This window comes from Arvicola amphibius, chromosome 7 (assembly GCF_903992535.2).
Source record: "Arvicola amphibius chromosome 7, mArvAmp1.2, whole genome shotgun sequence".
In the NCBI taxonomy this organism is placed as follows: domain Eukaryota; kingdom Metazoa; phylum Chordata; class Mammalia; order Rodentia; family Cricetidae; genus Arvicola; species Arvicola amphibius.
In genome coordinates, this window is record NC_052053.1 from 77146923 (window position 1) to 77217101 (window position 70179).

General features: G+C 49.0%; 3 protein-coding genes across 6 annotated transcripts in view; all 3 read left to right on the forward strand.

The window, feature by feature from the left end:
* Window positions 1-6164, forward strand: part of LOC119819976 (serpin A9-like) — a 9424-nt gene extending 3260 nt beyond the window's left edge. Inside the window, exons 2-4 of the mRNA XM_038338194.1 lie at window positions 850-1123; window positions 4873-5020; window positions 5964-6164. Of these exons, the coding sequence (XP_038194122.1) occupies window positions 850-1123; window positions 4873-5020; window positions 5964-6164 (623 nt within the window). The remainder of the gene's footprint in view (window positions 1-849; window positions 1124-4872; window positions 5021-5963) is intronic.
* A 6670-nt stretch (window positions 6165-12834) lies between these two features.
* Window positions 12835-22164, forward strand: Serpina11 (serpin family A member 11). Of its 3 annotated transcripts, none has more exons than XM_038337499.1 (5): window positions 12835-12967; window positions 16674-17319; window positions 18482-18755; window positions 19689-19836; window positions 20461-20879. In XM_038337499.1, the coding sequence occupies exons 2-5, from the start codon at window positions 16674-16676 to the stop codon at window positions 20791-20793; spliced, it is 1401 nt and encodes a 466-aa protein (XP_038193427.1). In that variant the 5' UTR covers window positions 12835-12967; the 3' UTR covers window positions 20794-20879. The 3 variants fall into 3 exon arrangements, with proteins under 3 accessions (XP_038193427.1, XP_038193426.1, XP_038193428.1); XM_038337498.1 differs by lacking the exon at window positions 12835-12967 and adding an exon at window positions 13601-13825 and having other exon boundaries at window positions 20461-20872; XM_038337500.1 differs by lacking the exons at window positions 12835-12967; window positions 20461-20879 and adding exons at window positions 13607-13825; window positions 21841-22164.
* Window positions 22165-45679: 23515 nt separating this feature from the next.
* LOC119818578 (alpha-1-antitrypsin-like) lies at window positions 45680-58704 on the forward strand. 2 transcript variants are annotated; one of them, XM_038336108.1, is made up of 5 exons: window positions 45680-45848; window positions 54045-54679; window positions 56106-56376; window positions 57502-57649; window positions 58422-58704. In XM_038336108.1, exons 2-5 carry the CDS (start codon window positions 54049-54051, stop codon window positions 58608-58610), a joined length of 1239 nt encoding a protein of 412 aa, XP_038192036.1. In that variant the 5' UTR covers window positions 45680-45848; window positions 54045-54048; the 3' UTR covers window positions 58611-58704. The 2 variants fall into 2 exon arrangements, with proteins under 2 accessions (XP_038192036.1, XP_038192035.1); XM_038336107.1 differs by lacking the exon at window positions 45680-45848 and adding an exon at window positions 47635-47744.
* Window positions 58705-70179: the final 11475 nt, after the last annotated feature.

Here is a 70179-nt window from a genome sequence, read left to right on the forward strand (position 1 = left end):
CAGGGTGTGTGTGTGTGTGTGTGTGTGTGTGTGTGTGTGTGTGTGTGTGTGTGCTGTAAGGTGTGTGTGTAGTAGCCAATAAGTGGGGTGTCTTTGTATGTGTGCAAGTGTGTGTATGGTGTGAATATCTTGTATGATGTGTGTGTGTGTGATGTGACCTTTGGGGTGTAGTGTGTGTGGAAGTGTATTTGGTGTGTGGTATGTATTATAGCGTATGGTGTGCCTATGTGAAAGTGCATGTTAGGGTGGGTGAGTGTGGTATGTGCAGGGTATTTGTGAGTATGAAAGCATGGGTGTGGTATGTTTGGGGTACTTGTGTGTGTGTATGAAAGCGTGGGTGTGGTATGTGTGGGGTATTTGTGTGTGTGTATGCAAGCATGGGTGTGATATATTTGTGGTATGTGAGGCATGTGGGGCATATTTGTGGTGTGTGTATGTGGCATGTGGTAAATGTGTGTGGTGTATGATATGTGTGTATGGTATGTATAACATGCTACATATACATGGGGGTGTATGTGTGTGCATTTGTTTGTGCCTCTGTGTGTGGTGTATATGTGTGTGTGTTTTATGTATATGTATATGTATGGTGTGTGTTACATATATCTTTGTGGGTGTGGGTGTGTTGTATGGTAGGTGTGGTGTGTGCATGTGTTTGCATGTGTATTGGGAATTAAATCTGGGCCTGGAAATCTAGTCATAGTTGTTTTTTATGGAGAAATGAGTTTTTAAAGGTCCTCATCTCCCCCCGCACCCTGTCTTCACCTGGCAGACAGCAGGGATATAAACCCCTCTCTTCTTTTGCACTGACAGAACCCTTCCCTCTCTTCTTCCCTTCTTTCTCCATGCTAGCTAACTGGACACAGCCCTTCAGTGCCGCCAATACCATCAAGAGCTTCCCATTCCTCCTGAGCCAGGGCACCACTGTGCACGTCCCCATGATGCACCAGACGGAGTTGTTTTCTTTTGGAGTGGACAGAGAGCTGGACTGCTCTGTGCTGCAGATGGACTACAGGGGAGATGCCGTGGCCTTCTTTGTTCTCCCTGGCAAGGGCAAGATGTGGCAGCTGGAGAAGAGTCTGTCAGCCAGGAGGTTGAGGAAGTGGAACCGCTCACTCCAGAAAAGGTGCGCATGCCATCAGTTTGCCAGGGGCTGTTCAGCCAAGGATGGGTGGGTGCAGGACAGGGAATGTGGTAGCCGCCGTTCAGGAATAAGTCCTGTGTGCCGAGCCTCCGCTGCCTGCCGGAGGGTGAATCTGATGCTGTGTCCACAGGGCACCACACGAACTCCACTTCCACCTGGTACATAGCTTCATCATCCTCTGCTTCCCTTCCCCTCCCTGCTTCCCCAGAGGGAAACTGTTTCCTTGAGGGTAAGTAAGTGTATCAGTCACCTTTCTGTTAGGTGACAAAACACCATGATCCAGGAAGAATTCATTCAGAGGGATAAGAGCGAATCAGGGCAGTGAGGCATGGCAGGAAGTGGTAGGCATGACGATGGGAACAGGAAGCTGGGAGATGTATCAAAAGCAAGCGTGAAGCTGGGCGGTGATGGCTCACGCCTTTAATCCCAGCACTCGGGAGGCAGAGGCAGGCGGATTTCTGCGAGTTTGAGGCCAGCCTGGTCTACAAGAGCTAGTTCCAGGACAGGCTCTAAAAAAAGCTGCAGAGAAACACTGTCTCGAAAAACCAAAAAAAGAAAAAAGAAAAAAGAAAAGCAAGCGTGAAGCAGAGGGTGAATAGAGAGAAGGGTGTAACTTCAAATTCTTTTTTTATTTGGATTTATTAATTTTTATGTATATGAGTATTTTTCCTGAATGTATTTCAGAATACCATCGGATTCCCTGGGACTAGAGTTACAGAAAGTTATAAGTGGCCATGTGGGTGCTGAGAATGAAGCCCAGGTCCTTGCAGGGGGCGGGGGCAGGCAATGCTATTAACCCCTGTGTCACCTCTCTAGCCCAATATTTTCAATGTTTTATAATATATGTCTTCATCCAATTTTTTCTTTTTTATTAATTTTATTGAGCTATACATTTTTTTTCTGCTCCCCTCCCTGCCTCCCCTCTCCCCTTCAACCCTCTCCTATGGTCCCTGTGCTCCCAATTTACTCAGGACATCTTGTCTTTTTCTATTTCCCATGTAGATTAGATCCATGTCTGTCTGTCTTAGGGTCCTCATTGTTGTCTAGGTTCTCTGGGAAAACTTTAACCTCTTGAAGCCCACTCCAGTGATGTCCTTCCTCCAGCAAGGACTTCCCTATAACCTCTCCATGCAGCACTGCCAATGGGGGACTAAGTGTTCTGATGCCTGGGCCCCTGGGGGAGATTTCTCATTCAAATCAGCACAGTGAATCTCCAAGGCCACGCATGCAAAGCTATTCTGTCACCATGGTATTATATCCAAATAGAGGTCACCCTAGAAGCCAAGGTGATGTTGAGATTTATGAAATTATGTTTGTAAGAGCTGGAATGCAAACCAATCAAGGTCCTGGTGCTCACTTGTAAAGTAAGGGCCACGGTGTCCGGACTTAGAGGTTGCTGAAGCCACATTGCTACTTAGAAAGTGGCAGAGAACATCTGGGCAGTTGTAAGTGCCTAATGAACATCAGCTAACAGCAATGTTGTTAGCTCTGCACAGACTGTAGAGAAGGGGATATTAATTATATGATACAAAAGATACCGATATTTGTTGGAGTCTCCTTATGTGGTTTCCCTGTCATCTTCACCATCCTCAGGTGTTGGTCATCTAAGAGGAAAGAAAAGATAAGTCTGAGAATAAGAGTCATTTAAGTAAGACAGGGACCAATGTCCCAGGAAAGCAGGCAAAGTGTGCAGGAGCTTATGAGCTGAGGGAGCTCGCTTTCGGAAGGGGTGTGTTTCAAGAGGGCAGTGATGATCCGGCGATAAATATGGGCGTACAGTGATGGCCAGGGTTCCTGGTCTCTTATTCAAGTGGAATATCACAGAGATTTCAAAAGAGCAAGGAAACTTTTTTCAAAGCAAGGCGATAATACAGATCAGAAAGCAACAGGCTGGCAAGGTCGGTAGTGGGTCACACAAATAGGGCTACTCAAAGGCCCGATTGTTTGAAGCATCCTTTTATGAGGCTCAAGAGGAGGAGGAGTTTGATTTCTAAGGACATAGCAGGGGTGCTCCCCTGTTTTGATTGATAGATTAGGTCAGGTAGTCAATCATTTGTTTGCTGCTCATATCTCGTCTTTATAATGCTTCTCATTTTAATCACATGCATACCTAATTGTGCACAGACTTAAATTGCTAAATAGGGAACTCTCCTTAAAAGTTCACAGATTTTGTCTTATTTATATGCATCCAAAACCAGTTTAGTCTAGACAGGCTCATTGCCCATAGTTCCTGATTGTGCTTGGGACATGTTATCAAGGGGTTCTTAAGGGAAGTAAGTTGTTCCATTGATTAAAGCAGATGTATGTGCAGGTCCGTGCAGGTCAGGGATCCTAGGTGGCCAACAGGCTGCTAGGTACATTGTTTGGAGGGGATTGTGTGCATAGCCCAGATCAAGCAGAGTCCCCACATCATTGAGCTGCTCCCTATGCTTGCCTCAGGTGGGACATGGAACATAGAGACCAGGAGCGGGCATTTCTGATGGAGGTAGCATCACTGACAAAGATGGAAGGTGAAGAATCAAGAGACGCTTTCGGGGTTTCTTCTCTTCTCTTGCTGCACCAGGGCTAGGTGAAGAAAGAAGACATGGTATGGGGGAGGCTGAAGGAAGGTAGAACAGATGGAACCAGAGAATGCAGAGACGCCCAGGTTAGCAGACATCATTTGTGGTACTAGGGTCAAGGAGGCTTGACAGGTGAAGACTGGGATATCTCTGCAACGTCCCGTGCTTTTATATCTGTGAGAAACTAAACATATGAACATATAAGCATATCAACGTCGACAAGCACTATGGTTGGGCTTAACCATCTCTAAAAATGAGAGAAATGTTGCTGAACATACCCAGGATAGTGGTTCATGGTAAATGCTCAATAAATAAGTGGTGCTTGCTCGGGGGGGGGGGAACTATTGCAGAAAAAGATAAGATGCAAAAGTCTAGGTTTGTGCTAACCAATGTGGTAGCCACTGGCCACATGTGGTCATTTATATTTAAGTAAAATAAGACAAAATTAATGGGTAGTGAAATAGCTCAGTGGGTACCAGTTCTTGCTCCAGAGCCAGACAACCTGAGTTTGACCCCCCCACCCCAATATCCCCAAGTCAGAAGGGGAGAACTGACTCCCGAAAGTTGTCCTCTGACCTACACAACCACACACACATACTCACGCGCACTGTTTATTGCACACGGGACACCAAGCCCCATCAATCAGTCAATGTAAACAAATAAATTAATAAAAGTAAGGGTTCAGCTCCTTGTCTGCTGTAGGCATGTGTCAGATTGTTCAGGAGTCACATGTGGCCAGTGGTGATCATATTGGACAAGATGGGTGTAGGTATGTTCCCAGCAATGGTAATCCATTCTGGGGAGTTTTGTTGCTATGGGAGATTAGCAGGGCTGCTTGTCTCAGGAAGTCCTGCTGGGCACGGCCAGGTTATATGACTGGTGGGTGAGCTACCATCACTTCCTAATGTCACTCTGATCTCGGCTGTGGTACCCATGCGGAGCCATTGTCTCATCTCTGGTTCTTACTAGGGTGCTTTATTCTGATCCCCAGAGATGGACTTGCTCAGCTGGGAGGCTCACAGACAGAGCATCCTGGTGGTTTGTGGCTGGCACGTGGGGACGGCTTTAGCAGTCACTAATGTGCTGGAGAAAGCAGAGTCTCCGAAACACCACAAGGAAACCGATATGAAGACATTATGACCACAACTGTTCCCTTTCTGTTCTCCATAGGTGGATCAAGGTGTTCATTCCCAAATTTTCCATTTCTGCTTCCTACAACCTGGAAACTATCCTCCCCAAAATGGGGATCCGTGATGCCTTTGACGCAAATGCTGACTTTTCTGGAATTTCAAAGACACGCTTCCTGCAGGTTTCTAAAGTGAGTTGCTAGAGAGGTTTGTAAGAAAGTCGGTGCTGGAAGACAGCTCACAAAGGACTCTCACCTTACTGAGAAGGTGACAGACTATAGAGAAGCAGAAGCACTTAATGGCCAAAGAAAAGACCAGGTGTTGTGGCTGCCGAGCCTGGGCCGTTATGGCTACCACAATCTAACTCACAGTACCCATAATCTCTCTTCAAGCAAATAGTCCGTGCTTCTTTGCAAAGGAGGCCTGTCGCCAGCAAGCAACAATGTTGCCACACACCTGCAGTGGAAGAGCAATGGCCATCGGGCTTCCCTTCCTTCCCTGCACAGTTGAACTCCCAAGCAGGTGTAATGACAGTCACTGCCAGGCGCCTTTTGTACCTGCAGATGGGATGTTTATCCTGAAGTGGGGGAGGAGTCTGGGTGTAAAATTCCAGATTTTAGGTTCCCTTGTGAGGGACTGTTGAATTCCCTTCCCACATGATACAGTAATTGCTGCATCTGAAGACCCTTACTTAGCCTGGCAGGTGACCCAGGCATTCCTGTCCACCAGAGAGGGTCTCCTTGTTCACTGTCTAGCCTCTGTCCACATTCAAGTTCAGATCCATCAGGTTTTTGATCCTTGACTTAATGTGTTAATTTAATAATGGGCTGTGATGGTCAGATGTGGTTCTGGGGACATTTTTGCCACTGGTCCCCAGGGAAGAAAGGCTGAAAGGTCTCCATGGGATATGATGAACCCGGTAGAGCTTTACCCAAGGGGAAACACTCATAAGCACCTGGGAAAACGAATGCCTGTCCTCGCAGGTGGTTCCCAGCCCATCCCACACCTTGGCTATTGGTCGCAGGCTGAAACCTCAGCCCTAGAAGAGAAAGTGGCAGCAGTCGTCATTACTCCAGGCTCATGTCACAGCTTTTGTGGGAGTCACTGACATCTGTCCCCCCTCACCCTTCACAGGCTGCTCACAAGGCTGTACTGGACGTCAGTGAGGAGGGGACAGAAGCCGCGGCAGCCACCACCACCAAGCTTATAGTCCGCTCAAAGGACAGTCCCTCTTCTGTCATCTCCTTCAACCAGCCCTTCCTGATACTGCTCTGGGACAGAAACACAGAATCGATTCTCTTCCTAGGGAAAGTTGAGAATCCCACGAAGATGTAGGTGGGACGTGAACTCTTGGCTGGTCCCACACTGGTGACGCAAGAAATAAGGCATGTACTGGATGGTGCTTGCAGGGTGATGTCAAGACTTGCTTCCTTTTTTGAGGCCCACTTGACCCTAACAGGGGTACATCTGCCTCAGGGCTGGCACATCGAGCCTGGTCACCCCAACAGTGGTCCCTCTTACCTGTTCTCGTAGCCTTTTCCAATAGTGTGGCAGAGCAGGCAGGGCTCCATCCCTCAGAGTTCTTGGGAATGATGCCACACAGAGCTCATAAAAGCCCTTTTACTTTTATTGCTGGCTTCCAGCGCTGTATTCAATAAACCTGAAATATGAACACAGTGACCACCGACCCCACCGCACCCCATCACCAGGGTCCTGTCTGGAAATGCGACATTGCTCACCTCTGAGTGGCTGGGTCGTCAGTCGTGATTCATTTGTTCGGCCCGTTGAGCACTTCAAGGGCAAGGTTCCTGGCATGCTGGGTCTAGATGGGAGAGAGACCATCCAATAGGGAAGAAATGACATTGTGGGTAAAGACGTGACAAATTTGGTAAGTGTCATGGAGACTGCGTAGGACAGTCAGGACACTTACAGGAGAGGCAGCAGAGGGTTATGGGGTTCTGCAATGAGCCAACATTAGAGGGACAGTGGGGAGACCCTGCAGCTGGAGCTTCGGCTGCCAGAGATGCAAAGGTAGACACTGGCACTCGGGTAAATGGAGAGGGGATTGCGGATTGCATAGGAGTGCACACTTTCCAGGAAGACCACCTAAGCCAGGGAAGGGAAGGGAGCAGCAAACCCCCATGGTTTCCGGGGCAGGAACATAGCAAGTGTCAATGCAGTATGGGTTGTAAAGACTCCTTCAAATGTAGCCACCTTTCTGGCCCTGTGACACAGTCCTCAGCATGCAGCCTCTCCCTGGCTGTGGCTGCTTGTAGTGACAACAGTCTGGTGTAACCTGAAAGCCACACTGAATGCCCTGAGACCTGGAGACTCCAAGGCAGAGGCAGCTAGTCACCTTCGCCTCATTCCCCATTGTCCTTTCTGTACCCACTGTCAGGTGTTCCATGTGGGCTCCTGGCCACTTCATTTCTCAACACTGATATGTCCTGTACAACTCCGGCAAAGCTGGAGTTCATTTTCTGGAGGTACTGGTGCCCCACGACATCATGTGTGTCACCCAGGGGCCCCAAGCTTGTTTTCTCATTTTCTGCTACAAAGAAAGGAAGGAAGGAAGGAAGGAGAGAGAGAGAGAGAGAGAGAGAGAGAGAGAGAGAGAGAGAGAGAGAGAGAGAGAGAGAGAGAGAGAGAGAGAGAGAGAGAGAGAGAGAGAGAGAGAGAGAGAGAGAGAGAGAGAGAGAGAGAGAGAGAGAGAGAAAGAAAGAAAGAAAGAAAGAAAGAAAGAAAGAAAGAAAGAAAGAAAGAAAGAAAGAATTAAAAACCCTTATCTTGGGGACTGCCACAGGCTTTCAAAAGTAAGTTGGGTGGGGTGCCCTCTGCTGGTCAGGAAGCAAAACGCAGGTAGGAAGGCTTGAAGGTTGCATCTGTGTTGTGGATAGGAATTACTCACCCCCACAAGCTGGCCCAAGACCTCAAACTCATCAGCTACAGAATGTCAAGAATGACTAAGGCTGGCATGAGTGTCTCACCCAAGACGACCAACAGTATTCTAAAGGCAGATGTAGCTATGGAGGCCAGGGTGAGCAGAGCATCAAAACAAACAGACAACTATAGACTCCTGGTCCTGAAGCCAGAGCTCCGGGTGCTGCCTGTTCATCCAATCCCAGAAGCACCTGCACGATGTATCAGGCTGCGGTGGTCAGACTGATTGCCAGTTAGGCAAAGAGAAGCTTCTGCGTGTCTTCAAGAGGTTATGTAGATGAGGTCCACTGAAGTAGAAAGGCTTAAGGGGGAAGGGTGCCATTCTTTGGGCTGGGGTGTCTGACTAAATGTGAAGGAGAAACCCAGCCGTGAGCACTCACTGCTCTCTTCTTCCCGGCTCCGGATGCAATGCGACCACCTGCCTCTAGCTCCGGCCACTGAGACTTCTCTGAACTCTACCTCGAGCCATGAGGCAGAACGAACCTTCCCTTTCTTGATCTGGTTTTGCCAGGCTGGTTTTTGGTCACAGCAATAGGACAAGTAGCCATCACTGCAGCCACTCTCTGAATCTCACACACCCGGCGTTTCCTCAACGGAACGTCTTTCTTTCTCCCCGTTACCATTGGCTCTTCTCGTTGTGTATTCTGCCTGGCCAGGGCTTGCAGAATATGTGCTCTCCACTGCTAATCAGCCTTCAGGGTGGATGGCTGAGCTGGCTGACTGGTAGCTACCTAAGCACCTTAGATTATAAATAAAAACAATGGCCACGCATTCCTGTCTGTGCAGGAATATTTTAAAGAGCATCGTAGAGCATGTGGGCACCCTGCCCAGGGCACCAGGCATTTGGAATTTCTAAGTGGATGTCCGTTCTTCGCTACCTACTCAGTGAATCAGTCTGCAGGCGTTTAACTAAGCTGAGCACCTACCATGGGCAGAAGCAGCCCCGAGGCTGGGGTGTGCTTGCGGTGAGGCAGGAGGAGAGGAAGGCACACCGGGAAGATCATCAAGTGCAGGGACATGGCTTCAACTGTGTCTCTGGTCTGCAGGACACAGGTAAGAGATGCTGAACTCTCCTCCATCACGGTCTGACACTGGGGACCTCACATGCAATGCAGGTACCCAGCATACAGGCAAGCGGCAGAAGGGACCGAGCTCAGGATGGAGGACTTACAGAGGGGGTTTCAGTTCAGGCTTTCTCAGGCAGAATGGAAAAGCAGTCCTGCCCACCCCGACTGTGCACGCTTTGGGACTCTGTTTAATCTCTATGAGCTTCATCCCCCAACCCCAGAATCCATGGTGCCCATGACATCAGGTTGTCCAAGGAGAAAGCACACTGTGAATTCTGAGGAAGACTCACCCCAGATAATTGGTGCAGTATACACTGCCTGTGTATACAGCTGCTCTTATCGCAGCAACTAACGCTCGAAAGGTGGGAAGCAAGGATGTTTCTGATAAGCTTATTCCCCACCTGGCAGCTGTGGAGAAAGGCAGGCATTTATGCAGAATGCCATCCTGACTTCTGCCTACCACCCACATCCCCACTTCCCTGTCCTCAGAGGCATCTATGACACCTCACACCCGGCATCCTCCATCCTACCTGGAGCTCAGAACTGGCTGCAGAAGAGGGTGGCCTTCTGCTCCGTGGTGCGTGATTGCTTTCCGGTGGTAACACCCCCGCCCCCCACTCTGCAGCCCAAAGGAGCCCTCATATAATGAGTTTGGGGGACAATGATAACGTCACCTGCTTTGTGATGGTTGTGAAGATTGGTGTGATAACATTGCTCAGGTGTGTGGCCCGGGGCCCAGGGTGTGGTACAGGCTCTAATGACAGGGGTGCCACTGTCGCTGTCCAAAACCACAGCCATTTGTCCAAAGGTGACCTATAAGTCACATTTCTTTCCTCCTCTGTCCCAGGTGGCTATGCTAAACTGACAGAGGCATAACTTTGGAAGAAAATGTGAGCTTCTTTTCTAAAAAAAAATATTTATTTATTTATTAAGTATACAATATTCTATCTGCATATATGCCTGCAGGCCAGAAGAGGGCACCAGATCTCATTACAGATGGTTGTGAGCCACCATGTGGTTGCTGGGAATTGAACTCAGGAACTTTGGAAGAGCAGGCAATGCTCTTAACCGCTGAGCCATCTTGCCAGCCCATGAGCTTCTTTTATTATTAATCAAGTTTATTCTTAGACAATTTTGTATAAGTATACAATGCATTCTAGCCTCTCTCTCTCTCTCTCTCTCTCTCTCTCTCTCTCTCTCTCTCTCCCTCTCTCTCTCTCTCTTCTCCTTATCTTTTTTCATTTTCTTTCCACTCCAGTCAGCACCCCTTTTTTCCTTTCGAGTATTTCCCCCAGTATTTACTAGTTCCTATTTCATTTCATGTCCCACGGAGTTTAACTAAGGCCATCTGTGTGACCCTGAGTTTGGAACAAACTCACCACCACAGCCTGGCACACTCACGAGTGGGTACACAGCTGGATAACATGTCATCAATAAGTCATCAAAGTGAGAAAGTGAGTTTCTGTGTAGAAAAGAACATGTGTGCATTTGCAGAACACACATGTGCTTGCCCATGCCAACACAACAGACAAAAGCTCCAATTAGGTGCAGGTTGTGTTTACGAAGATCTCACAAACCAAGGGGAAATGAAGCACCTTGCCAGTCAGCAGGAGAAATAGGGGGTGATACAGAGTGCTACAGGCATTCCAGGGCGGGGCGGGGGAGGATTAGCACAGCCCCGACAGGCAGGGAGGGGGTAATTTTTAGGATGGCTTTCTGCAGGAGAGTTCTGGGCTGAATCCCAGGAATGAAGAAGGAGTAGGAGGAGCTGGTGTCAGCCTGAGAAGCAGATGGGGTGGGGATGGCATTCTAGGCAGGGGACAGGGTGTGCACAAAAGAAAGCAAGGCTCCTTTGCTTATCAGTGATTTTTCAGGGTGGAGCAAGAGCAGAGTTTCAGGGGTAGGAGGTGAGGTATGAGGTTGGCACGTCGGTAACAGAATCACCAGCATCCGGGAGAAAGGGGCTCACTGGCTACGAGAAAGGAACGGGCATATTGCAGAATTGGAGAACAGATAGGTACGTCCTGGCCTCCTGTGAGGAGGCAAGGAAGCTGCAGGCAACCCAGGAAGGAGATCGGGGTTAGTGCAGCTGGGGCTGGGATCCAGTGCTCTAGAGAGGAATGTGGGGCAGGCCCTGAGAGCCTCCTGAGAGGCTCTGATGAGGGGACTCTAGAGCCTGGTCCTAAGTGAGGGAACATGGGCACATGGTCTCTCCCTGGAACTCCCGCCAAAATCCATCTCTCCCACACTGTGTCTTCTGCTCTCCACGGGACCCTCTGTGCATCCACAGTGGCAAAGAAAAGAGCGCAGATTTCCCTTCTCAGGTTCCCTCTTCAGTCAAGTGGTCAGGCTTAGTGCAAGCACCTTCCCCCACTCAGCTGTCTGCCAGTGTGCGTGGCAGGAATTCGAGAGTGCCCCCAGCTCTCTCGAAGCTGAGAGAGTATTCAAGATGAGGAGGGGGACAGACATTATGGGCTGTCTCCAAATGTTCCAGGGAGAAACCAGGGAGAGTATGTGACAGACACAGACTCCCCCTCCCACTGGAAGGTTAGGGCCATCTCCCGGGACACTTTACACTTTAAAAATACTCCTTGGTGATGAGATTTACTTGTAGAATTAGCGAGTTCTATTTTTTAAATACAATTTTTAATATTTATTTATTTATTATGTGTACAATATTCTGTCTACATGTATGCCTGCAGGCCAGAAGAGGGCACCAAACCTCATTACAGATGGCTGTGAGCCACCATGTGGTTGCCGGGAATTGAACTCAGGACCTTTGGAAGAGCAGGCAATGCTCTTAACCACTGAGCCATCTCTCCAGCCCGAGTTCTATTTTTTTTAATCTTAAATTTTGTTTGTTTTATTGAGATAAACGTAGATGGTCTGTAAGGAAGTTGGAGGATATAAAAGCCTACAAAGGGGCTTGAGGAGAACGTGACTGAGTGGGTAAAGGGCTGGTCTGTATGTATGAGAACATTGGTTAGATTCCTAGCACCCACATAAAATTCTAGGTGCAGTGATTTGTGTCTGTGATCTCACTGGGGGTGGGAAACAGGTGGATCCCTGGGGCTCCCTGGAGAGCTGACATAGTCCCATCAGTGACCCCCAGGGCCCAGTGTGTGAGACCATGTCTCACAAAATAAGGTGGATGGCTTCTGAGCAATGACATCTTCTGGAACTGACCTCTTCCCTCCACATGTATATTGCACTGGGCACATCCACCCCACCCCACTCCTCCCCATCCCCACACTTACAAGAACACAAAAGTCACCTCTGCTCCATCAGGGAGATACCATCTCTTAAACAAGAAAAAAGAACAGCATCTCACTTCACAGGTCTTTCTTATTTTGGATGCTTATTTTTATTTTATTATATTACTATCTGTGTGTGTGTGTGTGTGTGTGTGTGTGTGTGTGTGTGTGTGTGTGTGTTTGCATGAGTACAGGCTCTCAGATAGTCCAGAGAAGGATGTCAGATCCCCTGGAGCTGGAGTTACAGGCAGTTGGGAATCACTCGAAGTGGGTGCTGGGAACCAAACAGGTTCTCTGCAAGAGCAGCATCCATTCTAAGCCACTGAGCCACAGCTCCAGCCCTCACTTCATAGGTTCTTCAACACTTGCTAAACTTCTCTCCAGCACCGTCCAAGATCTATACGGATTATACTTATTTAAAGTGTCTGTGAAACAAGAGGCAGCTTTGGCGTGGTGACAAAGGCTCGGAGTGACTTCTAAGCAAGGCACTGGGGCTTCACGCTTCCGTCTGTGAAGTAGGAACGACCACACGTTCCTTGCAGTCTCACCACCAGGGTTGCTGAATCCTGCAAAGCCCCAGTACACAGGCCAGCATCTCCCACCTCCTGTGCCCCCATCGCCACCACCAGTGCTACAGCACCCTCAGACAGAAGGCGGTCCTGAACCACAAGCCACTTGCCTGTTGGTGGGACTGGCAGCTGGGACACACACACATTGAAAACAGATCCTTTCCCATTTGCCCCATCTGCCTTCCTGTCAGTTCCAGGAATTGACCTGACAAATATTAACCAGGTTACTGTGGTCTTCAAACACTATTGCCCTATGGGCAGAAGGCGGTGTGGGGCTGTGGAGCTGCGCCCACCTCGGTAACTTCTCTGTGAGTATACACTGTACCCCAAATGAGGGAAGGCCTCTGTCTGTCTGTCTGTCTGTCTGTCTGTCTGTCTATCTGTCTACCTACCTATCATTTTTGGCCTTGGTGGCAGAAACGGGCAGCGAGCTTCCTGGATGGCCCTGCTGACTACTGCCTCTGAAATTGCAGCTAGAGCTTCCAATCTTCTGTCTCCTTCTCCAGAAAAGTCAGCCACTGGGAGTAGTGACATATGAACTCCCAATACTGCTAGCAAGCCAATAAGGAAACAGAGCTCGAAGCAAAATGGCAACTTTACTAGGAACTCAGTTATGGCCTCAGGTCCATGCCCAGAAGTCTAGGTCTGGAATAGAGCCTTGCCAAGTGGCCTCAGTTTCCCCATATGCACAACTGAGTTAAGAGTCTTTGTGACTGGAAGGTCCCAGGGGCATTAATTTAAACAAGAGAGAGCGAATCGCCACAGTATTTGAGCTGGACCAGGGTTCCCCGCATTTCAACAGCTTTCAGGTGTTTGTGTCTCAGCTGGGAAGCATCCTCTGGCCAGAGATAAGACCTGGGATGCCACGCCCACTCACACCCTCCCACACATATGTAAATACCTCTGTCTGCAGACCCGTGATGCAATGTGCCCAATGTACCCAGCACTTCAACAAACATTTCGAAACCAAAAGGTTTATAATTCATGGACAGGGTTCTGAATTTTCTCCGAGGATCTGCCAGGGAATGGAGCTAAGATAACTGGATTTCCATTGCCCCCAGCCTGGGTAGAAGTGGGAGACAACCTCCTGCAGTGTCTTTCTCTGGCATCATAAATCATGAAAGGGGGTGGCATTGCCATCTGAGCTGCGGAGACGGTATCCCACAGTGAGTAACTGCAGAGCCCTAGAGCAAGCGCGGGCTATGGCAGCGGCAGCGCTGGCTACATCAGTCTTCCTTGGGAAACACGTGCACCTTGGGATGCAGCTGGGTAGGGAAGGGTGCAGAGTTCAATGGTCACAATTGGCTCCCTCACAGTTTCCGCCCTTCCTTTACCAGGGGCAGACCAATTATCCAATTGTTTTATGTCTTCCGGTTTTTCTATCTAAGGAAAGTCCCAACACACAGAACTTCCCCTAATCTGCTTCCATGGAGCTGGTGCTGGTGGGAGGAGCCAACTTTCGGATCTGGCCACCATACTCTAGCTACCAAATGTGTTTCCGCATTGCCCTCACCTACTGAGAGCAGGTGGCCCTTGTAATTTGGTGGGCATTCTGAGTGCCAGGGGCAGTGCTCCATCCATCTGCAACCTCTTCCTCGTGACTTCAACAGTTTATACTGAGAGCTAAAGGCTATCACATGAGCAAAGCGTTCAGAAGGTGTTGGTCACAATGTAGATGCTTTCAGGACCAACCAGGGTCAAGGATCAGCTTGTAGCTACTGGATGTGGAATCAAAAAGTGGAAAGGCTTATTTGGGGGGACCCAGGAGGATATCAGGTTCCAGAAGTGGATGCAAAGTAGGGTGAGCCTAGCTCTGTCTACACAGCAGGATCCTCCTCTGCACTCAAGCCAAGGGTCTTCCAGCTCCTACATCTCTTTGAACCCTGTGGAGGTGATCAAAGGCCTTCTGGGACATCTCATAACTTAAACTAGAGCAGAAGACGTTTGGCATTTGCTTGCAGGGAGGGGGGGGCTGCCTCTGCGCACGGGAGGAGGGGCTTAAACAGACATTTTTGCCTTGCACCTCTGAAAACTAGTTCAGGATCACAGTCAAGGCAATGGCTGGGCCTCTCTGAGGCTATACTGGAGAACCCATTCCAGCTCCCTCCCTGTGACTTTCCACATTTTGTGGTTTACAGCAGTGTATCACCTCTGCCTTTACCTTCCCTGATACCCTCTTTGGGTGCTTCTCAGAATCCAAAGTCCCCTTCTTTCAAGGACACTAGTCATAAGGGATTAAAGACCCACTTTAATGGCCACATCTTATTCAATTATGTCTGTAAGGACTCCATTTTTTTTCCTTTCTTTTTTCCTTTTTCACTTTTTTTTTCAAGATAGGCTTTCTCTGTGTAGCCTCGGATGTTCTGAAATTCACTCTGTAGATCAGGCTGGCCTCGAACTCACAGAGATCTGCCTGCCTCTGCCTCCCAAGAAGGGTTAAAGGCGTGCACCACCATCACCCATTCAAGGACTCCATTTCTAATTAAAGCTGCACTACAAGGTCTTAGGGGTTGGGAATTTGGCATATGAATTTTAGGCAGGCACAACTCAATCTGCAACAGATCTTTCCAAAACTCTTGCAGGCACGCACAAGGGGCGTTTCTGTGGCTGCAGATAGTGTAGGTGGTACCCCATGCATCAATACACACAGGTGTTTCTGTGGCTGCACACAGCATGGATGTCTACTCTGCATTTTTGCACACAGGTGCTTCCATCACTGCACACAGTGTAGATGGCGCCCCTGCATCAATGCACATGGGTGTTTCTGTGTAGATGCTACCTCTGCTTCCATGGATGTGGATGCTTCCATCACTACACAGTGTAGATGGTACCCCTCCACCCTTGCACACAGGTGGTTCTGTGGCTGCACACAGCATAAGTGGTTCCCCTGCATTTATGCACACAGGTGTTTCCATCCCTGTATACAGTGTGGATAGTTTCTAGGCAGCAGGGGTATGGAGATGTAGAGATCGAGCACATCTCTCTTTTAGCTCTTCTCCCGGGAACCATGGGTCCTGTTACTTTATCCTCCCTCAGAGGCTGCCCTCATCCCTGTGGACTTAATAGTTGATTCAAGCTAATGTAAGGTGTCAAAGGTAGAGGGCCTCTCTCCTCGGGACCTAAAGGAGATGTTGTACTGCACCCTCTTCCTTGCGCCTCACTGCACTATCCCGTAGCCACACTCAAGGGGCCTAGCATCGCTTGTGTTCATACAGAACACTTTCTCCTTAACATCCCTTAGTTTCTAAAGAGTGTTACATAAGCACCCGCCTAGACCAACACTGGATATTGCCTCAAATATGCCCTAAATCGGTGGTTCTCAACCTGCAAGTCACGATATTTATATTATCAATAAAAACAGTAGCAAAATTACAGTTACGAAAAATAGCAACAAAATTTTTATGGTTTGGGGTCATCATACCATAAGGAACTGTATTAAAGGGTTGCAGCACTGGGTAGGTTGAGAATCACTGTCCTAAATTCTGGGGATCCTAGGATAGTGTTAATATTTTTTTCTCCATAATATACTCAGTGCCTAGCACACCTGTATAGCCAATGGAGCCTTGGACATTCTGTATGATTAAAAAAAAAAACCAACAACTAAGTCCAGAAGAATCCAGAAAAAATAAAAATAAAATGGAAGGAGAGGAGGGAGAAAAGAAAGAAGGAAGAAAGGAAAAGGGGAGGGAGGGTGGGAGAGAGAGAGGGGGGAAGGAAGGAGGGAAGCAGGGGAAGAAAAGAATTAAAATGAAAAGATGAGAAGAGAATCAAAAGGAGGAAGAAGAGGGACTAGTGAATGAAGAAGAAAGAAAGGAGGGAAAGGAGGGAGGGAGGAAGATGGGAGGAAGGCTGGATTGCAGGATCTATTTTCCAGCTGTGGTCCCAGTTGTCCCCCTTTCCCCTCTTCTCTGCAGCACAGTGAGGGAATAGTCACAGGTGGTGGCTTCACCGTAAGCTCTGGGGATGATGCTGCCATCTGCCAAGAAAACTAATGTGTCCCCATCTTCTTTTCAGATGATGGGGCCAGTGTGGTTGTGGCTGCTGGTAGCCGAGGTTCTGCTGCCTGTTCATTGTCAGCCATTTTCTCCCCATGGAGAGAAGAGTCTGGGGGTGCCTCAACCAGCCATCCACCAGCTCCTGGAGCCAGCACCCGCTTACCACAAGGTCACACCAACCATCACTAATTTTGCTTTGCGTCTATACAAGCAGCTAGCAGAGGAGGTACCCAGAAACATCCTCTTCTCCCCCGTGAGCCTCTCTAGCATCCTGGCTCTTCTCTCTCTTGGGGCACCTGCTGACACCCAAATTCAGATTCTGGAGAGCCTAGGCTTCAACCTCACGGAGACCCCAGCAGCTGACATCCACAGGGGCTTCCAGAGCCTCCTGCACACACTTGACCTGCCCAGCCCCAAACTGGAACTGAAAGTGGGGCATTCCCTGTTCTTAGACAGGCAGCTGAAGCCTCAGCAGCGCTTCCTGGACAGCGCCAAGGAGCTGTATGGAGCGCTGGCTTTTTCTGCCAACTTCACAGATGCAGCTGCCACAGGGCAGCAGATCAACGACCTGGTGAGGAAGCAGACCTATGGGCAAGTGGTGGACTCTCTCCCGGAGTTTGGCCCTGACACCATCATGACTCTCTTGAACTATATCTTCTTCAAAGGTGAGACTTCTCTGACAGAACTATTGCTCTCTCTGCAAGTAAGTGGTCTGTTTGCGGGGCTGGCCAGGCTCCTGCCTTTTGTGGATATGATAGTTCCCCTACCCTTTTGTAGATCATGTCCCCTGTGGGTTGGAATTCAGGAAAGAGAAAGCACAGCTCAGAGGAACAGTGTAAGCATGGGCCATATAACTCTCAACAGAGACCCTGGCCTGCATTAAGGCATGACTTCCCAGAAAGGGGGCATCTATTTTAGCATGGCGGCACGTTCCTGCAAGCCCAGCATTCGGGAGGCTATGAAAGTACTCCATCAAGTTCCAATTGGATATGAGCCTGGATTACATAGAGAGACCTTACCTCAAACAAATAAATGAAAGAAAGAATCAATGAATGAACAAATAAATGGAGGGCCAAGGAAACGGCTCCATGAGTAAGTGATCCTCTTGCCTCAGCTTTCTGAGGGCTGACATTGCAGGTATGGGCTCCCATCCCCAGCTTGAAGCTCTTTGCAGATGCTGAGCCATCTGGTCAAATGCTTGCTTTTGCATTCCCACATAACCTGAGCTGTGCTGTCAGAATCAGGCTGTCATTCCCAGTCACATCCATCATGGCTCTGGAGATCAGGGTGTATTAATCAACCCATGCCTACCACGTTACTAAAAACACACTCTTCTTACTCATTTCTGATGACTTAAGTCTTAAGAGGTAGTTCTTCAGGGGCTGGAGAGATAGCTCAAGGGTTAAGACTGCCGGCTGCTCTTCCAGAGGACCTGGATTCAATTCCTGGCACCAGCTCATGGCTGGAATGCCATGTTCAGGGGGATCTGATGCCCGCTTTGTGCCTCCATGGGCATTGCACATACATAGTGACTAGACATACAGGTAGCTAAACACTCATCCACATAAAATAAAAACAAATCTTTCTTAAAAGAGAGATCAGCTTTTGTACAAGGAAGGCAGGGCCACCCCGTGTCTGCTTTGTAGGCAAATTCTCTCAGTGTAGTGTAACCATGGGTCACGGAGTTCAGACCCTAAGGACACAAGTCCACCCTGGCTTTGGGTCCTGCTACTTCTGACCCATTCCGGAGGACATCACCACCCTTCATGACCTTGTGGAGGTCTCCCTGAATGGCTCCCTTGCCCATGTGTTCATTTGTACCCTCAGCCAAATGGAAGCATCCCTTTGATCGCTACCAGACCCGGAAGCAGGAGAGCATCTCCCGGGAGCAGAGGACGGCACTCCGCATCCCAATGATGCGGCAGAAGGAAATGCACAGGTTCCTGTATGACCAGGAGGCATCATGCACTGTCCTTCAGATCGAGTACAGCGGCACTGCCCTGCTGCTGCTGGTCCTCCCTGACCCTGGGAAGATGCAGCAGGTAGAGGCTGCCCTCCAACCAGAGACACTGAGAAGGTGGAGCCGGAGGTTCCTGCCCAGGTGAGTGCCCCAAGGTGTTGTCTATCCTTGCTCAAGAGCTGGGGCAAGTTTGATCAATCCAGCCCCAAGATCTAGCTGCTGGTTTGCCTCACCATCTCACCCTCGACTTCACATTGATTTCCCTGTGTCTTTGGGTCCTAGGTTTCCTTGAGTGTTAAAGCAAAGACACGGTACCTACTGCATGGCAGTGGGGGTAGAGACCAATGGAGACAGTAATTGAGTACTTAGGCTGGTACTAGGATCTGAGTGCTCTCTGGGCTGACTTTATTATCCCTCCTTGGGATCCTTCTGACCCTCAACCATAAAATTATTTTTGTTGCTACTCCATAACTGTAATTTTGCTACTGTTATGAATCATAACAATTTTTGGAACTAGAGGTTTGCCAACAGGACCCACAGGTTGAGAACCACTCCTCTAGATGCTTGCAGCAGCCCTGAGGGTGGGCATCTTCATGCCATTTTCCAGGAAAGCTCAGGCAAGTGGAGGAAGGTGATGGTGGCCTGCATTGGGGCAGTGCCAGTAAATGGAGTTAGCATACAGTTGGGGACCTGAGTCAGAAACACCTGCAGATGAACTGGATGTGGAGGTGGGAAGTACAAATTGTATTTTATTTACTTTACCTTGTGTCACGTGGATTCAATCAGTGGAGCCTTGGGAAACTCTGGCTAGTGTCTGGCACCTAGAAAGCTCTCCATAAACACAGGGAAGATGATGGAGACAGATACCTCTGCCAGGAAACTTCTTAGAACCTGCCATGAGTCATTGTGAGATCTGCGTAGACTACATAGAGAGAGATTTGGGTTGGCATAAGTTGTGGAATACTCTACAATCATAAATGACATTGTCCCACAATCTGGGGGACCCTGCTCTTTCTCAGGGCTCAGGCTGTGACACACAACAGGATGGTGCCTTTTCTCTGATTCCCTCTCTAGTCTGCTGGATTTGCACCTGCCAAGGTTTTCAATTTCTGCATCCTACAACCTGGAAGAGATCCTGCCCCTCATTGGTCTTGGCAACATGTTTGACTTGGAAGCTGACCTATCAGGAATCATGGGGCAACTCAACAGAACTGTCTCCAGGGTAAGACATGGAGTGTGGACATGGGGAGGATGATGTTTCTCTTCCCACATGAAGTGCATTGGGAACCAAAGTCCCCAGTCTCTTTTCTAGACTGACTTTTCAGCACACAGTCTTTACAGATTCTATTCATGGACAACTCAATTTCATCTTTCCTTCCCGAGATCCACACTAGTCAGGGTGGGAATGTAGGGTTCTAAGTAGAATAAAAATCATTGAACAGTAAGCATCTGGTCATCCACAGAGCCAGAATGATGCCAGGTTAGGGGCAGCATTTTTTTTGTTTCAAATACTTCCTCTTTGGGTACCAGGAACTCTGTCTTTGTCATAGCTGTAGAAAGTGATAGAGTGTGAACAGAAGGTGTAGTGGTCAGCATTGCTACAGTAACAAGCATCCCCTACATCCCAATGCATTATCATAACAGAGACTTATTGTGAGAATTCCTTCCCAGAGGAGATGTAAGCAATGTCTATGCATTCTTTATTAGGTCCCACAATAGACCAAAGTACAGTTCCATTCAAGTTCATCTTGAGGAGCCTTTGAGTTCATTAGACTTACATATAGGGCATGGGTGAGGGGTTGCTGGTAGGAGAATAGGTGACCCTAAGTCAGCTTTCTTCACTCAGCACAGACAGTCCTTCTTCAAGCAATCTTCCTCACCATTTACTCTTCCAGAGATGCCGACCTACATGCAAATAGAACAGAATTGTGTACAAATGGCTGAGAGGAGCCACTGGACGCTCAGGTGTGGGCTGATGACTCGTCTCCACCCCTCATTCTGTGAGGGAATGTCAACAGTTGTGGCAGACACTTGTAGGCATGCACAAACAGTCTCTAGAGATGACAGCTTCTTTGCTCCACCCATCCCTAGTAGGCAATTCCCCCTAGAAGCAGCTGGCTGTGTAACCCTGGCTGGTTACAGAGCTGCTCCCTCTGACTTCTTCCAGGATGGGAGTTAAAGGCCAACCCCTCTCTCAGAGGAGAAAAGGAGGACAAGAGAAACACCCAGTGACCCCCTAACTCTCCCATCCTCCACAGGGCCTCTGCAACAGCCACTCGGAGCCACTGATTAAAACAGGGCTCCTGTGCAGGCAGCGGGAAGGGGCTGGGTCCTCTCCTGATGGACGACACCACAAGCCAGGTGGAATGGGCAAGAATTTGTAGCCCTCAAACAGAAAGGGTAGCCTTTCCCAGGAGGGAAGGTGGCCAAGGCCCTTCCCAGAGCTTAGCTTGGTTTATGTTAATGGTGTTCATTACCATCGGGATTTCTGGTAGGACCTTGTGAAGAATGGACTCCGTCTTGTCTTTAGGAGGGTCCAGCTGAGAACTTAGTACACGGCCCAGGTGGCAGGGATGTGATACATGTATAAGTGTGCCTGCACATGCATGGCAATGTGTGCATGTATGTGTGTGCATGTGGACCTGTGTGCGGTGAGGTGGTAGACAAGAAGAAAAGGAAAGACTTCTAAGAACATTGCACAGTGGCCGAGCATAACTCAGTTACGTTTCTCAGACCCTTTTTAGAGATAAAAGAACTCATCAAGGCCCCTTCCCCAACTTTTTTTTTTGAAATCTGAGTCCTTTCTTGTTAGGAAGTTGTGTAAAAACGAAACTTTTAATGTTTTGTGCTGAGGACAGCGTGGGGCCGTGTTCCAACCTTCTCCTTTAGAACCCGCTATTGGCCACAAGCCATCTTTAAGATGAGAAGGGGAAGGAAGTTTAGAGCCGGTAGGCAAAGCTCAAAGGAGCCTGTGCCCTCTGTGCCTGCCGGACTTGACTCCATCTGGCACTTAGCTCCTCAGCAGGACCGAGGCTGCTTCATGTCAGGCCTAGAGAGGGAAGTCAGTACAGAGGCAGGGGGTGACACACAGAAGTTGGGGCTGTTTCTTAGGCAGGCTAGACCTGAGGGGCCTAAACAGCTCTAAGCCATTGTCCATGGGGTTGAGGGAGTGGCCTCTGCCCTCAAACCATGGACGAGTGCCGACTCAGTCTGTTCTCTCTCCTAGGTGTCACACAAGGCTGCAGTGGACATGAACGAGAAGGGGACTGAGGCCTCTGCTGCCTCCGGCCTTCTTTCCCAGCCGGTGCCCCTGAACATGACATTGGCCCCACACACCCATTTCAACAGGCCCTTCCTGCTCCTTCTCTGGGAGGTGTCCACCCAGAGTCTGCTCTTCCTGGGGAAAGTGGTCAATCCGGCTGCTGTGTGACTGTGGAGGGAGGCACAGTATGCCTACCGGGCTGCACTGCAGGACCCCTGTGTCTGTGGGGCAGGCTTCCTTTCAAGCCACCAACCAGCTCCCAAATAAAAACACAGAGACTTAATATTACTTATGAATGCTCAATCTTAGCTTATAAATGTCCTGCTAGCTCTCACAATTTACCCTGTTTCTCCCATTTACATTTGCCTCAGGGTTTTTTTTTCTCCACTGCTTACTCCATGTCTGGTTGGCGCATGTCTGGCTGGGTGTCTCCCTCTCTTTCTGCCTCATTCTCTTCTCCTTTCTTTCCCAGGCTAGCTTATTTCCTCCTACTTATTCTCCTTGCCCACCATCCCTGCCTATCCCTCTACTGCCTAGCTATTGGCTCTTCAGTTTTTTTATTAAACCAATTAGATGCCTTAGGCAGGCAAAGCAACACGTCTTTACACCATTAAACAAATGCAGCATAAACAGATGTTACATATCCTCGCATCATTAAATAAATATACCACAACACCCCTGTGCTGTAGGTCTAATAAAGCTGAGTTTGGCTGTGAAGTCCCGTGAGTCATGCTTGCAGAAGGGCAATGTCCAGAGCAGCTTCTAGTTATTCCCTCTGTGACCCTTACAACCCCCCCCACTTCCATTGCAGATATTTACTGAGTTACCTTAGGGTCAGGGACACAGGAAAAGACACCTAGGACAAGCAGAAAAAGAGCAAGCTTCTGCCTTCACAGCCTCCAACCTGGGCTTGAGCCAAGTGACGTCCCCTTGAAGTGTCATCTGGAGGGGAATCTAGACCTAGGGAAGGGACTTCAAACCGTGTGCCATGAAGAAAGAGGGTTGGAGAATGGACCAGCTTCGTCATCAGTCCAACAGCAGAATTCAAGGGGCAGCAAAGTAGCCTCAGAGGCTAGGGTTGCCCAAGGATGAAGAGGATGGGGTGGGATGTAGGGCAAAATCTCCATCAGTGGGATGAACTTGGGAGCTGTGTGTGTGTGTGTGTGTGTGTGTGTGTGTGTGTGTGTGTGTATGTAATTTTAAATCCAGGATCTGTGTGTAAGGGAAACACGGCATTTGTCTTTCAAGTCTAGCTAGTTCTCTTCAACAGCAATGAATTTCCAGTTTCAGGCATTTTCCGCAAATGTCGTGGTTTCATTTTTCTTTACAGCTGCACGGAACTGCACTGGGCTATGTACCACCCCTCCTCCACCCATCCATCTGCTGAGGGACATCTAGACTGGCTGCACGTCCCAGCTTTTGTGTGTACAGCACTGACATTTTACCCTACGGGTCTGCACTGTTAGACAAACATCCTAAACCAAAGTCCTGAGTTCAGTTCTGGACAGCCAGAGGGAATACTGAAAAAAGGCTTGGGTTGCTGAGCAGTGAATGACAGTTGAGCAGCCTGAGCTGGGAAGTGCCTGCCTTCTGTTTTAGCTGCAGTAAGATTAATAAGATCAATGGGCAATATTGCCAGTTCACTTCATATTTGAGGGGAAGGGTATTTCTTAAAGTAATTTAGAGGCCTCAGATAAGAGAAGTTCCCTTTTATCTAGAGCAGTGGTTCTCAACCTTTCTGATCCCGTGACCCTCCTAATGTTGTGGTGATCCCCAACCATAAAATTATTTTCGTTGCTACTTCATAACTGCAATTTTTCTACTGCTGCGAATCATAATGTAAATATCTTAGGCAACCCCTGTGAAAAGGTCATTTGACTCTAAAGGGGCTGTGACCCACAGGTTGAGAATCAAATGATCTAGACCGAGTATTGGAAGGGGAAAATGTTGATCCCCTGCCTACCTGCCCATCATCAAAAGCTCATACTGCCCCCTGCCGGTTATAGAAGGTCATTGGCACATCTTGGACTCTAGCCATCTAATTGGTGCACCCCTAGGTTAGTTGAACAGAGGATTCCTTGTAAAATAATAGAGTTGCCAAATATGATACAGTTTGCCTCAGTAAAACTGAAATTTAGGTAAGCCAAATAAGTTTTTTATGTAAGAATTCACCATGAACTATTTGGACCATATTTATACTAAAACATTTACTTTTCTTGTTCACTACTCTAATTAGTAAGTTGTTTTACATTTTTACAGATGCATAGAGAGGAGCCTCTAGGTCAACACTCTTTAATGTTTAGCCTCAGAATGAAGTCACATGGGACTGAAGGGCAGGCTGGTCTCTCCTTGGGGCAGAACATGAAGTCAACAACAGAAGGGAACAAATAAGTCCTGTTCAGAAGTGAGGGCATTTCTGAGACACCACTGCCTCCCCTGAGAAGCAAACACCAGAGATGCCCAGAAACACAGAGAGCATCACAAACACATCTGTGTTCCCTTGGCAGTAAATTACACTTCCCTTCCCGGATAAGGCTATTTTCAACATGAAAGGGCAGGCAGCTCTTGTGAAGGGCACTGGGGAAGGGGCGGGGTGCGCAGAGAGGTTCTAAAACCACTGAAAGACTAGGGAGTCTCCAGGGAGCGCCGTGGGCAGCCGAAGGCACTGCTGGGGAGTTTGCTCCTGTCAGTCTTTGAGGAATAATGACGCTGGGACATTTCAGATATTGTCTCTGCTGTTTGTACAGGAGGATTATTAGTGTAGTAAATCAGAAAAGCAAACACCCAAGACGGTAGATCCTCATCGTGTTTTAGTTCAGGTTTGGCCGTGTCCACTGCTCCTGCCTTGACAAAACTAAGTCCACGGCAGTGGGATTTCCTCCTAGTGAGGTTGTCTGAACAGTGACATGCCTTTCAGGGTCTTTCCGGGGACAATCTCCCTCAGACCCCGATGTGGATGACATCTGGACTCTGCCTTAAGGCAAGTCTACAGTGAGGAAAGAGAGCAGGAGGGGCCTCTTGTGCCAGAGGGGGGGGGGGGTTCATGGCCCTCAGAAAGCAAGGGCACAGTATCCTGATGGTGACAGGGGAGAGGACAGGGGGAAAAGCTAACACACGAAAGACCTCCTTTGCAGTGAACGTCACATGCCCAGTGCTCACCACTCCATGCACAATTCTCTTTTATTTCTTGATTGTTTCCTCTAGGTGTTCTTTTGTTGTTGTTGTTGTTGACATATATTCACTGTGCACAGTATCGGTTTAATATAAACACTATTTTTGAGCACATCAAATGCATTGACCACATTCATCCCTCCTACACTTTCTCTTTAGTCTCCTCTTCCTTATTCCCCCACTAATCTCCTCTCTCTGTCTCTCTCTGTCTCTGTCTCTCTGTCTCTGTCTTTGTCTCTCTCTCTCTCTGTCTCTCTCTCCTCCATTCTGTTTTTATTACATATATGATTCACAATATATATTAAATGATTTTATGTATCTATAAAAATCCTAGGACATGCAAATGACAGAAAATATATTTAATATACTTGTCTGGGTTTTTTTCTCTTAAAATATTAATCTCCAATTGCACCCATTTTCAACAAATGACATCATTTCAAAGTTCTTCAGTATTGAATAAAACTCCATTCTGTCATCTGTGGCCTGGTACCTGAGCTGATTCTGTCACTTGGCTACTGTAAACATTATATTTACAGGAAATAAAGAGATGTCTTGTGGCATGTCGACTTAGAGTCCTTCTACAACATTTTCTATGTCTGTGTGCCACCACCCAGCTGCATTCTCCAAATTTTGGCCCTAGGAAAGCTACTTCAAGAAGGAGACAAGACGGCAGCGTCGCACAGGCAAAGAAGCCACTCTGCAGAGGTGCCCCACAGCTGGAAGAGTGAACTGTGTGGACACAGCCTGCGATCCCCAAGTCCATTGCTCACGACTCTCTCGCCTGTTGTGGTGGTGCCGTGCTACATTGTTAGCTTGTGGGCTTCAGAGCAGCTGTGTAGACCTTGTCTTATGAAAGATTGTCTCTGCTGAGCCCACACGATGCAAGTCACATCTGCTGAACTCTGAGAACACTGTGTTTCCACAGCACTTACCCCAGCGATGGGTTGTTATGAGTCGGTGCTGTGATTGGCGACTTTTCCTGAGTCTCTGAGCCCTGGGTAGGAAAGCATCCATATCATTGACTTCTGCCACTCTAGCAGCTAAGATAGAGCAAACGGAGTGATTACAATGGAAAGACGTATGTTAAGGTGTCATGAGTCACACAGCTGTTGCAGTTATGGGTGACAGAGATCATGTCCATGTTTGTCTTGTACAGGGAAGCTCCCAGTAGGCTGTGCATGTGAGCCTGTCCTGGTCATGCTACATCATTGTCGATGCTGCAGTAGCAATCTGGGAATGGGCATGGCCAAGCACAGGGGAAGGAAGCCAGGAGACAGGTAAGCTGAAGAAGCAAGGCCTGGAGCAGGTTGTGTTGATTCCAGAGGAGGGGGTGATCTTAAAGAGACACTGTGCACTCCAAACTAGACAGATCCTAGGCCAATAGACCCAAGGGAAGTTGGGCAGAGCAAAGAGGAGGCGTAAAATGCCCATGGCTGAAGAACTCACAAGTTCCAACAAGGCAGCAGGTTTCAACTGCTGGGACTAAGCAGGCAGGATGAGGTCACTCTCTGGAAGAAGACTGAAGAACACCAAGCTGCCCCAACACTAGAGGAGAAGACCTGCGGAGAGCCTCTGGCTGCATAGGACCTTGGGCTGGGGTGCATGCTGACATAGGCACATAGGGTCATAGCAGGATGCTGATGGAGGCTGGGGCTTCATAGCCAAGGGTCTCATGAAGAAAACTCAAATCTGACAGATCAGGAAGACGGTTCCTCGGTCCCTGTTGTGGAGTGAATATTTATACCCTGCCAGCTAAGCTAAAAAAAGTCCTCGCATGACAGCATCAGGAGGTGGGGACTTTGCGTGTGTGTCGGGGAGGGTGATTAGACCATGAGGATGGAGCCTAGGAATAAGCCTGGTGCCCATACAACAAGAGGCACAAGAATTTGCTCTCTGCCTTTGCCTGCACTGTGTTGAGGATGCCTGAGTGGGACCCATCTGGTACCAGATCCACAGGCACCTTTGTCACCAATTAGCTCGCTGGGGTTCTTTGGCCACACCCTGACAGACAGGCATCATGGGCAGGCAAGGAGAAGATCAAGTGTTGGTCTATTAACCTTTATGTCTCTGGAACCTTTGTTGGCAACAGTAGACAGGCCGAGGCAGCAGACAGTGGCGCCCTCTAGTGTTATGGCCGTCTCTGGCCTTGAGTATCTGCAGCCTGGGCTCCCAGCAGCAGCCTTGTTTGTTTTAGTGCCCAACCTTGGGTGTGACATCTTGGCAGCTCTCTGGGTTTCTTCTAGTGACCTGGACCTGCTGAGTCTCTTTTCTGGATCTTTACAGCCCTTATCCCCCTTTTCAGTGCCAACCCCCCCCATTCTTGTCATCTCTCTCTAGTTCAGCTTTCCTGCCCCCAGACCGTACTACTCTCTCTGTCCTGCTGCTCCTTCAGCTGCCGGACTGCAGGTGCCCACCAGGGCCACCACTCTGCCGTCTCAGCAGATTCTTTCCGTGTGCTACCAGCTCAGGTTACCGTCCTGGAAGCAGGAAGAAGAGATCTTTTATTAGGCCAAGCACTGCAACAGGCGATGTGGGGGGAGGGAAGCAGTAAAGGAGTGTCACCCAGAATACTCAAGAGTGAGCCAGAGCAGCCTGCACGCATAGCAAGATGAGCTGTTTGAACCGGTCACAGCCTTGGCTCTTAGAAGAAGTCACACTCATTGAGAAGCTGTGCTCTGATCCACTCGAAGCCCTGCCTCTGAATGCCAATCGCAGTCATTAGGGAGAGGCTTTTTGGACCAGTGACTCTTACCTCCTATCACCAGTTATAGAAATCCTAGAGAGAATGATGCAACTCTCTGGCCAAGACAAAAATGGTTCTGAGACATTATATAGAGTGTAGGTGGGGGGAAGAGAAATCAACAAGAACTGTGTTTTCAACCATCCCTGGCTGGATGGAGTAACTCCTTTGCACGTCAGGGAACTCAGCTTCCTGCTGTTTGTGTGCAGCTGTCTGAAAGACTACGTAGCATGTTCAGGAAGGTCAGTGCACAGGCAAGGGTTGTCCAGCTAGCTGTTAGACTGGTCGTCCATTGCTCAAGGCATCCAGGGCAACAAGGATCAGCTCGACAGCTGCCAATTAGGAAATCACGTTGCTTCATCCCAAGCATGCCTGCTTACGTATGGAAAATGGACATCAAAAGGAATGCTGACGCCATACAACTAGACAGCTCGTCATTAACACTAACAGTAATTTTCGCAGATTTTAACAGTGCCCGGTGCCCGCGGGGAGAGGTGGTCCACTCACCCACTCAACTTTATCTTGAAATTGCCCAGCCCCAGCACCAAACATCCATTTAAGCACCCAGTCTCTGTCCTGTCAGGATTTGAAAGCCGATGCCTACGACTGGGTGTTTCCTATGCCACAGAGTGGTAACTGCTCTGAGTTCTGAGGCCCAAATCAGGCTCCGGCAGATTTGGTGACTGGAGAGAGCCCATTACGCACAGAGGGTTCCTTCTGTGTGACACCTCACCCGGTAAGAGAAAAAGTAGCCACCCTGGTCCTCTTTTACATGGGTCACAATTCCATTCTCAGGGCTTTACCCTCCTGCCTGGTCACCTCTCTTCATACTGTCTCATGGGGACTGAGGTATCAGCGCAACACAGACCACAGCAGAGTCTGATTAAGATGTCCCTCCTAGGCTATTCTTCGCAGAAAGACAAGGGCTCTTGACAGACTGACAGACAGACAGACAGACAGACAGACAGACAGACAGACAGACAATACAGCTGACAGAACTTAGCTTATGGTCCACAGCCAATTCCAGAGCATCAATCTGTCCTACAATAACTCATCAAAAGCACAGTTTTTGTGTCAAAACAAACACCTGTTTATCATGGAGCAAAAGGTAAAAATTGCCAAAATTTCAAGGAAATCCACTCTCTGCTCTAGTCCCTGGGAAATGGAAGGTGCAGCTAGGGGATCTGATAATAAGATCAGCACTGCATCCTTTCTGACAGCTCTGATCGGTGGAGACAGGATCTGAGAAAAATGATGATCTTCCTTGAAGTCCCGAATCCTGTTTCCACAGCATCCACGGACAACACCGCTACCGTCTCATACTAGAACAGTTCACAGCAACCCTGCCTTTTAGATGTTAGGTTTCCCCTTCCCCATGCCCTTCTGTGAGGGATCTCACCAACCCAGGGCATCATCAACAGATGCCAATTTGACTATGTGGGTGGACATGATCTCTGGCAACTTCTCATTCCTTGTAATTCCATACTGCATATTTGACAATTTCATGCATGTGTACCATGTATGTTGATCTAATTCACTCTCCCTTTCCCTCTCTTATCCCCTTTCCACTTCCTCTGGAACCTTTCTTCTCTATACATCCCTTCCTGCTTCCATCCTTTCTCTTGTATGCCCCATTGGGTTTAGCTAGAGCTGCTTGCAGGAGCATGCACAGGCGTGGGGCTGGTTACTGGAATTTGAGCAACTCAACAATGGCTCCCTCCCTGAAGAAAAGCCAGTAATTTCCAAAAGCTCCTCAGCTGGGGTGGGACCTAATGTAGCCTACCCTACACATGCTGGAATGGTGACAGCTCTATCTTGCGCAGGTCACCACACCTCTTCCAGAGGACCCAGGTTTGATTCCCAGCACATGGTGACTCACAGTCATCTGCAGTTCCAGTTCCAGGGAATCCGATGCCCTCTTCTAGCTTTCTCCAGCATCAGGCACACACTTGGTACACAGAACATACATGCAGGCAAAACACATAGACACATAAAATTTTGTTTAAACTTTAGGGAGAAATATACACCACTACCCCTTCTCTTCTCCTCTCTCTCTCTCTCTCTCTCTCTCTCTCTCTCTCTCTCTCTCTCTCTCACACACACACACACACACACACACACAAAATGCATGCATGCACAAATACAAATACATACACTTGCTGGTTGGGTTTTGGTCAAAGACAAGAGAGACAGCTTTGATCTTTGGCCATGTGCTTTGATGGGGACTGAGTAATGTAAAAGCTCCCACTCCTGCCTGGGCAGGGCAAGGAGCCCAGAGGCAAGGCCAGCATTCACTAATGAAAAGACGGCTAGTCAAATAAATAGCAATTTCTTAGTACTGACTAGGTTATTTGTTTGAAGTAATCAGAAAGGCCAGAGGTTTTTTTTGGGGGGGGGGATCTCAAGAGCAAAATTAATTCTGAGGTCAAAAGCAGAAACCAGGTGTGTGTGTTGGGGTGGGGATGGGGAGCAGATCTTCAGCCTTATTAGCAACCATCTACCACATAATCAGATCCTGATCAGAGCAAAGACAAGAATCCAGGCGGCCTACAAGAGGCATGGTTCACATTCAGGGATGGAACCTGAGACAGGCCCATCTGCAAAGAGGTCAGCGCTCACTAAATAATGACGGGGCAGCTATATAGCCTCTTCCAGGCATTCCCTTTAGTTCATGGAAATCCAGAGAGCGCAGTCCTTATGCAGCCAGGCTCCACAACAGGTTGATTTCTGTTCCCACGGCACTCCACTTGGGTAGCTCTTTCTTTTTGTGTGCAGTTGCAGGGACCTGCAGAGGACAAATCCAGCTCTAACCTGCACATGCATGCCATGCCACACCACGCGCAATCATCCTGCCAGAGGGGACTGTGATGTTCATGTTGACAGCTGAGCTCTGAGCATGTGTGTGAGGGAGTTTCTAGATCAACTGAGGTAGGAAGACTTAATTAAATGCAGAAGTCCTGGCCATGTTTTACATTGGGTGGGTTTTTTTAAAAGATCAATTTATTTTTATTTTATGTGTATGGATGCTTTTTCTACATGCATGTTTGTGTACCAGAAATGTATATGCATATGCTCACAGAGGCCTGAAGAGGGTGTCAGATCCCTTGGAACTGGAGTTTCAGATGTTTGTGAGCAGCCATGTAGGCTCTGGGAACTGAACCTGGGTCCTCTGGAAGAGCGGTCAATGCTCTTAGCCAGGTGTCCCTCCCCCCAGCCCTGTCAAACTGTTTTTATGAGTATAGCAGACTTCCTAAGGCAAGGTAATTTTATAAAGGAAAGAGATTTATTCAGCTCATGGGAGGTCTTAGGTCCTTCTGGCAGGTAGCATCAGAACAGTGGAAACATATGTAAAAATGGAGGGATTACATTGCCAGGAAGAAACCCAGGGCGGCCACCAAGTTGCCAGGCTTGTTCATCTCTACAGAATCAACCCAGGACTACCAGAAAAACTTTATTCCTGTCCATAAACAGGGCCCCAGTAACATAATGACCTCTCATTAGGGCCGTTCTCAACAATGACATTCTTAAGATCAAGCCTTCCACTCATGAGCCAGCGAGCAGGCAATAACTCATGCAAGGGCTGATGGTGGCAGGGACCATAGCAATGGAGAATTGCTATGCATCACACTCTGCATTTTTCCTGCAGGGAGGGGCCACTCAGATGTTCTACTGGGAATGAATTGAGAAAGAGAGGGTTAAAGAACAACCAAAGATTTTATCTTGAGCAACTTAAGAACCAAGCTGCTGTTACACCAATTGTCAACTTATAGTCTCAGCTCCAGATTCAGTCAGTTCTGAGACTTTCAGGCCATCTTTTCCTTTGCCATCTGTCTTGAACCCAAGGTCAGCAGTCAAAGAGACCCCAAGAGACATGACAAGATGGTGCGGACTTCACCTTCTCAAACTCAGCGTGCTCTCTAAGGACAGGCTCCTGCGGGTCACCCAGCCTCCATCTTCAGATATACAGATGGTTTCTCGGATAGGCCCAGCCTGTTGGGCATAGTGGCCATCCATACCCAATGGCCAGCTGGTTCCTTTAGCCACCCACTTGATCCTAGCCTAGGTGCATTTAGAATAGCCAATACAATACATGATTTTTTTTTCTAGAACATAAAAATGCCACTGCTGGGGCCCGAGAGATGGCTCAACAATTAAGAGTGCTTGCCGAAGGCTTCCAGTGGCAGTACTGGGACACCAACCCAGCCACAAATCCTAGGGTAGAACCAAACATGACTGAACAAAGTCAATGACGTGGTTCCTAATGAAGTTCTGCTATGCTCCACACTCACAGACTGGTGCCTGGCCCAGCTGTCATCAGAGGGGCTTCCTCCAGCAGCTGAGGGGAGCAGATGCAGAGACCCCCAGCCAAATATTAGACAGAGCTTGGGGAACCCAGTGAAAGAGCGGGTGGAAGAATTGTAGGAACCAGAGGGATTGAGAACATCAGGAGAATCAACTAAATGGGGCTCATTGGGGCTCACAGAGACTGAAGCAGCAATCACAGAGCCAGCATGGGTCTGCACTCTGCATACATTCTGTGGTTGTTTAGCTTGTGTGTGTGTGTGTGTGTGTGTGTGTGTGTGTGTGTGTGTGTGTGTGACTTCTAACAGTGGTAATGGGGGTGTTTCTGACTCTTTTGCCTGCTCTTGGGATCCATTTCTTCTTACTGGGTTGCCTCGTCTACTTGGTGTGAGTGTATGCACCTAGTCTTATTGAATCTTGTTATGCCATGTTCAGTAGATAGCCACTGGAGGTCTGCTCTTTTCTGAAGGGAAACAGAAGCAGTGGATCTGGAGGAGATGGGAGATAGGGGAGGAACTGGGAGAAGTGGAGGGAGGGGAGGCTGCTGTCCAGTGGTATTATATGAAAGAAGAATGAGAGAGAGAGAGAGAAAGAGAGAGAGGGAGGGAGGGAGGGAGGGAGGGAGGGAGGGAGGGAGGGAGGGAGGGAGGGAGGGAGGGATGGGAGGACCTGGGTTTTGTTCCTAGCACTCAAGCTGGGTGGGTAACCCAAGACCAGTTCCAGGAGTTATCTGATGCCCCTGGCTCCTGTGGGCACCTGCACTCACATGCAAGTACCCACGCAGAGACACATCATTCAAAATAAAAGGTATCACTACTCCGTCATGTCCCCTGAGACGTGACTACTATTGACAGCAAGCAGTTGTCTCCTCCCTGCACATAAAAACCACTAATAAAACTGTTCTGTGAGGCCCTGCCCTGACTCCTCTGCAGTTTCAACTCAGTGAGTCGTGAAGGGGTCACTTTGGCAGCAGCACCCGCTGAGATGGGCTTTACGGCCATTCCCCCTGTAGAGTGTCTTTGCTTGCTGCCTTCTCATGTTTGAGAGTGGATCTTCCTTCTTTTGCAACTGGATACCTGACACTTGTGCAATACAGACACAAAGGACACAGGGCCCACTAGCTCGTGGTCCTGTCACCGTCTGAGAAATGTTATCAAGAATTGCCTGGCACAGCCTCAGGACCAACAACATTGTTCAAAGTCGAATGCAAGCAAGCTATGAAATCGAATGGATCATTGACTAGTAGAACTGAGTTTAGAGACGCCACAAGTTTCCCATGTCAAAGCTACAGCACTGGCCGTAATAATATATGGCTTGAATTTTAAGACAGGGCACTGACTTGACTACAACTCTTAGAGCTTTCATCTGAATTTTAAGATACAATGATGAATAAGAAAAGATACAAAGGCAGATAGACGTGGGTCTTGGTGGTGGTCATGACTAACACAGCCCTGTATGGAGAGCAAGTGGATCCTAGAGAGTGGCAAGAACATGTCCCTTACATGCCCATTGTGGGTATAAGATAAAATTTCCCTGAATTCAGGGCTGTCACTGAGGATTGCTTGGGGGGTGACGATTAGAGGCCAGGCATGGCATCCCTCTGAGGTGACGTTGTCACCACCACGTCAGCACAGGAGGGCCAATGCTCAGGTCTAAAGAGTCTGTGTGGACCTGGGATCCGCAGTCAGAAGTGGTAATCTTCCTGACGGTTCTCCGTGTGTTCTTTCTCTTTTCTGGCTCCAGGAATCATCCTGTAGGTCCTGGAGGGAGCTCTTTCCTGCCTCAGGGCCTTTACGCATGATGTCATCCCTCTGCCTGTTTCCCTTCCAGTGGGAAGCATGGCTCCCTCCCTCACAGATGGTTTCCCTAATTACCCTGCCTGGCCTGGTTTCCCACGCACATTCAGACTTTCCACCTCTGCCTTTCTTAATCTCCTCCACCACATAACTTGACACTTGTGTTGTTATCTGCTTCCTGTCCCACGTCACAACACACCTCCCTCCTCCTCCTCCGGTCGCCTGTGACTTAGAGTCACACGGGTAAATCTTTCCGGTGCCTGCCCTTCCCCTCAGAGGATGGTCCATGAACTTGGTCATGCTTCCATCTTTACCCAAGACTGGGATCCATCGTCCGAATCCCTCAGCCAGGCTGCGTCTTTCTCCTCTCAGCACAGGGCACAACCTATCCCTAACTAAATGAGTCCTCTATGTGCTCACCTCTTACCCACAGAAGCAGGAGATTGGGAACAATAGGACTCTAACCATTGGTCCCATTGTAACTTCACTATTGCTTCTCAAGCACATTCCTGGTGGGTCCTGGCCATCAACCTCCAGTTCTCTAGTTTGCTCTGAGTCTTCTAAGAAATTCTCTCTTATTCTCTCCATTTCCTCAGCCTCCTGAAATATCTTCTTCCCTCCTGTCCATTCTTATTCGCAGCCTATGAAGCTATTTCTTGCTGCACTTAACCAGAAGGGAATTTCACAAATCTCCCTCTGGTCCTTTTCTACATTCTGACACAGAAGACCGAGCTCTTCTCTCTCTGCTGTGCAAGGCCTGAAATGAAGAGCCCCTGCCAGAAACCACACTCATCAGTCCAAAGGGCCTCGACCACAGAGAGTCAACGCTGGCAAGCACTCACTCCCTGCTCCACCACAATTAACCCTCTCTACCTGAACTTTTTTTCTCTGCTGACAAATAGCTTTTTCCTGCAGGAGCTGGTATCAGGTGCTGTGGGATGCACAGAGGTGAGTAAACACATTATCCATTTCCCAGAACACAGAAAGGTGGCTCCACCTGATCTACCGGAACAATACCTTTGAGAATTTGTGTCTCAAAATGGTAAGGCTGGGGCTGGAGAGAGGGCTCAGCAGTCAAAAGCACAGACTGCTCTTCTAGAGAACCTGGGTCAGTCCTCAGCACCCTCATGATGACAAGCAGTTGTCTGTAGTCCCAGTGTCAGGGGGTCCAGAGTCCTCTTAGGGCTTCCATGGGTCCCAGCCCACAATCAGTACACAGACAGATTGTGCAGGCAGACACCCATGTACATAAACTAAACTAAAAATGGTCAGACCGCATTATGTATATAGACTGAGACTTGGCTTCTAGCCTTACAGCTACCATGTGAAATCATTACTTCTAATTTGGACTTGCCAAAAAATAAATAAATAAACTTTAACCATGCAAATAAGAGATGTATTGCTTTAACTAACTGACATTTTTAGGATCAGGACTGTTCTGTGGCTCTAACATGAGGAGGCTTCAGCAAAATCCCAATGTCTTCCTGTTTTCACCTTCCTAGATCAGGTTCATTTCAGTCTTAGTCCCATGCTTTTTGGGGAGCCATCATAAAACACCTCTCATGTGAACTGGCCATGGTTAGGAGGACACGTGGACACCTGTCCTTCCAGACATCATGGGTGAGGTGTTACTCTCTATAATTTCACATCTCAGCACAAGACTCCCACACTGACCATTGTGAGATGAAGGGACTCACTCAGGGCCATCACTGCTTCAGTCCAGATGGAGCAGACAGTATTTTTTTTCTGTCTCTAAACAAAGTATAGATCCACCAGCAGCTTGGCTGGGAAGTGTTCCTTTCCATGAGCCTTAAAGCAAAGGAAAACCAGACACTGGAAAGTGTAGCATGTCTCCTACACCCAACTAACCAACCATTCTTTCTTCTAAAAGTTTCTACTCAGCTTGGCATCTGGCTTTCAGAGTACCAAGGCACAAAGATACTGGTGCCCCGATGTGAGTGGCAATAGTTCCTTCAATGAGGTCAGTTTGTCATCTCTACAATTAATAAACCAGACTGTCAGGGCCTTTCCTGGAAACATTGCTCAGATTTGTGGATCCTCGAGGTTTATTGGGCTGCAGGGATGCCAAGTTTATGACTGGCTGGGCTCAGGAACCAGGCATTTCTATGTTGGTGGTTGCCAGCTCCTAGGCTTGTTGGCATTCTGATCAGACATAGGGAGTTCAAGTCAGCTTAGCATTGTTCTTTTCCTGAACCACACACGTCCTTTCTGCCCCAACTGAGGGGCTGGCCGTTTTCCCAGCCTCAGAGTCAGAGCAGATGTGAATTGCAAATTGTTCGAATGTCAACAGCTAAATTATGAGCATAGTATGAGTGTCTGTGTGTCTGTGTGTCTGTGTGTCTGATTGCTCATCTCAAAGATCACAAACTCAAAAACCACCTATGTTAAAATGACTGCTGCTGCTTAGATCAGCAGGCAAGCATCTCCTTCCTGGGGACCTCTAGAAGCCAGACTGCCAGGACTCAGACAGCTGAGCACTTACAGACATTTACTGGAACGCCCGCCATGTCTCCCAGAAGCCCATTGCAGCACAGAGCTCACCCACGGTACAAGAGGGAATAGAGATGGCAAATGTTCCTAGACACTGAATTGTCAAGGTGGCGTTCTTGGCAGCCATGGAGAAATGCGTCAGGAGAGATGTACGAGAGCGATTTACTCAGGAGTCACCCTTCCTGACGGCAGACAAACACTGACGATAATAGGTCACCTTCACGCGGGTGCCTTGCTGATGCCAAGGTCAGCAGACGAGGAGAGAGTTGCAGCGATGTGTGGACATCGTCAGTCTATGGAGTGAGCTACTTGGTCTGAAACCTCTGTAGATCAAGACTTTGTAACCCCAGGGCTGTGAGGGAGCCATCCCTATAGAGTCCCAGAGGCCTCCGGACGTGTGCAGCTTGCCCCGTGGGCACCACGTGTGCCCGTACAGAAAGATGTGCAGTGTCTTTGTTGCTTCATTCATGTGTGGGAGGGCAGGGATTCAGTCTACGCACCGGGTTACTTTTCTCATTCCTGTAATAGATTACCTGGCAAAACAGCTTAAGGCAAGAAGGTCTCATTTTGCCTCAATTTTGGCATCACAAGTCCAGAGAGATGGGAAAGTCATGGTGGTGGCACTATAAAGACACAGCTGGGACCTTGTTTCCAAGCAGGAAGCAGAGACCAATGAACACTGATGCTGGGCTTTCTCTCCCCTTGTTATATAGTCCAAGACCCCAGTGCACCTCAAATAATAAAGGGTTCAAGCTGAAGATCACAAAAAACAAAGCAGTGAAGCCACCAGAGAGACCTTTTACCTCTATCAAATCTTCAGACCACAAAGGCAAGATCCTGTCTCCACAAATCTCCAGACTCCATACTCCACTGAGTTCCTGTCCCTTCCCCTCTTCGTTCCTCTCTCCACACAGCCATATCGCTCCTGTCTCCACCTCCCTAGTGCTGGGATTAAAAGTGTGTGACTCCCAATAACTGGGATTAAAGGTGTGAGCCACTGTCACCTGTATTTGTTTCTGGATTGATCTTGTGTAGCCCAGGGTAGCCTTGAACTCACAGAGATCCGCCTGCCTCTGTCTCCTGAGTCCTGGGATTAAAGGTGTGTGCCACCACTCCCTGGCCTCTAGTGGCTTAACTTTGCACTCTGGTCTTCAGGCAAGCTTTATTATTTATTAAAATACAAATAAAGTATCGCTACACTCCACGGTGTGTGCATCTGCAAGCAGAGTCAGTCTTTCCACCTCTAGTAGGCCAATCTAGAAACTCCTCCCAGACATGTCCAGAGCTTCAACTCCTAGGTAATCCTCAAACCTGTTGTGCTAATGGCCCATAGCAACTAACACAACTTGGGGTCATAGTTTGGAGAAACACGTAGGGAGACAGTTGCAGAACTGTTCTAAGAGTGGGTGATGTGGCGGGGGAGGGGGTGCTGCAAATCCTAAAGAGACAGGTCACAATCTCCAGATTGCTTAGCTCTGCGCTCTTTAGGCTATCTGTATTTGTTAAAACACAAACAAAATATCACTACACCCAGGTGTTGGAATGGCAGGCATGTGCTGCCTCGCCCATCCCGTTCTTTCATGCCTCCGTGCTCACAGTGAAAGCACAAAAGCGACGAGAGGAAAATGGGGAGAGAGGCCACGTTGTAGGTACCCATCACCCGATGCCAGTTGCTCCCAGGTATGCCACGTGCACTCTCCTCAGGTATGCCACGTGCACTCTCCTCAGGTACGCCACGTGCACTCCCATGCATTCATTCGTGTTATCAAACAATGATAAGACCTTCAAACTATTTAAAAGACAACAAAACCACTAACTTGCCTACAGAGAACTGAATTTTGATGTTTCTGGCTCTGGCTGTTCCCAGACCCTGAGATGTTACCAAAGTCCATATTATTCAACCTTCAGGGGGTATCAAGACCATCATTTTTTCCAAAGTAGAAAGAAGAACCCCATATGACTTTCCTTTATATGGTAGGAGAACCCCAAAGTCTTGAATAGAGCTGGTTATGTGCCTGCCTGTGTGTTTGTCGTCAACTCCTCCAGTGGCCTCTAGAGGGCGCCACGGTAGAATGAGGAGTTCTTCAAGGAACCCTTGGCTGTCTTAACACTGACCACACAGCTTTCATTAGTTGGGTACAAGTTTCTCAACAGACTCTCCACCTAGCGACTTCCCACAGATGAGACCTGTGGACAGTGGAGATGGGGGAAGGGCACAGAAACCCAAAGGACATCCTTTAGATGTCTGCTCTGAACAGACCTTGGTGGCAGAGGCACGGTGACCTATGGTGCTTGCCTGACTTACTCAATGCTAGTCAATACCAAGCCCCTAGTGTTAGGATTCAGGCATTATACTGTCTAATCCTGTCACCTGGCAGGATGTACCCAGATAGTGCCCTGGCCAGCCCAGAGTTCCAGTTTGTAAGCAGGTGCAAAGGTCCCTTTAAGAGACAAGCTCTGCCTACTCCCAGCCGCTCTCCCCCCCCTCTGTTCTTCTGAAAAGGCTGACAGAGCTTTTCCTGCTTCTTCTCTTCTCTCTCTCTCTCTCTCTTCCTGTGCCCTCTCTTACTTCCTTTTCCCATTCCCTTCTCTTTCCCCAATAAAACTCCTCACTTAAGCTCCGCCTATATGGTGTATTCTCTCACCCACTGAGCAGTCCTCACCTGCCAGGGGACCTGACAAAGTCCAAGTCATGTCTTTAACCACACCCAGAAGAAGCTTATCCTCATCTCTATCCCACAGATAAAAATGGTTGATTTCTAAGGAACCCAGAACAGCTTGGCCACATGGGCCCAGAACAGCTTGGCCACACTGCTGCCATGACATTTAATAAAAACAAACTAAAAAGTAGGCCCGAGTTTCAGTTTAGCGGCAGGCAACACTGGGTTCCAGGGAAATCCATAAGCTGAAACCTCCTAGGAAGGGCCAGCATCTAAAGGAAGTATTTGACATTCCAAACATTAGATAAGATTAAATAAGACCACCAGATGATGTTCCTGAGCTTAGGGAATCACCTATTCCCCCTTTTGCTAAGACCCCTAGACAAATGCCAGCCAATCTGGGTCCTGAACCCTGGAAATCCCTTCATCTGACCCTCTACTATGATAAAACAAAAACCCTCCCCACTGTGACTCAGGGTCTCTTCTACTCTACCCACTGTGTCGGACAGATGGAGGTCCCAAGTTAGCTCGTTGTTAAGAAGACTCTTTGCTTTGACTTTGGATCTGGTCTCTTGGATATTTTTGGGGGTCCACACTCTAGAAACAACAATTTACAGGACCCAGGTTCTCAGTGTTCAGGGCAGTGGGATTGTGTTATGTTTGTCTAACTGTATTTCCTATCTTCCCAGAAGCCTCATAAGCTGAGAGAATGAGGTAGAATAGAGGAGAGAACAATGATTCTTGAAGTTGAGTGTGCACTATCCTGTAGACAGCCATGCCTACACAAAGACTTATGCTACATGTGAATGCTTTCAGCAGCTGCATGCAGAAAAGCCCAGATTTGCTGTGATCCCAGGACTTGGGAGGCAGAGGCAGGAGGTTCTTATGTTTGATATCATTCTGGACTGCATAATATGATTACATAATGAGACCATGTCTCAAAAAAAAAAGAAGTTCAAAAATATCCCTCAGTAGGGGGACTTAGTGTAGGCTAGTCATACAACAGAAAGCTTTGACAAAAAGCAGGGGCAGACTCTAGATGTATGTGGATGGAAGGATGGATGGATGGATGGATGGATGGATAGATAAATGGATGTGTGGATGGATGGATGGGAGGAGAGGTGGATGGGAGGATAGGTGGATGGGTAGATGGATTTCTTTGCTATTTTGCTTAGAAGAGCAGTTACATAATACTGCAGATGTGAAAATCTGCATGCTAAAGATGCCTCAGCAAAAATGTAGTCCTAAAATGTAAAGGCAGAGGAGAGAGCATGGTGTGTGTGTGACCACACAGCATACACCATTTGGTGTAGGAGGTCCTTTTGTGTTTGTATTGCTTTTATTGGTTGAATAAAGAAACTGACTTGGCCTTTTGATAGGGCCAAGCGCTTAGGTGGGCCGAGTAGACAAAACAGGATGCTGGAAAGAAGGCAGGCAGGGAGAGCAGCCATGGAGTCGCCAGAGTCAGACATGCTAAATCTTTCCCAGTAAGCCACAACCTCGTAGTGACATACAGATTAATAAAAATGGGTTAGATCAAGATGTGAGAGTTGGCTAAGAAGAAGCTAGATATAATGGGCCAGGCAGTAATTTAATTAATACAATTCCTGTGTGGTTATTTCTGGTGTAAGCTAGCTGGGCAGGACGAAACAATGGGGCCCGCTTCCTCTCCATACAACAGAGGGGCCGGACGGAACAAAGGAGCCTGTTCCTTCCTTACGACACCATTTCTCTGTGTTACAGTCCTGGCTGTCCTGGAACTTGCTCTGGTAGGCCAGGCTGACCTCAAACTCACAGAGATCCGCCTGTCTCGGCTTCCTGAGTGCCAGTATTAAAGGCATGCGCCACCATCGTCTGCCGTCATTGGTCATCTTAAAATGCCTCTCTGAGCCTTCCCTGCAAGGAGGGTACAACAAACTCCCCTTACAGTGCCCTTTGGGAAATGAGAGCTTGCACACACAAATTGGCTAACAGAATATCTGCCAGCAAATGGGCTGATTTCCTAGGAATACACTAGTCAGCTCATGGGCCAGGATGTCAAGGTGAAAGGCCCCTGCACCGGCCAGGCTGGGTGGAGCTCTAGGCAGAAAGGGACGACAATCAATGAAGCAATCCCCTTTCCTGGCAATGGCTCCCATCCTCACAGCTCAGCCCTCACACTGCTCTCCTGCGTGAACAGGACCTGCTCCCCTTGCAGAGAGACCAGATAAGGAAGAAGGTTTGGGTGAGGTGGGGTCTCAGAGTTGACCATCTCGTCTGCCGCCCTCCCTCTCTCTAGTCCTCCCTTCCATCTCAAAGAACAAAGCATATAAGATTTTTGATTAATTATTATTTCCTTTTAAAAACTTTTCTGAAACAAGTTCTTACGATACATATCCTAACTGAAGAGTTCAGGCCTGCATTGTTCCTGGCTTGCCTTGGTTCCTTTAATCTAAGAAGTGACATGTCCCACACAAACATCTGCCAACCCAGATGTTCTCACTCACTCTGGCAGGAGCTGCTCCACCTTAACTAGCCAATAAGAGAAAGGCACTATTTCTTCCCCTCAATTAACTCTGCCCTTCAGTCAGCTCAGACACCCTGTTCTATGCTTAGCACAAAAACAAAAAAGGTAGAAATTCCTTTCTGATTCCCCTGCCTCAGGTTACTTGCCTTCTAGAAATGCAGCTGAGCTTTGGAGATCCATGACATGTTCCTCCAGTCACATATCTGGTTAGATTGTCCTTTCTGTCCCCACCAGCCTGTGGTGAGCTAGGGCTAGTTGCTGGACTCAGTGGGCCTTTCTTGCCTCATCTACAATGTAAAAATCCGACAAGCATGGACCCGAGGGCTCAGTGTGAGCATCAGCATCCACGCAGGGCTCGGAAGGGCATCTGTCTTGTCCAGGGGCTCAGTAATCAACAGTTGTGAGCATGCTATGGATGAAGGCTGTAGAAGCAGCCAAGAGGGAAGCAAAGAGGAAGGGTAGGCACACACTGTCAGCAGTTCCCGCATTTGTCCTAAAAGGTTAAAAAAATGGCTGCAGAATGGTCAGCCAGCCATCCCACGGCGCCCAGGACTACTTCCACCCCTGCCCCCTCTGTGTGCGCCATGAGATATTGGGGACTGTGTTAGGGAGGTCAGTACGGGTAGAGCTCTTTGAGTGAGAAAAACAGCGGTGGGTGGTGGATTGCATCATTCTCTTGGCTTCCCTTCCCCCACAAGGCTCTGCCTGGCTTCAGAATGGCAAAACATCTTGCCCGGAACTCACTCTACCAGAAGGAACAATTTTCTAGAACCTACTATAATACCTTGCAAGGTTTGAGAAATACTACTTTGGCCAGTGAGCTGCTATACCACACATGGACTTAGAAAATCTACTACCCACCTGGCTTGCCAGCCTTCTGGCCTTCTCTGGAGAAGTCTCTGTTTTCTAAAAACAAAACAAAACAAAACAAACAAACAAACAAAAAACTCCTTACTTCTTGACCTCTGTGGAAGAGAGCAGCCCGGCTTCCACACTCACACACACACTCAGTCTATCACCCTCCCATGTGTTCCACTCTGCAGCACCCAAATAAAAACGCCTCTGCCACATTTTAACTGCATTTCTGATTTTTTTTGTTTGTTTGTTTCTCAAGAGGTAGGAAGAGTGCCCTCTGTCTGGGACCATGCAAGTTCATGCCTTTTAGAACAAGGCCTGCCAGGCAGTGCCTGGTAAGAGTCGATCATAAGTTAATAAGGGATGCCCCACCTTGGAGTCCATTTGCGGATCTGCGTGGTAAAACAAGAGCGGGAAGGGAGCTGGTAAAATCGAGCAAACAGAAATATTCAAGGTCAGCCCCAGAAAGTCAACAAGGTCGGTCAAAACAAGCCAAGGTCGGAGTTGGGCAAGTTCTAAGAATTGAGGCCCGTGTTGTCTGAGCCACCCCTGCCAAGCTTGTGTTAGTGCATAACAAAGCCCAAACACCTACTGGCTGTCCCTTGGCCCCTCTAAGGCAAGCCCTGCATGTTCCACTCCACAAGTGATTCACTGAAGGTCTTGCACAAAGCCCTTGTTTGTTTCCCACAGGGACATCATGTCTGGAGAAAATGCACATGGGGCTTGACCTGGCGTCACTGCCAGAATACAAGGCTTCCAAATTGTCAGCAGGAGTCCAAGAGAAATTCCCCTTCACATGCACACATACAGACACATACACGTCACCTTAAGAGTTTCTATTGGGCAAAATGTGGCAAATTAACAACCAAAAAGGAAACTGGGATAGGTTTACTCTCTCTCTCAAAAACTGTGTAACAGTCATAATGTCCTATGTTATATTTTATGTCATGTTGTATTATGTGTATACGTATTTTGCGTGCATGGATGTTTGTCCACCTTTTGCATGTCTGGTGCCTCATGGGCCAGAAGAGGGTATCAGATCCCCTGAAACAGAAGTTACAGATGGTTGTGAGCCACCATGTGGGTACTGGGAATTGAACCCAGGCCCTCTGGGAAGAGCAGTTGGTGCTCTTAATGGCTCAGCCATCTCCCCAGCCCGTGATCCAGAACTTCAAATGAGCAAAGTTAAAGTACGAAAAGGGCTTGCTATAAAAATTAACCAACACACAAAGCCCCTAGTTTCATTAATTTAATAAGGAAATGAAACTAAATTCCACTCCTTGGGTTAATGACATCGTTATTTGCGATGCACAGAGTAACCTTTCTTTTTCTACCTGAGGAAAGATGAGACATGAAAACAGGAAGCTGCGAATGGCCGAGAGAGAGTTCCAGAAAAGAATAATTGTCCCTTCATAGGAAGCTACCAGAAAGACCCAGAAGGTTAGATATATGTTTATATATTACATATAAATATATCTATATTATGCATATCAGGGGTTGGCATGTTGGAAGATGCCCGGTGGAGGCACAGAGTCTGTGCTGATTCAGTTCCTCCCCAGAAGATAAACCCAGAGCCCCCCAGTTAAATGAGGTACAGCCAGCACTCTGCCGACAGAGAGGCCTCTGTGTGAAATGCTCGCCAACACTGTGCCATCCAGCTGTCACCACAACCACGAGGAAAGGCTCAGAGAGATGAGAAGGCCTCCACACACTCCGTCTGCCTACTGTCAGCTATCCCAAATGCTCTGCCCACCACACACGCTTAGGAAAAGAAGCACACTAAGGCCTGAGCCTTCAGGGAGAGAAATGAGCACCCTCTGCTCCCCGGGACTGGCTCCAAGGCCTTCTGGGTAACCAGATGCTTGACTGTGAGGTGGCTTCGGCAAAGGGCACTGCTCTGTTCAGACCCTGCAATCCTTTTGCAAGGCCTCAGTGACACAGATGAGGAAACTGAGGCACGAAGAGGTTACGTGGATTGTCTAAGATTTAGCTGGGAGCAAGACTGGGACCTGTAGAGGGCACCTAGGAGGGTGCATGAGCACATGCGTGCATGTACGTGTGCTTGTGTGTGTGTGTGTGTGCACCTGTGTGTGTATATATGTGCACTCATGCTTGTGCATGTGACTATATATGTGCTCATGTGTCTGTGTGCATGTGTGGGTCTGTGTGTGCATCTGTGTGTGTATTTGTGTGTGTGTGTGTACTTGTGCCTGTGTGTACTCATGTGTATGTGTCTGTGTGCATGTGTGTGGGGGGAGAGAGTGTCAGTGTGTCTGTCTGTGTGTGCCTGCCTCTGTGTGTGTCTGTCAGTGTGTGCATATGTATGTCTGTTTGTGAGTGTGCGTTTCTGTGTATGTCTGGGTATGTCCTCATGGAGTGTTTGTCTGGGGCAAGTCACACTCATTCCAGAATGCTATTCCTAAGTCTGGCATCACTCTCCTTTATATCCATGAGGAGATCTGCCCCGCCTTCCCCCAGCGGAGTCCCACTCCCCTCTTTGCTGCAGACTCCAAGTTCAGTGCTCAGCCACTGGCAGCACACACTCAAGGCCCCCGCATCCAGCCTGAACCCTGTGCAGGTTTTCCCTTGAATCTTCTCAGAAGCCCTTTACCTCCTGAACAGCCTAGATGTCGTCATAGACAGTTAGTTCTAGAAGTAACCAATGGACAAGACTTCCCCCCACTGTGGCCTGGAGAGTGGCTGTGGGGTCCCCCCAGGGATTCTGCCCACGCTAACATACTGGTCCAGAGGAGAAGGGGCACTGGGCATAGGGTTCCTGACCAAGGGATAGGGTCTCCCCCTGAAGCCCCCCTTGCCTCAGAGGCTCTAGTTTTTATAGTCTTCATTTACACTTCAGATGGCCCGGCCGGCCCACTGTCCCCCCTGACATACTTAGATTATGAAAACATGCATGCATGCACACACAAACATACACCCCTGCCCCAGCCTCAGGGGCTCATCTTGGCATGGAAGACTGGCATGACCCTTTCGCTGCTACAATCCCAGAAAACCTGGCAAGATACTGGGGCTGAGCCCTTTTGACATCTTTTAAGCCAGGGCCACTCTTCCTCTTCCAGAGGTGACCAGTTCATTTACAAGCCAGTGTAGATGAGCCCACACTGGGTCATCTGGTGTGGCCACAGCCAGTACAATAGGTGGCTCCCAGTACTGCTTGGGCCAGGAAGGACTGGTCTGATGTGCTCCTGGCACAGGGCGAGGCCCCTTCCTGCTCCAGCTCCCGCCCCTCCCGGACCTAGCGCTACTGTCCAGAACTGCACTCCTGCCTGGCAGGCAGACACCAGACAGGCTTAGCACGCCAGCTTCCCGACACAGCCTTGGGAGCCAAGGATTTGACTCTGAGGAGGAGTGGAAACAGCAGCCACCAGAGGGATTGGAGGCTTGGCTGCCAGGAGCCTGGCCAGGATTCTCAGGTAGAGCTCTGGGACCTCCCACCTTTCCGCAGGCTGCTGCCTGCCCCAGGGGGTTGAGTTTGGGGAGAGCAAGAGCGATAGGATATTTGCGCAGGCTGCCATCAACCTAGTGCAAGAGATGGGAGGGGCATGGTACAGATGGGAAAACTGAGGCCCAGAGAGGGGAAGTGCAGAAGGAGTTGCACCTCAACCACAGTCTGGTTCTCCAGATACTGGGTGAATGTAGAATAAATACTCCCACATACAAGGACGGGAAGGCAGGTGTTTGGGGGGGAAGGGAGGGAAAGAGGATGGGGGTGGAGAAGCTGAGCTGTTTCCTGCAAGGGAGGCTCACTCCCACCCACTCCCCAGATCTACAGGGGTTACTGAATGAGATAATATGCAATCCACCCCACCCTATACCTTCACCCCCGTCCAGGGACATCAAAGAGACCCACTGGCAGGGGCATCAGCTGAAAGAGCAGTTGGATGCTTTGAGCCCTAGGCTCTGAGCTTCCCTTGAACCACTGCATACAGTTCTTGTAGGAGCTATGTGCAGTCATAGTCCCTATCTTAGAGTTGGGGAAACTGAGGCACAGGGGTGAAAAGACTTGTCTGATAGCTTGAGGTCTGAGCTCACCACATACGGCAGGGTCCTGTGGAACATCCGGTTGGCACCCTAAAGTGGAGCCCAAGGGAACTAGAGAGTGGCAGAGGATGGACGCATGAGCATCGTGTATCTACCTAACACCTGCTGTGCCCTGCCAAGAACCAGGAAAGCTGGACCACTGGGGTGGGGATGAGGCAGAGGGGTAGGGGTGTGTGTGAACTCACCACCCACACCATTCACAGGGTCAGTGGGATGTGAAGGAGGCTTTGAAAAGTGTCAGAGTGGAAAGCCCAATAGCCTCCACCCTGAACGCCTTCACACCACAGACATAACCTTCCAGAGCTACCTCCTCCCCACCACAGAGCAGAGAGACTATTCCTGCATAGGTTACCCATCCCCAAGGATAGCCCCCATCTAGAAAGAAAGTCCGCACACTAACTTCAGTGTGGGAGCAGGCACAGCTCACGGGAGGAGCACATTGGGGGTTGGGAAGGCTGGAAAGGACTTCTTAGATAAAGAGTTTGCTGTGTGCACTCTTTACCCAAGGTGCTTCATGTACCCCTAGCAACCACGCTGGCTTCCAACTGGCTGGCATCCAATCTGCTATCCTACAGGGAGAAATGTCTCAGGTGCAGAAAGGTAAAGCAACTCGTCTGGGGCAGCGCTCTTCCTTACAGACCTAATCTCTGTCCCCTAGCCTGTCTGCTGGGCACTGTGCTCCAGCCTGTCATGGATGTGTCCAGCCGGTCACATTCCATTCTCCTGTAAAGAAAATAAGAATTTAATATTCATACTTAGAGCAGTATCCCTGTTCTGGGCCTGTTTCTCCATCTGCCAAGTGTGTGCCCAACCTACTGAGCCCCCGGGGAGGCAGTGAATCTTCAGTCCCAGGCATTTGAGGGCAGGTGGTTCAGTGAATGCTGATTTTGTTTGTACGAAGGCAACCCCAACATTGTCCAGAAGAGTGCAAGGCTTGCCATGGCGTGCCTTCCCAGAGGTTGTGAGACTCAGGCACCAGATATACCTAGGATGCTGCTGGATGCTGTGCTCATGAGGGATGTCCTCACACCTTTGATTTGGGAACAAAGGGCTGAGCTCTGTTCCCGGACAGTGTGGGTGGTAGCTGAGGGCCCAGTTGATGGACTTAGTCCCTCTCTGTTTGCTCCTCTGATAACTGTGCTGACCTTGGTTAATATTCACTAGCAGACTCCCCCATGGCCCCTCGGCACCCACTGTTTAAATACAGACTAGAACACGGGTTCTGTCTCCTCAGCCTCGGTCACCACCCAGCTCTGGGACAGCACGTTGTGAGTATATGTTTCCCTGGGGAGGTTTTGGAGGCGCCCCTGGGTTCCCACACTTCCCAAGCAGGCAACAGATCTGGGACCAGGGCGATACAAGGAAGATAAAGTTCATCGCACCTATGGCACCTAGGCCTCCTGTTGCCATGGGAACAGCAGTCCCTAAGGTCTCTTCTTGAACCAAGCTGCCCAGTACCTAGCTAGTACCTTCAGGTGATAGGAGGCTAAGACGTGAAGGGGCCAAGGAGCAGCCACAGCCTTTTCCAGGCAGGCACCTCCTGCCCTTCTCCGGCCTTTTCTGTGTGGCTTTTTCAGGCCCTTCCCACTCCTATACTGTGGGGTGTTGTGGGGTGTGGACCTTCCCCTTCAGCAGATAAGCAAGGTAAGACTAGAGGGACAGTGGGAACTGTAGCTCTCAGGCTGGCCTCTCCAACTGCACCCAAGATTTACATTCTGGGGCCTCAGCCTGTAGACCTCAGGGTGCCTGACTGTCCTAGGCATAGTGCCCTGTGAGGTCTCCTTGCATCATAGGTGTGTGTCTGTGTGTGTGTGTGTGTGTGTGTGTGTGTGTGTGAGAGAGAGAGAGAGAGAGAGAGAGAGAGAGAGAGAGAGATTTCAGCTTTCAGCTCCACAAGAGGCTGTTGTGCTTATCCCCATTTAACTGACAAGGAAATGGGAAACAGAAAGGAGAATACTTTGTGTTAATCTTACACAGCACAGTGTTCAAAATGGCGTGTAAGATTTTTCTGGCTGACTGAGACGTCTTTTCCTCTGGGCTAGCCTCCAGTCATCTGATAGTAGATAGTAGCTGTGGATAGCTGCTAATCGCTCTGTTATGTGGGGCAGAAGACCTTCACCTTTCTTCCAGTCAACCTTGACCTTTGGAGGGTGGGAGGACTTTGGTGTTTTGGAGACCAAGGTGAGCAAGGTCAAGGTGGCCAGATTCCCATGATTCCACTGAAATAGCCAGAGCGGGAGAAATGGGTGCTTCTGGGCACTTTGAACCGCCTATGCTGTGGACTCTGAAGCAATCGCCTTGCCATCCTCGGGTAACTGTTTTCGGAGAGGCTAAGCAGCTGGTGTAAGGTCATAGAGAATAACAGCGGGCCTCAGACTTGCCATTTTAGCACCAATAATTCTGTCATTTAGCCAAGCCACCTCTGACATCTATTCCAAGTCTTCCGGCCTCAATGTTGTACATAGAGAAGGGCTCAGTCCTAGAACTAACCCGTGGAGTTAAGCACTAGCTCTTTTCGCGACTGGTTCTGTGGGTTTTCGGATGTGGTTTAGCCTGTTCGGACCTTAGTTATTCTCTTCACAAAGTAGAATGAATACAAAGTATTGAGGGTGTTATGCCCAAGTTTCTGGTCCCAGAATGAATTCACGGAGCTGGATTTCCAATGCAAATAACATGAGGGTTTTAAATATTCAAACTCAGGTCTGGACCAGCACCTTTCCATCACCCCAGCATGGTGGGTATGAAAAGTGTGGCAGGGGGCCCTGGGAGGGTAGAACTTTTAAAGGAGAAACACTGTAGTCAGGGGAGTTCATGTCCTGTTGTTTGGGGATTGGGTAAGGAGGGCATGGGGGAAGGTAGCTTCTGAAACCATTGGTCAGGTTTGGGGCACGAGAACCTAACAATGAGCGATTAATAACTGGCAAGGTATCTTTAAGGACAGGATGTCTACAAAGAACATCTGGACATTGCTTCATTTTCCAACCGTGCTCCCTAGCTCCTTAATTGGCCATCTTCAGGGTATCTGTTCAAATTCTGCTGTGGCAGCACATTTCTGGAGCTGAGATCAGGCCCTGCTCATTATATGGCTTAAGATGAAGAAGCCCCATCTTTAAAATAGAGTTTGCCAAGTCAGGTCCTCCTCACAAGGGAAGGTGAGATAAGATAGGTATAAGACCCGTTTAGTGAGCACATCTACAAGGACTATAGTTAATACTCCTGTTTGCACAGTGCATGGCTGCTAACAGACGGCACACCGTGATGGACAGGCACCTGACTAGCAGGAGTCCTCCTCTGGTCTTGGGGGGCTCTGGCTGCTAACCAGGTCTTAGAACAAGTTCCCTTGTGCAGGTGCAGGTGCAGGGGCTTGGGAGACTCCAGTGCCTGTGGGTACTCTGAGCCTGTCTTGGCTCCTGCCACACCCCTTTCTTCAAAGGACTTTTCTCTCCTCAGTGCAAACAGGAACTGAGGCTTAAAGAGATGAGATCATTTGCCTAAGGCCACTGGCAGAAGTGGAGAGACTGTGCTCCAACAGCTTGTGGACTCCCACAGGTTGTGGCCTGCCATAGTTGATTTCTCTGGAGTGTTGATTTTCTGCTCCTAGCTGGAAATGATGTAGAATGAAGCAAACCGGGAGGCATCACCTTTCTCTTGCCTCCCAAAGGCCACTCCCCCCAGCCTCTGAAGTCAGAATGTCACCAGCTTTTTTGCTTCTGTGACCCAACACCACAAGAGTTTAAGCTTCTTCCTCCTTTCCAGTTGACCTGGGGGGTCATAGGTCACCTCTTACAGATCAGGGAGAAAGCAGGGCTCAGAACCCTGAGCTTCGGAAGAATAGCTGAAATGCAAAATGCGCCTGACTGGACATGTGAGGCCAGAGTCAGGGCCTGTGACGTATATCAGTTGTCAACTTGATTGCCTAGGGCAGTAGTGAGGCACCAAAGTCCTGCTCAAGGAGGATTAACTGAGGTGGTAATCTGCTCCAAATGTGGGTGGTACATCCCATGGGGGGGGGGCAGATGGAATTGAAAGACAAAGTGAGCTGAGCTCCCTTCCTCTGCCATTACCTCGCCCTCTGAGATGTGAGCCAGTAGCCACTTTAGGCTGCTGCCACCAGCATGCCTTCCCACCATGAAGCGCCATATCCCTTCAAACTGTGACCAGAATAAACCTCTCCCACTTAAGTGACTTTTCAACTATTTGACCCAGTCCGGACATTTCCAAGTATAAATCCAGAACTCATGCTGTGTCAGGCGGTGGCAGGTTCTCTCCAGGCCTCAGACCCTTCACCATCAGAAGAGAAAATCAGAGAGGTGACGGGACATGAGAAAGATGGAAGAGAGTGTGCTCACTCTAGCAGGGCCTCTCTCCTCCCCAATGCTAGCCTTGCCTCCTTAAAGCTCAGCAGCCCCCCCAAATAGCTCTCACCCCCTTTCATCCCTCCCTAGACAGAGAACCTTGGAACTTGAGTCCGATGTCTGGCATGAGGAAATGGCTCAGTCTGTACAATGCTTGCCACACAAATATGAGGACCCAAGTTTGCTCCCTAGAACCCAAGTAACAAAACCAGGTGTGGAGGCATGGTCTTGTAATCCTAGCACTGGGGAGATGGACACAGGCAGATCTCTGGCTTGCTAGCCAGCTAGCCTAGCTGGATTGTTAGTCTCCAGGCCAATGTGATACTGTTTCATAAGAAAAGTTGCGTGACAGCTGAGGAGCCACCTGAAGAGGACCTCTGGCCCCCCCCCCCCCTCTCTCTCTCTGTGTGTGTGTGTATGTGTGTGTATATATATATATGTGTGTGTGTGTGTCTGTGTGTCTGTATGTCTGTGTGTGCGCACACGCACACACACACGTACACACATATAGAATGTAGCATCTATGCACAGGGCAGCTCCTTCCCTTAGCTCTCCCCAAACCCCCTCCATATTCCTGAGGCTGTGCTGTCTGGGTTGTGCTTCCCAAATGCTGTTGGATTTCTAGTGAACAGTCATGGTCACGCCAGGACTTGAAGCCACAGCCTCTGGCCTGAGGTCACTTGGTGTTTTGTCCCCACCCTGTGAAGGCCCAAGCTCTTGATGAAGGTGGGAAATTTCCACAGGATTCACCAAAATCCAAACAGGAAGCCATAGAGACATGAGAGAGATGGAAATACACAGAACTAGATCCAGTGCTGTCCCAGCCTTAACACACTGACTGGTTTAAGAAACCATCAGCATGTATTAGGCAACGTGTGGCCAGCCCTCCAGATCATTTACAACATGGTGGGCTGAAAGATGTCCATGCTTCGTTTTGTTGTATACTTGGAAAGACCCTTCACAGGTCGAGGGCAGGAAAAACTCCGTCTTCAACATTAGCTTGGTTTGCAGATCTCAGGCTTGAGGGTGCCTTTTATTATATTGAGATTATAGTTTTAACTATGGGTCTAGCGGTTGTAGAATGTTCACCTAGCACACATGAAGCCCAGAGCTACACAAAGAGGTCATGGTAGCACACACCTGTCATCCCAGTGCTCAAGTGGTAGAGGTAGAAGGATCAGGTGTTCAGGGTTATCCTCAGTTACATAGTGAGTTTAAGGCTATCCTGAGACACATGAAATTATCTCAAAAAATGTTTAAAGTTGTTTTCATTATTGATCTCATAACAAACACAAACACTCTTCATAGCTACAGTCTCAGTTTCGCTGTCTGTGAAGAGAGCATGGGGTTGTAGACTAGAGGCTTGTGGCACAGCAGAGTAGAGAGATTTGTGTGGAATAGAGAAGGTTGGGACTGTGGATGTAACCTTGACTTTGACCATCTCCAAGCAGAGGCTGTCCTCTCTGGTGCAAGCCAGGCCTTGCCCCTCCCTCTTGCCTCATTTCGGCCATGCAAAACATTGCCCCTGCCCTGCCTGTTTCTCCAGCATTTGCATTTGCAACATCTCCCACCCCCCTATCCCCATGACTGCCCTTTGAGAGCTCATCCATGGAAGGTCCAATGGTGACCCTTAGTGCACAGAATTCTCCCAGCCCCATTTTGTACCTGGGGCAAAATAAGGATCAGTGAGATCCAATGACTTGTCCCGGCTTACCTGGGTGGTGGGTGTCAGAGCCTGGGTTAGAACTCAGGGTTGTCGGGGATGGGTCTTCCCCTCCACCACACACATATCCCTCCCATAACTAAAGCAGATGCAGTAACTTCCTGCTCTCCCAGAACCGAGACAGGAGTCGTGGCAAGATGGCAGATGGGCTGCCAGAGGGAAGGCCAACCCAACATGGGGCTGGAGATGCAGAGTGGTGACAGTCCCTCTTTCAGGGAAAGTCACTAGATACTGAACTTCCTTGTGGGCACTGAGTGTGCCCCCTCCTTTTTCTCTATAGACTTATTTTTATCTTATGGGTATGAGTGTTCTACCTGAATGTATGTAAGTACATTGTGTGTGTGCTACTACTGTCTGAGAGGCCAGAAGAAGGCACCAGAGACCCTGAAACTGGTAACAGATGTTGCAATCTGACTGGGAATCGAATCTAGGTCCTCTGCTAGAGCACCAAGTGCTCTTACCTGCTGAACCATCTCTCTGGCCCACCTAGGTTGTTTCTTTACAGCCTTAAACTTCCCGCGTACCTAGGTTCCTGGCTAACAACATTCATCTCTTCTTATAACAATCACCACACCTTCAACATGGTCTCTCTGGGAGCCAGAGGTGACAACCACACCTGGATTCTGGAGACCATTCATGGGTTTTTCCAGTTTCAAGTGACTGTAGTCTGGGTTACCCCCTGCTCCCCTTATAATTACTGACAAGTCCATTCCTCGCCCCGAGCCTTGGTTTCTTCCTTGTAAAATGGGACTGGGGTTTGTGACTCAAAATCATTGCAAGTGGGAATTGAGCTGAAGGGCCAGGAACCAGACCACTCATTGTGTGTGGCTTAGATCTGCTATATTATTTGTTGACTTTGAATGTGGTCTTAATATCTCCCTTCACCAGCGACCTGAAGGGGAGCAATGGTCTTCCCACAAGACCCTGGGAGTTCATACATATGAGGGTTCAGGAAATCACTGGACAGATGGAGAGCATTCGGTCTGTTTTTGCTCTTTGTTTTCACACATGCTTGTGTGTGAAGAGTGAGCATGTGTGTATGTGCTCACATGTATGAGGCAACATGTGCATGTGTGAACTCACATTGATGTCAGATGATCTCCTCAACCACTCTCCACTTTGCTTATTGAGGCAGGGTCTCTCACTGCTCCAAGAGCTCAGAGATCCTGGTTAGCAAATCAGCCAGCTTGTCTCTGCCCCCCACACCCTACCCCTGTGTTGAGACTGCAGGTGGCTACTGTGCCCACATATCCTGTGGATTCTAGACATCCTCTTCTCATGCTTACATAACAAGAACAGAACTGTCTTCAATTTTCTTTTAACAGTTTTACTTCAATGATAGCAATTTGGAACAGTGCTTGATCTAGGCTGGGCATGCAAGCAGCTATTAATAGGCCCTGGTTACTTTTGCATTGTGCCAAGTCATAGTTGACGGGAGTCACCAGAGCCCTGACTCCCTCTCAGCTTGCATCTCTTTCTGTGTATTACAGAAAAATGACATCCTCCCTTTCAAGGGGCATCCTGCTGCTGGCAGCCCTGTGCTGCCTAGTCCCCAGCTTCCTGGCTGAGGATGCCCAGAAGACAGAAGCCTCGCAACAGGATCAGGAGCATGCAGCCTGCCGTAAGATTGCTCCAAATCTGGCAGACTTTGCCTTCAGTCTGTACCGGGAGTTGGCCCATCAGTCCAATACGACCAACATCTTCTTCTCTCCCGTGAGCATCACCACGGCCTTCGCCATGCTCTCCCTAGGGTCCAAGGGTGTCACTCACACCCAGATTCTAGAGGGCCTAGAATTCAACATCACACAAACAGACGAGGCTGAGATCCACAAGGGCTTCCATCACCTCCTCCAGACCCTCAACAAGCCAGACAATGAGCTTCAGCTGACCACAGGCAATGGCCTGTTCTTCAATAACAGTCTGAAGCTGGCGGAGAAGTTCCTGGAAGAAGTCAAGAACAATTACCACTCAGAACCCTTCCCTGTTGACTTCACAGACTCAGAAGAGGCCAAGAAAGTGATCAATGGTTTTGTGGAGAAGGGAACCCAAGGAAAGATAGTCGATTTAGTAAAGGACCTTGACAAGGACACAGTTTTCGCCCTGGTGAACTACATTTTCTTTAAAGGTAAGAGGGCACAAGCAGCTTGAGCTGGCTCTGGGTGTCTCCACACATATTCTCCAGGGCCAGTTTCTGAGTTCTCACTCAGGGCTGCATCGCTCCGTCTCAACACTTTCCTTACTCGCTGGTGCAAATAATCTAATTATATAATCTCTGTCATATTCTAAATCATCACTAAGTTTGGGAATTGTCAATGATCAAATCCACCAGCTTCTTTGAAGGGAGCTGATCAGAGACTTTATTGTGTTCATGCTCACTGAAGACCCCTACAAAGAAGTCGTAGAATAGGCAATCCTTCCCCAGCCTCAGAACCAAGTGTATCAGGTGTTATGGAGAACACTGTTCCATAGAACATGCTTTGAGTATGAACTCTGGAAACATGGAATTAAATTTTGCCTCTAAGTGTCTTTTAGTTCTGATGTTGGACAAGTCATTTTACGTGTTTGGGGTATGACTGTCTACATGACTAAGTACAGAGCTAGCTGGCTGCTGAGGGGTGATAAAAGGATTAGTGGCTGGTGTATGCAGGGATTGTTTGGAAGGAAACTCTTGATCTACTATCCTTGACCCTAGGCATGGCCTTCAGCCTGGACGTGGTTAGGTCAGGGGTCTATGGTAAGCACCTGTATCCCAGAGAAACCATCTGAGCAGGGTCTGGGAGACAAAGCCAGGAGTCTCGCTGCCCTTCATGGCTGCCTTGCCCTTAGGCAGAGTCTTATGGAGCAGAATATCAGGTCACATCCAGCACAGCTCAAGCATTGGCTTTTCTGTCGCAAGGGCAAGTGTCAAGCCCTCCACAACCCCTTCACCTCTTCCTATCCGATAAGAAGGTGGGGTCAGGGCTCCTGATGCCCTTCTACTTCTGAGGGCCTTGACGGTGGATCCCTGAGAGCCTTGTCCAATCTGACAGCTTTGGTGATGGTCCCCTGAGAGCCTTGCCCACCCTGATGGCCTTGTGGATGTGTCTCTGAGACTCTTACCCATTCTGATGTCCTTATTGGTGGGTCTCTGGGGCCCCTGCTGACTCCGGTGATCTTAATGATGGTGGTCTTATACAGAAGATGGCCTTTTGCACCGAACCCAAAGGACATTTGTCCTGAGTGATAACTGAACTCGCAGTTCCCAACAAGTGTGCCATCCATGATAAGAAGCTGGCAAACGAAATTGCTGTAAAGATTTCCACTTATAACCCCAAGTCACCTTTCAATGACCATATAATACTTATTTAAAATGTTTTCTAGGCACAACGGGATGGTAGCTGTCAGCTTCTGTAATCTGTAAAGCTCGAGTTGTCCTCTAGGTCTGAATTACCCTCACCAAAGTCCCTGGGCAACCTGGAAGGCTGATAATGTCCCCTGGTCACATGGAAAGCCAAGGCCTGGGTCACCACCTTACTAAGCTCTCTTCCCTCTCCCTGCCCCACCCCCTGCAGGAAAGTGGAAGAAGCCCTTCGACGCACAGCACACTGAAGAAGCTGACTTCCACGTGGATAAGTCCACCACAGTGAAGGTGCCCATGATGAACCGCCTGGGCATGTTTGACGTGCATCACTGCAGTACCCTGTCCAGCTGGATCCTGCTGATGGATTACCTGGGCAATGCCACTGCCATCTTTATCCTGCCTGATGATGGGCAGATGCAGCATCTGGAGCAAACTCTCACCAAGGAACTCATTGGCAAGTTCCTGGAGCACAGGCATACAAGGTGACTCCCCAGACAGAGACTTTCCCCTGAGTGTCCTGACCCAAAGGTCACAAAGGGCTTGCAGAGGGCGGACTCAATGCCAGGGCCACAGCTAAGTGCATAATCTTGGGCTAAAATACCCTTCAGCTCAGATAGTGCCAGGTAGAGTCTGGGGAGGACAAGGCCTCTGATGAGATAGCCCTGCCCCTGCTTTGAAGGGACTTCCATCCCCAGAGGACATGGGATATTCTAACCCAGAGCCCAGGGCTGGGGCATCAGCAGTACTAGCATATATTATGCATTAACTAAGAACTAAGGCTGGTCTCAAATCTTGGGCAAAGATGAAGGTAGAGATTGGGGTGGGAAGTTTACAGAATGCAGGAGAGCCTGAATGGACAGCCCTGAACAGGAAAGGACCAGCAATAGAGATCTCAGGGCGGCTTTACAAAAGGTTCTGTTCTTCTGCCACTACTCAGGGCAGCTTCTAGGTCTCTAGGACCAGGCATTCCTAGAGTTTGCTCCTCTGAACATAGGCTCTGTTGTCTGTTGGATGAGCTTCAGGCCTGAGGTTAGGAGTGGGTAGAGGTGGCCTCTCTGCTGCTTGGCCTGGCCTCTTCTTTGGCTTAATACCCATAAAAGTACAGAGGACCAGTCACTGCTGGGTCCAGAATAGGTGACATATCCTAAGGGCCAATCAGACCCTGTTGGGATTGCCTCTTCACCTATGGAAGTTGAGAATGAGCCTTCAGTCCCTAGTGGGGGAAATGTCACTCTGCTGCAATGGCCCTAGCTCCCCAGAGATTCAGATCCAAGGGGTATCCCTGGCTCGAGAGGAGGGATTGACCAAATCCACAGGGCATACCTAGCGAGATATAGTTCCATGCGAATACCCTGAATCCGCCTGAGTTCTCAGAGGACGTGACCTTCAGGGGCTTCCAAGAGCCAATCTGGTTAATCTCAATATTTTATGCTAGATGGGGACCGTGACAAAGAAAAGCACATCAAGATGCTTTCTCGTCCTGTTGTGTGTAGTGATGTGTTCCCTGGGAGAATCGGCCAGAAACAATTCCATAACAGGGAAGGTCTCAGCAGAGCCCAGAGGTCCCAAGAAACTCCTTTAACTTGAACTCCTTCCTGACCCCCCAGGTCAGCCAATCTACACTTCCCCAAACTGTCCATCTCTGGAACCTATAACTTGAAGACAGCCTTGAGTTCCCTGGGCATCACCCACGTCTTCAGCGACCAGGCTGACCTCTCTGGGGTCACAGAGGATGTTGCCCTGAAGCTCAACAAGGTGAGGTCATCTCGTTGTGGAAGTGTGTCTTTAGGGCAGCACAGGGTGTGGGGGAGTTTAGACTCACGGCTGGGGAAAACGGAAGGTACTCAGAGTCTGGGCTGAGCTCTTCCTGAAGACTCAGGATTCACCTGGACGGGATGTGGTGGTCAGATATCAGCTGGAAGGGTGGGTGGATTTATGGGCCTTCCCTGAGGTGACCCCCCCAACCCTTGGTTTCCAGGGAATCTGAGTGCTTGGGCTCAGTTTGTGTATATTCACATAAAGACTTAGGCCTGGTGACTCAGAGAGTGTTCAGGCATTTAGAGCTAACCAGTGAGCTGCCAATTTTGAATTTTAAGTTCAACCAAACAGGGCACTGGTTCAGAGAAATGACAGGCAGGCAGTTCAGAATGGGCAGAACACTATGGAGAATCTGGATGTTGAAAATCATCTCCAGAACCCGTGTCACAGCATTCTCGCTGGAAGGGAACACATGCATTGGGGACATGAAGTTCCTCCCCTTGGGAAGCTATGAGCTGCACCCAAGGCCATGAGAGATGGGATCAGGAAGGGAGAATGGAGGGGAGTGGACCAAGACAGGCAAAGACTAAGAGACAAGGAGAGGGCTCAGGCCATCATCACGGAAGGGAACTTGGGGAGGACTAGGGGACGCGGAGGGAGACACATTCCCTAGTGATGTCCTCCCTGGGTGAGTCCCACACAAGATCTTGCTCCAGCCAAGAGTGGCCATGACACCACCTCCGACCAGCCTTTGATTCTCTCTCCACAGGCTGTGCATAAGGCTGTGCTGAGCATCGACGAGACAGGGACAGAAGCTACGGGAGCCACAGTTCTGGAAGCCATCCCCATGTCTGTGCCCCCTGAGGTGAACTTTAACAGCCCTTTCCTTGTCATAATATATGATAGCGTGACCCAGAGCCCCCTCTTCGTGGGAAAAGTCGTGGATCCCACACAGTAATCACCATTCTCATGTCCTCCTTTCTGGAGTGGGACCCCTCCCCAATGGCATTAAACACATGCTGGCCTGGCCCATGCCTGAGGGCTTCTGCAAATCCTTGACTCTGTGGTTTCTGTATCTCTTTTTGCCTGGCTTGTTGCAGACTTGAGGTCACAGGGTGTTGTGGTGTCCTCTCCATCCATACAAATAGGTTGTGGGCAGAGGACCATGGCTGGGACCACAGACTCTGGTCCTGAAACCATTTACTCTCAGAAACATCTGTCATCTCTGGAAACACAGAGGGGACCACATAGCTCATGCTCAAAGACCCGGGGTCCACCAAGTGCCATGCTCCCTACTGAGCTCTCTCCCTCTGTCCGATGTCCCGGGCTGGAGTCTCGCCACACTGCCAATGGGACCGCACCCCACGGTGACCCTATCAGCCTCCCAGGGCTGCCAGCTCAGAACCAGGCTGTCAGATTCAGCATCTCTAGGTTCCATCAAGGCAGGACCACAACTCCCTGTCATTCCACCGTGTTACCTCACCATGACCAGCCCCTCCATTTGACCTGGAATTTCCTGAGAAGGGATAGAGGAGATTGTTGGTGGCAACTGTTGTAAGTCTTTTCCTCAGGTTGTGTGAACAAACACCTAATCACTCCGGACAGTGTATTAATGACATCACTGCACCCAAGTCTAACATAGTAAAGCAATGAGTTTCTTGGGGTAATTTACTGAGCACAGATGACCCGAGGGCAGCACAGCACTGAAAAGCCCGCCCCCAGCATGAGTGACAGCTTAGGCTAGAAGCATTTCTGGAGTTCCCTGTACAACTTACAGGCGACTCCACAGAAGAGCTTCCTTTCCCCAACTATTGCTTATTGTCTCCCTATGGTCAGAAAGAGGTTTGTAGGCCCGAGAGGTGCTTATAAATCCCCTCATAACTTTTATAGGCTTCCCGAGTCTTGTTCTCTACTTCCTGTCATGGGTGAGTTCCCCTCCTCCTTCTTTCCTCCTCCCTCCAGAAGATAATATTTCAATTCAAAGCAAATAACTATGCAGCAGAACACTTCCTCCAAGGAGCTAGGACAGGACCCCAACCCACTCCTGTGGTTTCTTCCCTGCTCAGGTGTTTGGGACAGGGGCTCACACGTTTCCTGGAGGCAGCTCCTCTCCCAGTGAACAGGGTGGACACCTCCGGGTCTCAGCCTCTGTCTCCATCTCACATACATAGGCCTACCTGGCCTGATTCTACTTACTCCACTCCCATCATCATCCTCAGTCAGAGGACCAGGGTCTGTGGACAGCTCTGCAGGGGCCATCACAGGGCTCCTAGGCCGTGGGACAGAGCATACCTCTTATGGACCCCAGGGTTCTCCATGGTGACTTCTGCCTGGCTCTCTATGGTGCCCATGCCCCAGTTCTCTTCTTCTCTGTGCACCTCATGGCCTTCTAGGGATGGTCACATCTCCAGAGCTGTGGCAGAAAGTGGTCTTGGGAAACACCCCAGTCACCAGACCAGATAGCTCCCAATGACCCCAACAGCCAGAAGTCCATTGGCTGAGGCAGAATGGACCTGTTGTCTGACTTTCCCAGGATGCTCCTATTCTGAGGGTGCACTGCCCACTCTGAGTGACCTAGGGGTCCTATCAGTTACTCTCAGGATAAGAATGGACAGGAAAACATCAGGTTGAGTCATGGAGTTTCCCAGAAGTATAAAAGGTCACAACTCTGCAAATTCACAATGTTTAGCCTATTATTGAGTCCTGAATGTTGACTGAGCAAATGACATATTCACCTTGAGGGGAGGGGAGCTCCAACCTCCTCAATGGTTTCTGATGACACAAACGCTATCAATCACCAGAAAGGCTCCAAACCCCGAGGTTCTGATGACATGTATTCTGAAAATACTTGCTGCATGACCTGAGTGAAGTTGGCAAACTTCTCTGAACCTTGTTCCACATCACTGATAACCTGAATTTGAACTGGCAAGAGGTTTGGTTCGGGAGCTACTTTCCTAAAATCACGAGAACAGGTTGGGGTGTCTGCTCTGTGGTTTGCCTTTCTGAGTCCCTGCAAATCAGACACCCTGGCCGACACCCAGCTTTTTCTTGTATAGTCCTATGGCCACACCACAATCCTGAATGCAGATGGGTTCTCCTCTCATTCACCCACTCTGCAGATGAGAAAAGTGAGGCTCTGGGAGGCTGTTTCCCTCCTCCTAAGTCACGTAGTTAGTAAGTAGCAAAACCAGTTACCTGGATGGCACCAGTCCCTCCAAACCCTTGTCCCTCAGTCCACTGCTGGCTGCACACTGATTTAGTCCCTCCATCCTCTGGGAACCATGCCAAGACTTCTGCCTGCAATGCCAACCTCAGAGGAAACAGTGCAGCTCCTACCTCCTGCCAATTTGCACTCTCAGGTGTTTTCTGATCCACAGTGAAACAGGGCAACTGTGGTGTCCTGTGTAGCCCAGAGAGAATCTGGGTCTTCTAGTCCCAGGTCTGACTGCCCCTGTCTGCCCACCCTACCCATCAAGCATCAGAATAGCCAAGTGCACGCTGGTCCAAATGCCTTAACCTCTCTGCCCCATTTGCTAGGGGTACCGGATGTTCCAGGTTTGCTCCTTCACAGGCAGGGACCCCCTTGACTCTGGGGATAGGTGAGGAGACAAAAAAGCAGATTCAGTGGGGGATGACACAGTAGTGACCTTACCCCTGTGGGATGTGGCTCTGTTAATATCAGGCTACTGGAAAACTTGGAGGGGAGGGGCTGAAGTGTGGGGGGAATGCTAGCTAATTTGGAGGGGAGGCTTTACTATGCTGATTCAGGTAAACTGGAATTTCCTGTTTTCAGGAGAAACTGGCGGGCCCTGGAATCTTTCCTTCGGTTTTACCCTGATTATTTGTAGTTGTGGTAAAGGATGCCATTTTGGTCGGCTCTGTTTTCACAGAGCCTATTGTAGGAGCTCAGGCCAAACCCATAACTTCATTAAAAATCAGCAAAACCAATGACTGACGTTTGTCCAATCATCAGCACAAACACGTTCCATTCTGAAGTCAGAAGGCCGGGGCTCAGGTCACCCTGGAGGAGTGCTGCCCTAAGACCGTGGGTATTAGTCAGTATAAAACCTAGTATGGGGTGCAAGCAACTCTCCTTTGAGAGCCCCAGGAAATGAGCAAAGGCAACCAACCACCACCAGCACTGCAGCGCACCCTGCAGGCAGAGCATGGTTATTGCAGTCCCGGACAGCTTTACCAGGAACACAATAAAGAACTCCATGCCAGCTGCTCCTATTCATACAAAGCCCATCTTGGAGGTCACATGGTAGCTCCTGGTACAGGACTCAGGGAAAGGTCCTCTCTCCAAGGCAAGCTCCCTCGCCAGCAAGGACACAGAAGCAGTGGTTCAGGAGACACACTCTAACATGATGCAGTGTGAAACAGAAGACTATGTGACCTGGGGCGTGCTTCTCATCTTCTCTGTGTCTCTGGGTTTTTGTTTGTATCAGTATCTGCTCTTCAGGGCTCCCATGAAGCCCAGTGCTCCAGTTGGCCTAGGTGCCGGTGCAGTGGATAGGTGGTCTTGTCCCACTTGAGGGAGGTGCATGCCACTAGCTCAGTCAGCCTGGGTCTAGAAACTCTACTTTGCCCCGGCATTCTAGCATCAATTCAGTCACGAATGAAACCCAAAGGCACCTTTTTTTTTTTACTTTGCCTCCAGTACCTGGCACCGGCCAGGGTCAAGAGCAGCCACAGCAGGATCCACAAGCAGTTGATGTCCTCTGAGTGACGCTGCCGGTGTCACAATGTCACTCAAAGAGCCATCATTGAAACTGCATTGAGATATTCAGAGACAGGGATGGAGGGAAATGAGGCATCACCAGGATGGCACAGCTCTTGGCTTCTCTGGTGTGGGGCAAGTAATCAAGGATTCAGCCTCATCTATAGTCAATCACTGGTTCCCTGTGGCAATAGCACAACCCAGCCCATGATGACTGTGCAGCCAGGAGTCGTTAATGCCACGCAAGGTCATCTTCACCTACTAACCAGAATGTAAAATATGACAGTGGTCTGAGAAGGGTGATGAGGGGGGCTGGGGAGACAGTGAGGAACTTCCTGCAGAAGACAGTAAGGACCTGTGGTCCCAGAACCCACATAAAATCTAGATGTGACATAACCCCGGCTCTAGGAAGATATCCCTGGGGTTTGCCGGCCACAGCCTGGCTTAATTAGTGAGCTCTGATTCAGTGAGAGACCACGTCAACAAGAGAAGACAGAGAGGAATAGAGGACGACCCTCAAATGTGACCTCTGTACTCATGCACACTCACACAGACAAAGGGCAGGCTGAGGACGGCCGACCATAGGGGCTTTGTGTTAGCAGTGCAGAGTTCAGGGCCAGGTTGAGTCCCACAGAGCTGACGCCAGGGAGGGCAGGTGCCTTGATCCCTAGCTACCCAGGCACCTCTGCTCTGAGCAGTCAGAGGCACTCTATCAGAACCAATGCGCTGATCGTGTGTTATCTGAGAACTGAGGGAACTGAATTAATGTACGATCAGAGATAAGACTGGATCTAAATTCCATTGTGCTATTTCAAAGAAAGCACACAGAATAAACCGAACTTGGGGAAGTGCATGAAGCAACACCACTTTGCCTATTCCTCAGCCAGGACTCTCAGAATGAATGCAAGGATTTAGTGATCTAATCGCTTTTGTTCCTAAGGTGCGGTAGGTTTTTTGTGGGTCAACTTGACAGAATCTGGAACCATCTTGAGGTGATTCTGAGCCTGTCAATCGGGGAGGTCCTAGATTAGACTAACTGTGATGGGAATTCTTTCCTACATGTGTGTGGTAGCTTTCTGTGACAGGGTTGAGGGTGGTCACCTAGGAGACAGCAGAGTTCAATCCCTGGCATGGAAAAGGAATTGAATGACTAGGGAAGAGAGCAGGCCAAGCCACAGAAAAGGGGGAAAACAACAATCATTTATACATATACATATACACATACACATACACATACACATACACATACATATACATACATACATATTTGGCATGGGAGACAGCAAAGACAGGAGGTTCAGTAAGCAGATGCTGGACTGGGTATTTGATAGTCCCCCCTGAGTCCTCCCTTCTCCCTTATTGGCCCTGTTTAGATCCTTGCTCCCATACCTTTCTGCCATTCCTCACAGGCAGCCAAAGGGCTGATCTCATTAATCATGACCCCTCCCCAAGCAGAAAGTCAGACAACCTGGGCTCTGGGTCCCATGTGACTGTGTGATGTCCTCACCCGCTTCTTCAGTCTCAGTGTCCTCACTGGCAAGCGTAAGCATGGAGGTCCCTATGTCATGATATTCTTGGCAAATGCCACTGTATCATGCACGCCCTCACTGTGTACACTGAGTTGAAGCCAGGGATGCAGAGGGCACGGGACAGTTGTTCACCTTGCTGGGCCAACACAAGCAGATGGTGGTGGAGAAGGGGCCATGTTGAGGGTCCTGCCCCAGAGCCCTTGGGCTCTGTTCCTGATGACACAAACTTGGTGGCTTTGAGTGAAAACTTTTTCTGCCACAGTTTTCAAGACACAGTCCAGGAATTATTATTGGGACCAAGTTAGGATTTGGAGGTGGCCTCAGAGTCTTTAGAAACAGTGCCGTTCTGTCCGCTGCCATCTTCAGGCAGCTGCCGGTGATTCTGCCTAGTGGTGTCATCCCTTCTCTACCTTTGTAGGGTCATAGCTTTCTCTTGCTCTGTGAAGTATTTGGGTACCACTCCGGCAAACTTCCCGTGTTGAGATCCTGAACCTTAATCTTCCTTTTTTAAAGGCTTGTACCCCACACTCGGAGACATTGTGTCTTCCATGAATGGCGATGCTCATACCACTGAGGCCCTTGTTGAGAGTAACACAGCCCTTCTTCACCGCAGAGGAAATGGGGCAGAGGCTGGGGGTGAAGCAGTGAGCAGGTGTAAAAAAAACAAAGGTACAAAGAGCCATAGAGGCCCCACCTGAAAATAAATCCCAGAGGAAGGAAATAGTCAGAGGAGGAGCCAGGCAGAGACCGCCCCCTCCCAGGGACCAGGACCTGTGGAGAAGCGGTGAAGTCATCAGTTTGGGTGGGCACAGCGAGGTCAGGACCTGACCTGGAGGATGGGTGCAGAGTCTTGAGACATGCAGACTTGAGCAGCTGTTTCTGAGGTGGGTGCTACTGCACACTGTGCACAGACTCCAGCCAGGAGGGAGAGCTGCAGCTGTGACCCATGTGCACCGCAGGGACGTGATTTAGACACTTTCCAATGGTATCTATGCCATATGTCATAGGTTTCAATATGATGCCCTCCCACACCTCCCAAGTACAAATCATAGAAGGAGGATTGAGAAGGAAGATATGGAGGGAAAGTGGGCGGGAGAATTGGGGAAGACAGATGATGAAGAGGAGGGGAGGAAAAGAGGGAGAAGAGGGAGGAGGAAAGGGGAGAGTAGGTAGAGGAGCAGGGGGGACCCTTCCTGACTCTTGGGTCTTCCCTGGGTGGAGTACGTGGTTTCTCCTGCATCTTTAGTCTGCCGTGAGCTACCCTCCTTCCTGCTCAGACTTCAGCAAATAGGGCTAAGAGTCCAATGAACTCCTCCTGAGCATGCAGGCCAATCTACCTTAGCTTCCTGCGTTTACAACCCTTTCCAGTTGACAGTCTTTCCAGAACAATATGTCTCCAAGTGGGGAGCCAGTCAGGCGTCTTCATTTTTATCACAGGCAGGAAATTAGGAGTTAGAAAAGTTGGTGATGGCACAAGCTTTAGGAATGCTAATCTGGGGAGGCAGATTGGTGTCTGTCACCATGAAGGGACTGGGCGTGGTCTGAGTGCTGGACCTGTGGTGTGGCCTTTTGTCCTGGTTGTTTTACTTTTTGTCAATTTGACACAATTTGGACAAGTCTAGGAAGAGGCGATCTTAATTGAGAAAATGATCTTTGGGCATGTCTGTAGATTATTTTCTTGGTTAATGACCACCATGGGTGCAAACTGAGCAAGTCATGTGGAGTAAGCCAGCAAACAGTACCCTCTGCATCACTTCTGCCTCCAGATCCCTGCCTTGACTTCCCCAGTGACAGACTGTGGCGTGGAGTGAGAAGCTGAGTAAAGACCATTCCTCCCCAAGTTGCTTTGTGTCACGGGCCATGAGAAGTAGGTGACAACCAGAGGTGTGGTTATCTGATAGAGGATTGATCCTGTCCAGACAAGGCCTGCAGGGCCGCAGACTCTGAAAGCTGATGCTGAAACAGCTTTGCGTCTCCCCTATACACGCATTGTGGTGTGTAATCTCATGTGATGTATAAATGCAATCTCATGATTGCATGTTATCTCCCCTATACCCGCATTGTGGTGTGTAATCTCATGTGGTGTGTAAATGCAATCTCATGATTGCATGTTAATCTTATGAGCACATGTATCTGTGGGTGGTAAATGACTTTTCATTTAGCTATATAGTTCTGATAAATAGAATATATACGGGGACATGCTTCATTACTGGATCTATTTGTCCCACAAGGACTGTGGTCATTTAAAAGCCTGCCTTGTTCTTTTGCTTACTGAATGGCTTTCCCCACCCCACGAGACTTCCAATGAGAGAATTTAGTCACATAGCAAGAAAATTTGGTTTCCACAGCCATATCTCCATCCTCTTCCCTGAGATCCATTAGGAGTCGCCTCCCTGTAACTGTCGTCCATTTGGCAGGACATGAAGTCAGGAAAGGAGTCTTTCAGATAGATCACAGTTGGGACCTTCAAAGATAAAGGAACGTTCAAGCTCAGAGAATTGCTTTTGTGTGTGTGTGTGTGTGTGTGTGTGTGTGTGTGTGTGTATAAACTGGAAACTTTCCAGAACTGAGGAGAACAGCAGGAGAGGAATAAAGAAACTGATGCAGAAAAATACGTAGTGGAGAGTTCATTTGTGCCCTCAGTTCCTTCTAAGTCCCGTGCTTGCTGTGAGTCTTCTTCTGAACCCTGAGGGGACACTGAGGCTGGCACTCAGAGGTTCCTGATACTTTGGGTCATGGTGTTTTATCATAGCAGCAGAAACCCTAATTAAGAGACCTTTTGGGATGGTGGCTAAGGGGCCACTCCTGAGCCTTCCTGCTCACACAGGCAGAAAACAAAAACAGACAAAACACTAAGCCCTTTACCCTGTGGGCACAGAGCAGGCACTATCAGGTAACAGCTTCTCCTTGAGCAGATTTTAATCCACTCAGTCAGGCCTGTCCTCATCCCAACAGGAAGGAAAATATTCCAGAGACACATGAGTCTCTCTCTTTTGTGGTCAGAAAAACACAAACTTTTGAGGCAATGGACCCAGGAAACTGGAAGTTCCCCCAGAATTTCCTGCCGGGAGAATAAAAAGGCCACATCTTCCCTGGGGATAGCCGGATGAGGGATGAGGCAACCCATCTTTCAGAAAGAGATTTCCTACAATTCTGAGAAGTTATTCTATCACCCTATAGGAGCGGAGCTGAGACAATGATGGGCGGGCCTTAAGTTGGCCTAGGCTTCTCTGCTTAGCCACATCCTCACTGCAGGCCCCTGGTGATGGACAGGGGCCAGGGAGAATGTCTCTGGGTCTCTGTTCCCTTTTCCAGTGGGAATAAGTCTCTGCTTTTCACTCATACCTGTCTGTTTCATTGACGGACGGAGAATGAGCTGCCACGCCTAGCTTGTTAAGATTGTCAGGGTCCCAACTCTAAAGCTAAGGCCTCCGATAATGATGCTGGGACTCCAATCAGGAGAAAAGACTAACGTTGGATGACACCTGCTCACAGCAAGTTTTCCCCAGATGGAGAGGGAAGGCTAGAAAGTGCCACACAGGAAGTGACCTCATATCCGGGGGTGTTTGCTCAACTTCAGCAGCTTTTCCACCAGGTAGAGGAGAGAAATAAGGATTAACGCTTTGTTTTAGGCTTTCAAGGAAGTTTGACCCTCAGTAAATTTCTTCCCACTACGGGCACCTTGGACTTTGCCTTCCTTCAGTTTGAATGCTCCTTTGAGCCATATGAATTCTTTTTGAACCAGTTAGGAGACTGTTGTCAGAGTTCTCCTGAGCTGCATCCATTTTGCTGGACTCCTGGGACGAATGGCAGGCTTTAGCCACCTGGAAGCTCTTTTGAGCAAGATTGGAGTTCTGTTGGATCCTTTGGGCATCTGTCGCCCAAGGTTGGTACCTGTCGATACCTGCCAGGGAAGGTTGGTACCTGTCGATGCCTGCCAGGGAAGGTTGGTATGAGTTGGTCTTTATGGAGCCATTTAAGGTTCTGTGGGGACATTTGAGAACAGAGAGACAAGGGTGTCCAGGAGCTCCTGCTATGATCTGTCAAACCATGAAAAATATCTAGCCTATCCTGATGTTACTCAGGGTGCAGGCATAGGGTCATTTTCTCAGATGACAAAAGAACTAAAAGGCAAAACCAGGGGCTTTACAAAATTCTTAAGTCCTTTTCTATTGCCATGACAAAACAACAGGACTAAGGCAACCTGTAAAAGAAAGCATTTCATTGTGGGCTCGCTTACAGATTCAGAAGGCAACCCCAAGAGCATTATGAGAAGCACAACAACAGGTGTGCATGCATGCATGGCTCTGGACCAGTAGCTGAGAGCTGACATCTGATCTACAAGTGAGAGAGACACACACACACACACACACACAGAGAGAGAGAGAGAGAGAGAGAGAGAGAGAGAGAGAGAGAGAGAGAGAGAGAGAGAGAGAGAGAGAGAGAGAGAGAGAGAACTGCTGCAATGGCTTGGGCTTTTGAAACCTCAAAGTCCCCCCTACAGGTGGTGCATCTCCTCCAATGAGGGCACACCTCCTAACCTTCCCAAACAGTTTCACAAACTGGGAACCAAAGCATTCAAATATATGTTCCTGTGGGAGCCATTCTCACTCAAATTAGCATGAACATCAAATTTTATTCAAGATAAAGTAAGGAAAAACAGGCTTCTTTGAGAGGAGGGATCCAGAACCAGAATCTACTTTTTTTCCAGCCAGGGGATCAGTGAATTGTGGGATCCCTTGTGCTGGGCTCTGTTACTGTTGTTAGATGGGACACTTAGAGTCATGGTCCCTGCTTCTTGGGAGCAACTGACAAAGAGAAGCATCTTACTACAGTTTAGTGAAACCAAGGAGAAAAAAGGTCCTATTTGCTTGTGGTTCTTTCCATGGCAGTATTAAAATTCTATAGAAGATATGTCTGAATAGGAATCACCTCTAAAGGTTCTTAGGGGGAAATTCTTGGTCACCAGGGAGTGGCACTACCTGAGAAGGATTAAGAGGTGTGGCTTTGTTGGGAGAAGTGTGCCACTTGTGGGCGGGCTTTGAGGTTTAAAAAACCCAAGCCATACCCAATGACTCTGTTTTCCTGTTGCTGTGGGTCCAGATGTAGAACTCTCAGCTACCTCTCCAGCACCATGTCTGCCTGCATGCCACCATGCTCCCTGCCGTGATAATGAATTAAATCTCTGAAACTGTAAGCCACCCCCCAATTAAAGAGTTTCTGTTCTGAGGATGTCTCTTCACAGCAGTAGAACTCTGAGAAAGACACTAAACAGCACACGTCAGGAAATATACTATGTCAGTCAAATTCATCAGAACTGCGCTAGATCTCTTCTGGGGAGGCAGTCCCTGCTGTGGTTGGCAGCCGGGTTTCAGCCTTTCCCTTTATTCAGCATAGAATTCCTGGAAAGTTAATTATTTCGGGTCCTTTGTTCCAACAATCTGATAGCAGAAGTTACTTTCTTTGAAATCTCTTCTGTCCTGTCCAGTCGGCCACAGTGTGTACCTATTGTCTACTCTGAGCTACGGGGCCACAGTGTGTACCTATCGCCTACTCTGAGCTACGGTGGCCCTGGCACTCCCTCTCTCCCCACTTTCTGGTTGCACTACACTAAGTCAATCTCTGGAAAGGTGGCCAAGCCCTCAGGTTACAGAGTACATGACACAGTCCCCTGGCAAGCCTCCACAATCAGCCCCAGGCTCTCCCCCAGCCTGAAGCATCTCTGTATGCATTAGGACTGAGTGTCCCTATACCCTCACTGCCTCTGCAATCAGCTTATAAGTCTCCTGGGACAGCCAGTGCTGCACTGTGACCCTCCAGCTGGCCTCAGCCGATTCTACTCAGTAAGTGCTTCCCCATCTTCCTCTTGAGTCCTCAGGGTGGGCATTGCCAGCCTCCATCCCTTGGGTTCAACATTTCATTCATGGGAAACGAAGGCACCTAGCTCATCTCCTATGCACAGAGTTCAGAAAACAAAGACGTTACTCTGAGTTCTCAATGCACAGTAGGCACACAATGTGTGCTGGTAAGGGCCGGGCTGGTGACCTGTTTTGGATCCTGTACCTTTGGCCTCCCCCTGCTCTCTGCCTATAGAGAAGTGAGAAGCCATCTTAAGCAAACTCATTCCCCGACCCCACAACCGGCACCTGATCTGCCTTGGGGATCTTTCTTAGGGCTACCCACTCTGAGTCACAGACCCTGCTGAGGGCATGGTGAGTCTATGACCATCTACAACCCTAACTATCTTGGGGAGAAAGGAGTCTTTTTGGTTCTGGATT

Excerpts from the sequence above, each read along its gene's own strand:
- Serpina11 (XM_038337499.1), top strand. The coding sequence starts at position 16,674 with ATGATGGGGCCAGTGTGGTTGTGGCTGCTGGTAGCCGAGGTTCTGCTG. Across the intron at positions 17,320-18,481 it reads GAACTATATCTTCTTCAAAG|CCAAATGGAAGCATCCCTTT; the intron begins GTGAGACTTCTC and ends TTGTACCCTCAG. Across the intron at positions 18,756-19,688 it reads AGCCGGAGGTTCCTGCCCAG|TCTGCTGGATTTGCACCTGC; the intron begins GTGAGTGCCCCA and ends TTCCCTCTCTAG.
- LOC119818578 (XM_038336108.1), top strand. The coding sequence starts at position 54,049 with ATGACATCCTCCCTTTCAAGGGGCATCCTGCTGCTGGCAGCCCTGTGC. Across the intron at positions 54,680-56,105 it reads GAACTACATTTTCTTTAAAG|GAAAGTGGAAGAAGCCCTTC; the intron begins GTAAGAGGGCAC and ends CACCCCCTGCAG. Across the intron at positions 57,650-58,421 it reads TTGCCCTGAAGCTCAACAAG|GCTGTGCATAAGGCTGTGCT; the intron begins GTGAGGTCATCT and ends CTCTCTCCACAG.